We start from the raw sequence: 70095 nt of genomic DNA, 5'->3' as shown, positions 1-70095 counted from the left end.
GTCGGATTCAATGAAAAGGGTTCTTTCTGAAGATCAAAAAGCAACCACTATATCGCATTGTGGTTTTTGATGCGTAGGTAAGAACGGTTCTTGATCAGCCCATAGCAGCCAGGTAAAACTTGCAACAACAAAGTAGAGGACGTCTAACTTGTTTTTGCAGGGCATGTTGTGATGTGATATGGTCAAGCCATGATGCTAAATTTTATTGTATGAAATGATTGTCGCTTTATTGTATGAAATGCAATCGCCATGTAATTGCTTTACTTTATCACTAAGCGGTAGCGATAGTCGTAGAAGCAATAGTTGGCAAGACGACAACGATGCTTCGATGGAGATCAAGGTGTCAAGCCGGTAACGATGGTGATCATGACGGTGCTTTGGAGATGGAGATCAAAGGCACAAGATGATGATGGCCATATCATATCAATTATATTGATTGCATGTGATGTTTATCCTTTATGCATCTTATTTTTCTTAGTTTGGCGGTAGCATTATAAGATGATCTCTCACTAAATTTCAAGGTGTAAGTGTTCTCCCTGAGTATGCACTGTTGCTACAGTTCGTCGTGCTGAGACACCACGTGATGATCGGGTGTGATAAGCTCTACGTTCACATACAACGGGTGCAAGCCAGTTTTTCACACGCATAATACTCGGGTTAAACTTGACGAGCCTAGCATATGCAGATATGGCCTCGGAACACTGAGACCGAAAGGTCGAGCTTGAATCATATAGTAGATATGATCAACATAGTGATGTTCACCATTGAAAACTACTCCATCTCACGTGATGATCGGACATGGTTTAGTTGATATGGATCACGCGATCACTTAGATGATTAGGGAGATGTCTATCTAAGTGGGAGTTCTTAAGTAATTTGATTAATTGAACTTTAATTTATCATGAACTTAGTACCTGATAGTATTTTGCATATCTATGTTGTTGTAGATAGATGGCCTGTGCTGTTGTTCTGCTGAATTTTAATGCGTTCCTAGAGAAAGCTAAGTTGAAAGATGATGGTAGCAACTATACGGACTGGATCCGTAACTTGAGGATTATCCTCATTGCTGCACAGAAGAATTATGTCCTGGAAGCACCGCTAGGTGACAAACCCGCTGCAGGAGCAACGCAAGATGTTGTGAACACCTGGCAGAGCAAAGCTGATGACTACTCGATAGTTCAGTGTGCCATGCTTTACGGCTTAGAACCGGGACTTCAACGACGTTTTGAAAGTCATGGAGCATATGAGATGTTCCAGGAGTTGAAGTTAATATTTCAAGCAAATGCCCGGACTGAGAGATGAAGTCTCCAATAAGTTCTACAGCTGCAAGATGGAAGAGAATAGTTCTGTCAGTGAACATATACTCAGAATGTCTGGGTACCACAACCACTTGACTCAGCTGGGAGTTAATCTTCCTGATGATAGTGTCATTGACAGAGTTCTTCAATCACCGCCACCAAGCTACAAGAGCTTCGTGATGAACTATAATATGCAAGGGATGGATAAGACGATTCCTGAGCTCTTTGCAATGCTAAAGGCTGCGGAGGTAGAAATCAAGAAGGAGCATCAAGTGTTGATGGTCAACAACACCACTAGTTTCAAGAAAAAGGGTAAAGGGAAGAAATGGAACTTCAAGAAGAACAAAAAGCCAGTTGATGCTCACGTGAAGAAACCCAAGTCTGGACCTAAGCCTGAGACTGAGTGCTTCTACTGCAAAGGGACTGGTCACTGGAAGAGGAACTGCCCCAAGTATTTGGTGGAGAAGAAGGATGGCAAAGTGAAAGGTATATTTGATATACATGTTATTGATGTGTACCTTACTAATGCTCAAAGTAGTTCCTAGGTATTTGATACTGGTTCAGTTGCTAACATTTGCAACTCGAAATAGGGGCTATAGATTAAGCAAAGATTGGCTAAGGACGAGGTGACGATGCGCATGGGAAATGGTTCCAAAGTCGATGTGATCACCGTCGGCATGCTACCTCTACATCTACCTTCGGGATTAGTTTTAGACCTAAAGAATTGTTATTTTGTGCCAGCGTTGACTATGAATATTATATTTGAATCTTGTTTGATGCGAGACGGTTATTCATTTAAATCATAGAATAATGGTTGTTCTATTTATATGAGTAATATCTTTTATGGTCATGCACCCTTGATGAGTGGTCTATTTTTACTAAATCTTGATAGTAGTGATACACATGTTCATAGTATTGAAGCCAAAAGATGCAGAGTTGATAATGATAGTGCAACTTATTTGTGGCACTACCATTTGGGTCATATTGGTGTAAAGTGCATGAAGAAAGTCCATTCTCATGGACTTCTAGAATCACTTGGTACTTGCGAACCATGCCTCATGGGCAAGATGACTAAAACTCCGTTCTCCGGAACAATGGAGTGAGCAACAGAGTTATTGGAAATCATACATACTGATGTATGTGGTCCAATGAACATTGAAGCTCGCGGCGGATATCGTTATTTTCTCACCTTCACAGATGATTTGAGCAGATATGGGTATATCTACTTAATGAAACATAAGTCTAAAACATTTGAAAAGTTCAAAGAATTTCAGAGTGAAGTGGAAAATCATCGTAACAAGAAAATCAAGTTTCTACGATCTGATCATGGAGGTGAATATTTGAGTTATGAGTTTGGACTTCATTTGAAACAATGCAGAATAGTTTCACAACTCACGCCACCTGGAAAACCACAACATAATGGTGTGTCTGAACGTCGTAACCGCACTTTATTAGATATGGTGCGATCTATGATGTCTCTCACTGATTTACCACTATCGTTTTGGGGTTATGCTTTAGTGACAGCTGCATTCACATTAAATAGGGCACCATCTAAATCCATTGAGACGACACCTTATGAAATTTGGTTTGGCAAGAAACCCAAGTTGTCGTTTCTTAAAGTTTGGGGCTGCGATGCTTATGTGAAAAAGCTTCAACCTAATAAGCTCGAACCCAAATCGGAGAAATGTGTCTTCATAGGATACCCAAAGGAGGTTGTTGGGTACACCTTCTATCACAGATCCGAAGGCAAGATATTCGTTGCTAAGAATGGATCCTTTCTAGAGAAGGAGTTTCTCTCAAAAGAAGTGAGTGGGAGGAAAGTAGAACTTGATGAGGTAATTGTACCTGCTCCCTTATTGGAAAGTAGTTCATCACTGAAACCAGTTCTAGTGATTCCTACACCAGTAAGTGAGGAAGCTAATGATGATGATCATGAAACTTCTGATCAAGTTACTACCGAAACTCGTAGGTCAATCAGAGTAAGATCTGCACCAGAATGTTACTGTCTACATAGCTCGACTTGTTGCAAAAGGTTTTTAAGAAGTTCAAGGAGTTGACTACGATGAGACCTTCTCACCCGTAGCGATACTTAAGTCCATCCGAATCATGTTATCAATTGCCGCATTTTATGATTATGAAATTTGGCAAATGGATGTTAAAACTGCATTCCTTAATGGATATCTTAAAGAAGAGTTGTATATGATGCAACCAGAAGGTTTTGTTGATCCAAAAGGTGCTAACAAAGTGTGCAAGCTCCAGCGGTCCATTTATGGACTAGTGCAAGCCTCTCGGAGTTGGAATATACGCTTTGATAGTGTGATCAAAGCATATGGTTTTATACAGACTTTTGGAGAAGCCTGTATTTACAAGAAAGTGAGTGGGAGCTCCATAGCATTTCTGATATTATATGTAGATGGCATATTGTTGATCGGAAATGATACTGAATTTATGAATAGCATAAAAGGATACTTGAATAAGAATTTTTCAATGAAAGACCTCAGTGAAGCTGCTTATATATTGGGCATCAAGATCTATAGAGATCACTGTTCAAGATATCTTCCGATATTCCGATAAATCGGCCGATTTATCGCTTACCGTTGTCTGACCGATAAGATAAATCCCCCGATAAATCAGCCGAAATGGCGATAAATCGGCCGATATGCTGATAAACTGTCCGATTTACCCCTTATCATGGGTCGACCGATAAGTTCCCGATAAGCGATATCCGCAACATTGATAGAGATAGATCAAGACACTTAACTGGACTTCCACAAAGCACATACCTTGATAAAGTTTTGAAGAAGTTCAAAATGGATCAAGCAAAGAAAGGGTTCTTGCCTGTATTACAAGGTGTGAAGTTGAGTCAGACTCAATGCCCGACCACTACAGAAGATTGAGAGAAAATGAAAGGTGTTCCCTATGCTTCTGCCATAGGCTCTATCATGTATGCAATGTTGTGTACCAGACCTGATGTGTGCCTTCCTATCAGCTTAGCAAGGAGGTACCAAAGTAATCCAGGAGTGGATCACTGGATAGCGATCAAGAACATCCTGAAATACCTGAAAAGTACTAAGATATGTTTCTCATATATGGAGGTGACAAAGAGCTCATCGTAAACGGTTACGTCGATGCAAGATTTAACACTGATCCGGATGACTCTAATTCACAAACCGGATACGTATTTTTATTAAATGGTGGAGCTGTCAGTTGGTGCAGTTCCAAGCAGAGCGTCGTGGCGGGATCTACATGTGAAGCGGAGTACATAGCTGCTTCGGAAGCAGCGAATGAAGGAGTCTAGATGAAGGAGTTCATATCTGATCTAGGTGTCATACCTAGTGCATCGGGTCCAATCAAAATCTTTTGTGACAATACTGGTGCAATTGCCTTGGCAAAGGAATCCAGATTTCACAAGAGAACCAAGCACATCAAGAGACGCTTCAATTCCATCCGCAATCAAGTCAAGGAGGGAGACATAGAGATTTGTGAGATACATACGGATCTGAATGTTGCAGACCCGTTGACTAAGCCCCTCTCACAAGCAAAATATGATCAGCACCAAGACTCCATGGGTGTTAGAATCATTACAATGTAGTCTAGATTATTGACTCTATTGCAAGTGGGAGACTGAAGGAAATATGCCCTAGAGGCAATAATAAAGTTGTTATTTATATTTCCTTATATCATGATAAATGTTTATTATTCATGCTAGAATTGTATTTACTGGAAACTTAGTACATGTGTGAATACATAGACAAACATGGTGTCACTAGTATGCCTCTACTTGACTAGCTCGTTGAATCAATGATGGTTATGTTTCCTGACCATAGACATGAGTAGCCATTTGATTAATGGGATCACATCATTAGAGAATGATGTGATTGACTTGACCCATCTGTTAGCTTAGCACGATGATCGTTTAGTTTGTTGCTATTCCTTTTTCCATAACTTATACATGTTCCTATGACTATGAGATCATGCAACTCCCGAATACTGGAGGAACATTTTGTGTGCTACCAAACGTCACAACGTAACTGGGTGATTATAAAGGTGCTCTACAGGTGTCTCCGATGGTGTTTGTTGAGTTGGCATAGATCAAGATTAGGATTTTTCACTCCAATTGTCGGAGAGGTATCTCTGTGCCCTCTTGGTAATGTACATCTCTATAAGCCTTGCAAGCAATGTAGCTAATGAGTTAGTTACAGGATGTAGCATTATGGGATGAATAAAGAGACTTGCTGGTAACGAGATTGAACTAGGTATTGAGATACTGACGATCAAACCTCGGGCAAGTAACATACCGATGACAAAGGGAACAACATATATCGTTATGCGATTTGACCGATAAAGATCTTCGTAGAATATGTGGGAGCCAATATGAACATCTAGGTTTCGCTATTGGTTATTGATCAGAGACGTGTCTCGGTCATGTCTACATAGTTCTCGAACCCATAGGGTCCGCACGCTTAACGTTCGGTGACGATCGGTATTATGAGTTTATATGTTTTAATGTACCGAAGGTTGTTTGGAGTCCCAGATATGATCACGGACATGACGAGGAGTCTCGAAATGGTCGAGAAATAAATATCGATATATTGGATGACTATGTTTGGACATCGGAATGGTTCCGGGTGAGTTCGAGTGTTAATCGGAGTACCGGAGTTTACCGGAACCCCCCGGGGAGTCAATGGGCCTTAATGGGCCATAGTGGAAAGGAGGAGGAGGCGGCCAAAGTGGGGGCGCCCCCCCCAAGCCCAATCTAAATTGGAGGGGGGCGGCCCCCTTTCCTTCTCTCCTTCTCCCCCTTCCTTCCCTCTCCTACTCCAACTAGGGAAGGGGAATCCTACTGCCATCGGGAGTAGGACTCCCCCCTTGAGCGTGCCTAGGAGGTTGGCCCTCTCCCCCTCCTCCACTCCTTTATATACGGGGGGTGGGGGCACCCCATGGACACACAAGTTGATCATTGATCTCTTAGCTGTGTGCGGTGCCCCCCTCCACCATAATCCACCTCGGTCATATCGTAGTGGTGCTTAGGCGAACCCCTGTTCTGGTAGCATCATCATCACCGTCATCACGCCATCGTGCTGACAAAGCTCTCCCTCGACACTCTGCTGGATCATGAGTTCGTGGGACGTCACCGAGCCGAACGTGTGCAGATTGCGGAGGTGCCGTACTCTCGGTACTAGGATTGGTCGATCGTGAAGACGTACGACTACATCAACCGCATTGTCATAACGCTTCCGCTTCCGGCCTACGAGGGTACATAGACAACACTCTCCCCTCTCGTTGCTATGCACCACCATGATCTTGTGTGTGCGTAGAATTTTTTTGAAATTACTGTGTTCCCCAACATGCACATCATGATAACCCTTGCTAGCGATGTGACTAATGAGTTAGTTGCGGGATGATGCATTATGCAACGAGTAAAAGAGACTTGGAAGTAACGAGATTGAACTAGGTATGAAGATACCGATGATTGAATCTCGGGCAAGTAACATACCGATGACAAAGGGAATTACGTATGTTGTCATTACGGGTTGACCGATAAAGATCTTCATAGAATATGTAGGAACTAGGGGTGGAATTCGAGCCGAGTCGAGCCAGCTCGACTCGACTCGCTAAAACTCGTTTCATTAATGAGCTAGCTCGACTCGACTCGTTACTATAACGAGCTCAAATCCAAGATTGGCTCGACTCATATAACTCGTGAGCTGGCTCGTTTAGCTTGTTAAGCTCGTTAAAGATATGAACATTAGACCTTACAAATACGATAAAAAGATTAACTGAGAATTTAGCATGTGCATATGTGGTCTTGTACGTGTGAGTCTCCTGGGTGGCTCGGCCTTGAGCGGCTGGGCCTTATGCTGGGACACAAGGTGTTTAGTGGTTGTATTTTACTACCCCTAAAAACATTGATTTTTTTTACCGAGCTTAACGAGTTACCTGAGTACTCGTGAGATTGGCTCGTTTAACTTGGTATGTAAACGATCTTAAACTAAAGCTCGGCTCGGCTTGTTTTTCTTCGAGTTCGAGTCGATTCGAGCCGAGTCACGAGCTACTCGTTTAGCTCGCGAGCTTCGAGCTTTTTTCCAGCCCTAGTAGGAACCAATATGAGCATCTAGGTTCCGCTGTTGGTTATTGACCGGAGAGGTGTCTCGGTCATGTCTACATAGTTCTCGAACCCGTAGGGTCCACATGCTTAACGTTCGATGATGATTTGTATTATATGAGTTATGTGATTGGGTGACCGAATGTTGTTTGGAGTCCTGGATGAGATTATGGACATGACGAGGAGTCTCGAAATGGTCAAGAGGTAAAGATTGATACATTGGATGATGGTATTCGGACACCGAAATTGCTTTGGAGTGATTCGGGTATTTATCAGAGTACTGAGGGGTTACCGGAATCCCTGGGGAAAGTATTGGGCCTCATGGGCCATAGGGGAGACAGAGGGCAGCCCACTAGGGGTGGCGCCCCCCCCCCCCCAAGGGGAGTCCAAATAGGACAAGGGAAGGGGCGCAGCCCCCCTTTCCTTCTCCCTCTCCTCTCCTTCCCCCTTCCCCCTCCATGAGAAGGAAGGGAGGCGAATAGGACTTGGAGCCCTAGTCGTTCCCCCCCTATGGCGTGCCCCTTGGCCGGCCTCCTCCCTCTCCTCCTTTATATACGGGGGCAGGGGGCACCCCAAAGCACATCAGTTGTTCTCTTAGCCATGTGCGGTGCCTCCTCCACAGTTTACTCCTCCGGTCATAGCATCGTATTGCTTAGGCGAAGCCCTGCGCGGATCACATCACCATCATCGTCGCCATGCTGTCGTGCTGACGAAACTCTCCCTCGACACTTTGTTGTATCAAGAGTTCGAGGGACGTCATCAAGCTAAACATGTGCTAAACTCAGAGGTGTCGTACGTTTGGTACTTGATCGGTTGGATCGTGAAGACGTTCGACTACATCAACCGCATTAAACACAAAGAGTTGTAGGGCATGTTGTGATGTGATATGGTCAAGATATGATGTGATATAAGTTATTGTATGAGATGATCATGTTTTGTAAAAGTTATCGGCAACTGGCAGGAGCCTTATGGTTGTCGCTTTATTGTATGAAATGCAATCGCCACGTAATTGATTTACTTTATCACTATGCGGTAGCGATAGTTGTAGAAGCAATAGTTGGCAAGATGACAAGGACGCTACGATGGAGATCAAGGTGTCAAGCCGGTGACGATGGAGATCATGACGGTGCTTTGGAGATGGAGATCAAAGGCACAAGATGATGATGGCCATATCATGTCACATATTTTGATTGCATGTGATGTTTATCTTTTATGCATCTTATGTTGCTTAGTACGGTGGTAGCATTATAAGATGATCCCTTAACTAAATTTCAAGGAATAAGTGTTCTCCCTGAGTATGCACCGTTGCGAAAGTTCTTCGTGCTGAGACACCACGTGATGATCGGGTGTGATAGGCTCTTGCCATGCTAACCAACATTTAATTTTGTTGAGTACTTAAACGGGAGAGAACTAAATAATTGTTGTGGTGTTTCGTCAATATGCAACTCGTTGCATATTGAGCTCCACTTAATTTGTAGTATTGCTTGTGGCATTTGCCATGCCATGAATCATTAAAATGGACATGCATCATACTTAATTGTGCATCATGCCATGTTTATGTGATGCTTGTTTACCATGTTGTTTGCTTCTTTCCGGTGTTGCTTCTTCTTGTTAGTTCCGGTAACGTCGCGTTTGTGAGGATTCGTTCTACTACGTCAGTTTGTCTTCTTCATGGACTCGTTCTCCTTCCTTGCGGGATCTCAGGCAAGATGACCATACCCTCGAAATCACTTCTATCTTTGCTTGCTAGTTATTCGCTCTATCGCTATGTCGCGCTATCTACCACTTGTTTATCATGCCTCCCATATTGCCATGTCAAGCCTCTAACCCACCTTTCCTAGCAAACCGTTGTTTGGCTATGTTACCGCTTTTGCTCAGCCCCTCTTATAGCGTTGCTAGTTGCAGGTGAAGTTGAAGTTTGTTTCATGTTGGTACATGGATATGTGGAGATATCACAATATCTCTTATTTTAATTAATGCATCTATATACTTGGTAAAGGGTGGAAGGCTCGGCCTTATACCTGGTGTTTTGTTCCACTCTTGCCGCCCTAGTTTCCGTCATACCGGTGTTATGTTCCTTGATTTTGCGCTCCTTACGCGGTTGGGTGTTATGGGAACCCCTTGACAGTTTGCTTTGAATAAAACTCCTCCAGCAAGGCCCAACCTTGGTTTTACATTTGCCACCTAAGCCTTTTCCCTTGGGTTCTGCAGACTCAAGGGTCATCATTATTTTAACCCCCGGGCCAGTGCTCCTCTGAGTGTTGGTCCAAAACAGAGCCACTTGCGGTGCCACCCCTAGGCAACTTGGGGTATCTTCGGTTGCCGTACGTAGTGTTCATCCGGTGTGCCCTGAGAACGAGATACATGCGACTCCTATCGAGATTTGTCGGCACATCGGGCGGCTTTGCTGGTCTTGTTTTACCATTGTCGAAATGTCTTGTGACCGGGATTCCGAGACTGATCGGGTCTTTGCAGGAGAAGGAATATCCTTCATTGACCGTGAGAGCTTGTGATGGGCTAAGTTGGGACACCCCTGCAGGGTTTAAACTTTTGAAAGCCGTGCCCACGGTTATGTGGCAGATGGGAATTTGTTAATATCCGGTTGTAGAGAACTTGACACTTGACTTAATTAAAATGCATCAACCACGTGTGTAGCCATGATGGTCTCTTTTCGGAGGAGTCCGGGAAATGAACACGATTTTGGGTTATGTTTGAACGTAAGTAGTTTCAGGATCACTTCTTGATCACTTCTAGCTTCACGACCATTGCGTTTCTTCTCTTCTCGCTCTTATTTGCGTATGTTAGCCACCATACTTGCTTAGTACTTGCTGCAGCTCCACCTCATTACCTTATCCTACCCATAAGCTTAAATAGTCTTGATCTCGCGGGTGTGAGATTGCTGAGTCCTCGTGACTCACGGATACTTCCAAACAATTGTAGGTGCTGATGATACTAGTGCAGGTGACGCAACCGAGCTCAAGTGGGAGCTCGGTGAAGATCTTGATCATTGTTTTGTGTCTTTTCCGGTTGATCAGTAGTGGTGCCCAGTTGGGGACGATCGGGGATCTAGCTTTTGGGGTTGTCTTCTTTTATTTTGCTTCCGTAGTCAGACCTTGATTGTACTCTGGATGATGTATGTTTAACTTGTTGTTTGTGTGAAGTGGCGATTGTAAGCCAACTCTTTATCCCTTTCTTATTCAGTAAATGGGATAGTGTGAAGATTACCCCTCTTGCGACAAAACTACCATGCAGCTATGCCTTTAAGTCGTGCCCCGACACGTGGGAGATATAGCCACATTGTGGGTGTTTCAAGTTGGTAATCAGAGTCGTCCCCGACTTAGGAGCCCCTGCTTGATCGAATCGCTGACGGTGTTGAGTCTAGAACAAAATGTTTTGAGTATTAGGATTATATATCAGAGAGTAGGATTCTTTTTTCTCCTCAGTCCCTTCGTCGTTCTGGTGTGGTCTCCTGACGTAGAAGTTTTGACTTTCCTCTCCTCAAATTTCACGAAAAAATTAGGATCACGCGGGTATCTTGGAATCATTCCGATATTGTTGTGACGAGAACATTGTTCTTGGTGTCTCCTGACATTTAGGGGTTGTGGCAGTGTCCCGGGGATTTGAGCTCCGAGGTGTTGTCGTCACAATTTCATCATTGCAGTTCTGGAATACCTGAGTTCGCCGACATCAAAAATCTCTTTTATGCAGTTGTTGGTGAGATAACCTTGACGCCACCCAATACTGGGGCGGGAGTTCGGGAGTATTGCCATAACTCGTATAACGGATGCTTTTTGAAGGTTGAGGTACATGATTTCCGAAGGTTTCTTGGTTATGTGTTGAAGGATGGATACAGCTAGATGTAGGGATTGTTAATTTGGGTGAGATATTATGCTTCCCCTGTATCCCCAACACCTGATTGCATAACCAGAAAGTTTCGGGAGTTTATAGGTGGGAATTCAAGTATCACGTAGGATATCTTTCCGACAGATGTATGATATGAAATTGGGGTTCGACGTCCAGTGGTCCGCCTATCCATGGTTGGTTTTACAGTGGTCTCATTGTGTCTTAAAGAGTCCTTGGCTATGCTGACTCGGGGACGCTTCGTATGTCATGTGCACTGCCTTGTACATGATGGTGATGTACGATCGAGCCCGTGTGGGACCCACCACGAAAACTTCGGACGAAATCTCTATCATATGTTTGTTCCGGCTTATTTTGCAAGCCAATTCTTTGTTTTGTTTTGAGTTGCGGTATTCGAGTTGCTTCGGAGTCAAATATGGATTCCATACCTTTCCTAAGCGGTGTTCTCATATTTCTATGTGAATACTAATCCTTCATGATAATCAAGATTGTCATGTCAATCTTTTTCAACCGGCGTGTTTATCTTCAAGTGGATCCGATCATTTCAACATTCACAATATCACCTCTCGGTTTTCCCAACATTGTTCGTTTCATCTGTCCCCAAGTTGCCTTTGTTTTCCCAGAATTATTCATTCTTCGGAGCCATCATCTCAGAATTATTCATTCCAACCTTCAGCTCTCGTTCTACAAATCTTACTGGTGCATGATTCAAGTATTCTCTAATCAGCTCGTGATCTATTTGTTCACTTGTATCTAAATTTCTGTCAAGTATCTTCATTCATTTTCCAATTCTTCCTGGTGGATTGTGTCTTTGCTACTTTCATTTTCAATTCTTACGGTGGTTTGTTCAAGATTCCTCCTCCTATGTTCTCATATCAATTCGTTCGTTCTTTCCAATCCTACCGGCGGATCGTTGAAGACCTTTCTCAAGTTTGCGCTATATCTCTCGTAATCCTTTCTACGAGAATAAGTAGTATGCCAAATCCCTTGCTTGTCATCAATTTAAATTGGTGAAGGATACGCATAATGTAATTCTTATTATTTTTTCATCCAAGTGATATAATTTCTTCTTTCCGGAGTTGTTCATCACATCACATTCTCGGTTCGAGATGCTTCATGTTTTCTTTCTGGAGTTCCAAGTTTTCCGCTTTATCTCGTCGTAAAGCTCCATCCAATCATTGCAAGGCTTCAATCTTATTCTTTTCATCCTTCACTTCTTTTTGATCATTCTTTTATTACCGGAGTTCTTCATGGAGGCTCAACATGGTGGCTCATCAAGGATTCCTTTCATTCTTCATTCGTTCTTCAAGATTTCTCTCGAAGTTTTGATCCGCCAAGCTATACTCTAAAATTAAACATGATGTTCAACACATGTCTTATTTTGAGGAGTTCAAGTATTCTTCATCTTGCATTCGAAGTGCAATTCTTTCTACCTTATCATTTGAGGTGGTGTTAGGTCATTCTTGATAATTTGAGTTCATGTTTCATGATTCACATGTTGTCAAGAATGAGGTATTTTAAATCCATCAATCTCTTTGTTGGAGTGATCTTGGGTTATATTTCACCTAAAGCCTTCTGTAAGGAATGTTGCTTATTGTGGTGTCTATTGATAATCCAAGTTTCCTCCTAGACTCATGGTGAAAGGAGTTTTCACCTCTTTGTTGCTCTCAAGCAATCAATTGTTTTCCGTTAGTGCCCGGTTGTCACCTCATAATTTTGACATGTTTTCCATAAGACCACAACAAGCTTATTCTTTTCGTTGTTGATTTTCCAACAACTCCGTTCAATCCTTCTTTCTACGGATGCTTTTCAAATTCAGTTGTGGTAGAAGTTATCATGTCCTTCTTCGTTCTCTTACTCCGACGATCTATCTTCTATTCGTTCGTTCCGGAGGCATTGTGATGTTGCTCTCGTCAACCAATCATCTCGTTTTCTCAAGAACATGTTCAATTCCTTCCATTTACAGTCGGAGTGCTGCCCAAATTATATCATTCTTATTCCTTCTCTATCTTGTTTTAACCGGAGTGGTTTCAATATATATCTTGTCACTTAACCTCTAGGTTCTCGTAATGTTCCTTGTTCCTCTTTACTAACGGAGTGTTTTCAACTTTGTTCATCTTCATTGTATTATTTCTTTCAAGTTTTCAACCTCTCAAGGTTCTTTGGTTTCACTCGTTTGTCAAAGAAGCAACTCTGTTTTACCTCTTCCTCTTCCGCTTCTCTCCGGTGCCATCCTAGATCTCAGGACGAGATCCTCTTGCAGTGGTGGAGTGTTGTAACGCCCCGAGTCTGATGCGCCAGGTGTCTTCCAGTTATTCGCTATTGTTGCCATGTCATTCGCTTGCATGTTGCATTTTGCCATGTCATCATGTGCATTGCATCATCATGTTTTCAAAACTTGCATCCGTTCGGGTCTTCCAGTTCTCTCTGTTGTCCGTTCTAAGCCCAGTCACACTTGCACGCGCCCACGGCACGTCCGAAATATTATTTTATAAGTGGACGGAAAATGTTCTCGGAATGGGTTGAAAGTTGGCATGCGGTATTGTTATGTTGTCAGTAGGCCGCCTGCCAAGTTTCGTCGCATTCAGAGCTCGTTTGATAGCCCAACTGTTAAGCATATAGCGACATTATAGCCGGTCATACGTCGGACGTTTTCGGTCTCCGGAAACAGTTGTCGGGCTGCACTCCTTCCCTCGGACTGCTTTGCCTTAGTTGACCATTCCAGACCAATCGGGTTCTCACTTCCCTCTTGACCGTGACCGCCTAACCCCCTTTGCGTGCGTGTCCAAAACTGCCCGGACCCAACTCGGGCAGTCATGACCGTTGGATCCGGATCATCCCCAAACATCCCTAAATCATCATCGGTTTCTCGTTGGACTCTCCTAAGCTATTTATTCTCGACCGTCTAATTTAAAATCAGAGGGACCAAATACCCTTAAACCTAGCCCCACTTGCTACATATAATCCACCCTTAGTCATTTTGGACAAACCCTAAAATCTAGGGACTTTGTCCCGTCGAGTCGCTGCCACCCACCGCATCTTCCTCGAGATCCCCATCACCGCAATCCAGCGCCTCCACTATTTTTTTCCCCGATCCAATCCCCTCCGCCTCCACTCTCTTCCATCCAGCCGCCCGTCCCCGCAACAGAGCAAGCCGCGGCCACTCCTACGCAGCCTCGCGCACGAGTGCCCAAGCCCCTCGATCCAGCCGCCTAGGAGGACGCCGCCGTGGATGCCAGGGACTCCCCCGGAGCCTCCTCCCTCCGTCGCGTCATCAGCCACACACGAGCTCGATCAGGAGAGGAGCTCCCGACCGTGCGTGCCTCTGCGACCACCGCGGTCTTCACAGACGCCACCGGCGTCCACCACCACCTGCGCCCGAGCCTCCCCTCGAGTTCCACTGCGTCCGTGCCCGCAAGTCACCACCGTTCCCGGCTGCCTCGTCAGCCCCGTCGTTCAAGACGAGCGCCACCAGGAGCTCTTGGAGTCTCGCTCCGTCGCCGTCTTGCGAGCTTGCCAGCGCCCTCCATCTCGATCCGTCCCGCTCGCTGGTAACGCACCGTCGTTCTACATCGTGCGTTGACCCTGCACACGCGCACCACTTATTCTCCGCATCGCCTTGTACCTCCTCACTCGTGCCCACTGCGTCTATCATCTGCAGGAGCCAGGGTCGCCGCCTCCTTCAGTTCGTCAAGCCGCCCATCAGGATCGCGCCTCGGCCCCGATCTGGATCGGATCTCCTCTACTCCGCCGCCCACTGACTGGATCCGCCCTGTTCTGGCCAGTTCCCGCCGACCCCATCGCCAGGACCCCTGCCATCATCTTCTCCATCGCCAGGACCCCTGCTATTGTTTCTGTTCTTCAGAGAGCAGCAGCACCTCGTCCCGCTCCTCGCGTTGACTGCAAACGGCCTCGCCTGGGCCACCCCTCCAGCGCCTCTAGATCCGGCCCAGCTAGCCCCGCCTCGGCCCAGTCGCCCTCTTGTCGCCTTCCTCTCCACCTCATGGGCTGAGCCCCTCTGGTGAGGCCCAGTCAGCCTCAGTTTTGGCCCACTTCTGTTTTTTTTCAGTTCAGCAAATTTGCTATTTATCCAGGGTTTTATAGTTTTGCAGAAAACGCCCTGTTGTTCATGCATTTAATATCTCACAAACCATGCCTCGTATTAAAATAATTTATATATGTAAAATGCTTAGAATTTCATCTAGTTTAATAATTTGCAACTTTCATCCATGTTTGAAATGTTTAAAATGTTGTTTGCTTTAATTTTGCATAATGCCATGCTAAATTGATTTATTTCATAACTTAATAACTGTAGCTCGGTTTTAAATAAACTTTATATGTAAATGGGGTAGAAAATGCCTAGTTTAACATGGTGCACTCATCTTGCATGTTTAATGATACATCTCCATCGTATCTACTTTTCCAAACACTTTTGCCCTTGTTTTGGACTCTAACTTGCATGATTTGAATGGAACTAACCCGGACTGACGTTGTTTTCAGCAGAATTACCATGGTGTTATTTATGTGCAGAAACAAACGTTCTCGGAATTACCTGAAACTTCACGGAGCCACTTTTCAGAAAATATGAAAAATACCTGCAAAAGATGAAGGCCAAGGGGCCCACCACCTCTCCACGGGGCGCGCATGCCCCCCTAGGGCGCGCCCCCCTACCTTGTGGGCCCCCTGTTGCCTCTCCGACTCCAACTCCATATATTGTGTTTCGGGGAGAAAAAAATAAGGGAGAAGAAGTCATCGCGTTTTATGATACGGAGCCGCTGCCAAGCCCTAAAACCTCTCGGGAGGGCCGATCTGGAGTCCGTTCGGGGCTCCGGAGAGGGGAATCCGTCGCCATCGTCATCATCAACCATCCTCCGTCACCAATTTCATGATGCTCACCGTCGTGCGTGAGTAATTCCATCGTAGGCTTGCTGGACGGTGATGGGTTGGATGGGATCTATCATGTAATCGAGTTAGTTTTGTTAGGGTTTGATCCCTAGTGTCCACTATGTTCTGAGATTGATGTTGCTATGACTTTGCTATGCTTAATGCTTGTCACTAGGGCCTGAGTGCCATGATTTCAGATCTGAACCTATTATGTTTTCATCAATATATGAGAGTTCTTGATCCTATCTTGCAAGTCTATAGTCACCTATTATGTGTTATGATCTGTTAACCCCGAAGTGACAATAATCGGGATACTTACCAGTGATGACCGTAGTTTGAGGAGTTCATGTATTCACTATGTGTTAATGATTTGTTCCGGTTCTCTATGAAAAGGAGGCCTTAATATCCCTTAGTTTCCGTAAGGACCCCGCTGCCACGGGAGGGTAGGACAAAAGATGTCATGCAAGTTCTTTTCCATAAGCACGTATGACTATGTTCGAAATACATGCCTACATTATATCAATGACTGGAGCTAGTTCTGTGTCACCCTATGTTATGACTGTTACATGATGAACCGTATCCGGCATAATTCTCCATCACCGATCCATTGCCTACAAGCTTTTCCTATATTGTTCTTCGCTTATTTACTTTCCCGTTGTTGTTGCTATCATCACTACAAAATACCAAAAACATTAATTTCACTACGGTTACCTTTTGCTACTGTTATCACTACTATCATATTACTTTGCGACTAAACACTTTGCTGCAGATATTAAGTTTCCAGGTGTGGCTGAATTGACAACTCAGCTGCTAATACTTGAGAATATTCTTTGGCTCCCCTTGTGTCGAATCAATAAATTTGGGTTGAATACTTTACCCTCGAAAACTATTGCGATCCCCTATACTTGTGGGTTATCAAGACTATTTTTTGGTGCCATTGCCGGGGAGCATAGCTCTATTCTTTGAGTCACTTGGGATATATATCTGCTTATCATTATGAAGAACTTGAAAGATCCAAGAACCAAGATTTATCCCTCAACTACGAGGGGAGGTAAGGAACTGCCATCTAGCTCTGCACTTGATTCACCTTCTGTTTTGAGTAAGCTTGCAACACCTACACCTTCTTCTACTATTCGTTCTGATATGTCGCATGTTATTGATGATGCCACTTCTGCTATGCATGATACTTATGATGAAACTACCTCTATGCCTGATACTACTGTGACACTTAGTGATTTTCTTGATGAACAACTTGCTAGGGCTAGAGAAATTGAAAATATTGAATCTGATGATACTGATGAAAGTGATGATGAAGAATCACTTGTTATTCCTAAGGGTTATGTTTTTGATCAAGAAGCTTCTTTCGCTATTTTAGCTTGCAAAAATAGAAATGAACTCAAAAGGTTATTCTCTAAATGCTAGAATGAAACCTGGCCCTGCTTTTGCTACTTCACCTATCTTTCTTACTGATAAGGATTATGAATTCTCTGTTGATCCTGATATAATTACTTTGGTTGAATCTGATCCTTTTCGTGGTTATGAATCTGAAACTGTTGTGGCACATCTTACTAAATTGAATGATATAGCCACCCTGTTCACTAAAGATGAGAGAACTCGTTACTTTTACATCCTTAAAATATTTCCGTTCTCATTAAAGTGTGATGCTAAGATATGGTTTAATTCTCTTGATCCTGGTTGTGTGCGTAATCCCCAGGATATGATTTATTACTTCTCTGCTAAATATTTCCCTGCTCATAAGAAACAAGCTGCTTTAAGGGATATATATATATAATTTTGTGCAAATTGAAGAAGAGAGTCTCCCACAAGCTTGGGGAGGCTTCTCCAATTACTTAATGCTTTGCCTGATCATCCTCTTAAGAAAAATGAAATACTTGGTATCTTTTATAATGGACTAATTGATGCCTCCAGAGATTACCTGGATAGTTGTGCTGGTTCTGTTTTCAGGGAAAGAACGCCGGATGAAGCTAAAATTGTATTGAATAATATGTTGACAAATGAAAATAATTGGACACCTCCGGAGCCAATTCCTGAGCCTATTCCTAAACCAACTCCGAAGAAGAGGGGTATTCTATTTCTCAGTCCTGAAGATATGCAAGAGGCAAAGAAATCTATGAAAGAAAAAGGTATTAAAGCTGAAGATGTTAAGAATTTACCTCCTATTGAAGAAATACATGGTCTTAATTTACCGCCTGTTGAAGAAACATATAATCCAAATCCTTCTCCTATTGAAGAAACTCATGGTCTTGATAACCCGACACAGGTAGTAAAGGTAAATTCTCTCTATAGATATGATAAAGCTGAAATCCCATTTACTAAATTTGCTAGACCATGGTTAGATGAGTTTGATAAATTTATGGCTAAGCAAGAAGATTTTAATGCTTATTTTGGTAGACAATTGAAATACAATTCAAAACACTTGGGTGATTATATGGCTAATGCCAAAGGTGAACTTAAACTTATTAGTAAACATTCTTCTATGGTTAGCACTCAAGTAGAACAAGTACTTAAAGCTCAAAATGATTTGCTCAATAAATTGAATAGTAAAGATAATGATAATGTTGTTAGAGTGGCTACTAGAACTGGTAGAATGACTCAGGAACCTTTGTATCCTAAAGGCCACCCTAAGAGAATTGAGCAAGATTCTCAGAGAAATAATATAGATGTACCTAGTTCTTCTAAAAGGAAGAAAAAGAAAAATGATAGGACTTTGCATGCTTCTAGTGATCCTATTACTGAGATACCTGAGAATCCAAATGATATTTCTATTTCTGATGCTGAAACAAAATCTGGTAATGAACCTGAAACTAGTGATAATGTTAATGATAATGTTCATAATGATGCTCAACCTAGTAATGATAATGACATAGAAATTGAACCTGCTGTTGATCTTGATAACCCACAATCAAAGAATCAACGTTATGATAAGAAATACTTTGTTGCTAGAAAACATGGTAAAGAAAGAGAGCCTTGGGTTCAGAAAACCATGCCTTTTCCTCCCAAACCATCCAAGAAAAAGGATGATGAGGATTTTGAGCGCTTTGCTGAAATGATTAGACCTATCTTTTTTTGCGTATGTGATTAACTGACATGCTCAAAACCAATCCTTATGCTAAGTACATGAAAGATATTGTTACAAATAAAAGAAAGATACCAGAAGCTGAAATTTCCACCATGCTTGCTAATTATACTTTTAAGGGTGGAATACCAAAGAAACTTGGAGATCCCGGTGTACCAACTATACCATGCTCCATTAAAAGAAACTATGTTAAAACTGCTTTATGTGATCTTAGATCCGGTGTTAGTGTTATGCCTCTCTCTTTATATCGTAGACTTGATTTGAATAAGTTGACACCTACTGAAATATCTTTGCAAATGGCTGATAAATCAACTGCTATACCTGTCGGTATTTGTGAGGATGTGCCTGTTGTAGTTGCAAACGTTACTATTTTAACGGAATTTATTATTCTTGATATTCCCGAGGACGATAGTATGTCTATTATTCTTGGAAGACCCTTTTTGAATACTGCAGGAGCTATTATTGATTGCACTAAAGGCAATGTCACTTTTCATGTTAATGGTAATGAGCATACGGTACACTTTCCGAGGAAACAACCTCAAGTTCATAGTATCAACTCTATTGGAAAAAATTCATCGATTATATTTGGAGGTTTTGAATTTCGTCTTCCTACTGTCAAGAAGAAATATGATATTCTTATTATTGGGGATGTGCATATCCCCGTTGAGGTAACATAGTGTTATTCGAAATTTCTCCGGTTCCATGTTATTCGGAATGAGTTCGTTAACAAGACTTGATCAACCTTGTTAGAGGATTCCTTTTGATGATCATGAGATGGATGAAACTAGAAGGCACAACCTTCTGTGCCCCACTTTTACTTTCTGTTATTTATATTAAATAAAATAAAAATAAATACTTTTCTGTCTGTTATCTGATTATCCGTGCAACATAAAAATACCTCGAAAATAAAAGTTCTCCAAATGCCCTGAAATTTAAATATGATTTTTTCTAGAATATTTGAGAATATTTGGCACTGAGAACACAGCAGGGGGGTCAACCACCTGCCCACGAGGGTGGAGGGCGCGCCCTACCCCCCTGGGCGCGCCCTACCCCCCTGGGCGCGCCCCCCTGCCTCGTGGGCCCACGGTGGCCCTCCTCCACTTATCCTTTCACCCATACACTTCTTCTTCCTCCCACAAACACGAACAACTAGCTCAAACCCGAGTCCAAGCTCGTTTTGCTGCCATTTTTGATCTCCTTGCTCAAAGCACCTCTCACAAAACTGCTTGGGGAGATTGTTCCTTGGTATGTGACTCCTCCATTGGTCCAATTAGTTTTTGTTCTAGTGATTTATTCATTGAAAATTTTTGCTTCTTAGGTGACCTTGTTCTTAAGCTTGCATGTCAAATTTATATGGTCAAAAGTAGTTTTGATGCATGATATAGGCCTTAGGCACTTGTATGAGTAGTTGCTATCAATATTATTGAGTTTGGTTTACTTTTATTTTGAAGTTACTAAAAAAATTCAGAATTTTTCAGAGGAAGAAATATGCTTAGGAAAATGTTCCAAGGTGGTTCTTCAAGGAAGCAAGGACCCAGGCTTGCAATGCGTGATGCTGATGACGAGCCACCAAGAGACGCTCCAGTGCGTCCTTGTGAATGGTCTTCTGAGAACTTTATGGATCGAGCGGGAATTAAGGAAGAATTCAACGCATATTTGTGTAACGCTGATCTCGTGAGCTTCGAGGAAGAGAAGTGCAGCCAGTATCACAACCTCACCAGTACCTTTGTGAGGAGGTTTGAATTTTCAACTTCACGTAATTCTCCAACTGTCTTGTTTGATCTTTATGATAATTCTTACACTATGGACTTAGAGGATTTTACCACTGCATGCAAACTTCCACAATGGGGTAGTATAAGGGATCCTCACAAATCTGAATTTAGAGATTTTCCTGCTAGCATAACTGTGGGAGAATCTAGAGATATTACACAAGCTACCAGCATTCACTTTCCTGCTATACATTACTTTGCTCTCTTCATAGGTAGATGCATTAATGGTAAAGATGAGGCATGTCACATGTGTGTCTCTGACCTCAGTTTTCTTAGGAGTGTTGTGTTAGGAGATAAATCTTATAATTTGGGAGCCATTGTTGCACGTAGGTTGCATCTTAATAGATTTAATGGAGATTTCTTTGGAGGAATTTATGCAACCCGCATCGCTAATTTTCTTGGTGTAGCCATACGCGAAGATGATATTGAATTACCTCCTGCTTATCTAGATTTTAATGCTATGGTTCACCACCAGTTTGTCGAGAGGAACGAATCACCTCTCCAGTATCGACTAATCTTTGACAGACGTCATGTTGTCCGTATTACTCTCCCTGCTCCTGCCTTCTTTGATTATCAGGCAAGAGGAAGATATACTATTACCAGAGAGGAGGCAGATGAGTACGAGAGGAGAGAGGAGGCCGCTCGTCGCCACGTTGCAGCTCAGCAGGTGATAGCCGCTGCATCGCAGTACGACCCCAGCTACTATTATGGATATCCACCAGGCTAGCCGTGGCCATAGACCAACTTAGGCCAAAAGCCTAAGCTTGGGGGAGTACGTATTTCCCACCAGCATTACATTTATGTTCACACACTCATTGCTAGATGTCGGTGCTCATACTTTTTCATTGTATCATCCATGCTAGTTTAATTTCCTTTTTATGCTTTCTTCTTGTGTGTTTAATAAACCTTAAGAAAAACCAAAAAAATTAGTTGTAGCTTTTAATCAGTTTAATTTCCATGCTTGTAGTAGTAATTAAAAAGAAAACCCAAAAATATTTCTTGTTCTTCTTTTGCTTGTTGGGAGCTTTCCCGTGTAAATAGTTTTATTTCTTTTCTTTTCTTTGGGGGTCGATAGGAGAAGACCATGATTAAATTGTTGAAGTGGCTCTTGTATGCATTATTGTTGATCTGACAAAAGAGCCCATATTGCCTTGTCTTCTCCTGTTTATTGAATGCCTACAGATTCCAGCTTAGTCCAATGCACATGCACTATTATTATTCACATCGTTCGGTCGTGCAAGTGAAACGCGATTATGATGATATATGATGGACTGACTGAGATGAGAAAAGCTGGTATGAACTCGACCTCTTTTGTTTTTGTAAATATGATTAGTTCATCGTTCCTGATTCAGCCTATTATGAATAAACATGTTTGCGATGACAACTAGAGATCATAGTTTCTTGTGCCATGCTTGATTAGCTATGAGTTATAATGGTTTACCTTGCGTGCCAACATGCTATTGAGATAGTTATGATGTGGTATGATAGGGTGGTATCCTCCTCTGAATGATTTAAGTGACTTGACTTGGCGCATGTTCACGCATGTAGTTGAAACAAAATCAACATAGCCTTCACGATATTTATGTTCATGGTGGATTATATCCTACTCATGCTTGCATTCGGTGTTGATTAATTTTAATGCATGTTCATGACTGTTGTCGCTCTCTAGCTGGTCGCTTCCTAGTCTTTTGCTAGCCTTCACATGTACTAAGCGGGAATACTGCTTGTGCATCCAATCCCTTAAACCCCAAAGTTATTCCACATGAGTCCACTATACCTACCTATATACGGTATCTACCTGCCGTTCCAAGTAAATTTGTATGTGCCAAACTCTAAACCTTTAAATAAATATCCTGGTTTGTATGCTCGAATGGCTCATGTATCAACTAGGGTTGTCCGTATCTCCATGTTAGGCGGGTTATTCTCAGGAGGAGTGGACTCCGCTCCTCACTCACGAGATAAATGGCTGGTCACCGGGATGCCCATCCCCATGCTTTATGCAAACTAAATCAAAATAATTGCAAAGAAAACTCCCCCTGGGACTCTTGTTAGTTGGAGGCACTCGTTGTTTCGAGCAAGCCATGGATTGATGCTTGTTGGTGGAAGGGGGAGTATAAACTTTACCATTCTGTTTGGGAACCGCCTATAATGTGTGTAGCATGGAAGATATCACCATCTCTTGGTTGTTATGTTGACAATGAAAGTATATCGCTCAAAATATTATTCACCTCTGTTTCAAAACCGAGCTCTGGCACCTCTACAAATCCCTGCTTCCCTCTGCGAAGGGCCTATCTATTTACTTTTATGCTGAGTCATCATCCTCTTATTAAAAAGCACCAGTTGGAGAGCACCGCTGTCATTTGCATTCATTACTATTAGTTTATATTGAGTATGACTTGACTAGATCTCTTTTACCATGAATTACAATGTCTAGTCAGTCCTTGGTCTTTAAAGGTGCTCTGCATTTATGTTTTGCGGTCTCAGAAAGGGCTACCGGGATACCACCTTGTTATATCATATTTATGATTGTTTTGAGAAACTGTTGTCATCCGAGATTTATTATTATGGCTCGCTAGTTGATTATGCTATTGCTATGAGTAAACTTGAGACCTATGCGTTATTGCAAATGTGGTTAGTTATAATCTTTGCTGAAAACTTGAATGTTGGCTTTACATATTTACAACAAGAAGAGCAAACAGGGTTTGTAAAAGTTTTTCTTTATCACTTTCAGTTTGTCAACTGAATTGCTTGAGGACAAGCAAAGGTTTAAGCTTGGGGGAGTTGATACGTCTCTGTCGTATCTACTTTTCCAAACACTTTTGCCCTTGTTTTGGACTCTAACTCGGAATGACCTGAAACTTCACGGAGCCACTTTTCAGAAAATATGAAAAATACCTGCAAATGATGAAGGCCAGGGGGCCCACCACCTCTCCACGAGGGTGGGGGGCGCGCATGCCCCCCTAGGGCGCGCCCCCCTACCTCGTGGGCCCCCTGTTGCCTCTCCGACTCCAAATCCAACTCCAACTCCATATATTGTGTTTCAGGGAGAGAAAAATCAGGGAGAAGAAATCATCACGTTTTACGATACGGAGCCGCCGCCAAGCCCTAAAACCTCTCGGGAGGGCTGATCTGGAGTCCGTTCGGGGCTCCGGAGAGGGGAATCCGTCACCATCGTCATCATCAACCATCCTCCATCACCAATTTCATGATGATCACCGCCGTGCGTGAGTAATTCCGTCGTAGGCTTGCTGGACGGTGATGGGTTGGATGGGATCGATCATGTAATCGAGTTAGTTTTGTTAGGGTTTGATCCCTAGTGTCCACTATGTTCTGAGATTGATGTTGCTATGACTTTGCTATGCTTAATGCTTGTCACTAGGGCCCGAGTGCCATGATTTTAGATCTGAACCTATTATGTTTTCATCAATATATGAGAGTTCTTGATCCTATCTTGCAAGTCTATAGTCACCTATTATGTGTTATGATCCGTTAACCCCGAAGTGACAATAATCGGGATACTTACTGGTGATGACCGTAGTTTGAGGAGTTCATGTATTCACTATGTGTTAATGCTTTATTCCGGTTCTCTATGAAAAGGAGGCCTTAATATCCCTTAGTTTCCGTAAGGACCCCGCTGCCACGGGAGGGTAGGACAAAAGATGTCATGCAAGTTCTTTTCCATAAGCACGTATGAATATGTTCGGAATAGATGCCTACATTTTATCAATGAACTGGAGCTAGTTCTGTGTCACCCTAGGTTATGACTGTTACATGATGAGCCGCATCCGGCATAATTCTCCATCACCGACCCATTGCATTACGAGCTTTTCCTATATTGTCCTTCATTATTTACTTTCCCGTTGTTGTTGCTATCATCACTACAAAATACCAAAAAATTTACTTTTACTACTGTTACCTTTTTCTACCATTACCACTACTATCATATTACTTTGCTACTAAACACTTTGCTGCAGATATTAAGTTTCCAGGTGTGGCTGAATTGACAACTCAGCTGCTAATACTTGAGAATATTCTTTGGCTCCCCTTGTGTCGAATCAATAAATTTGGGTTGAATACTTTACCCTCGAAAACTGTTGCGATCCCCTATACTTGTGGGTTATCATTAACAACTCTAAAAAATGCTTTAGGGCAGAATAGTACCAAATTCATAATATGCATATGAGGATTTTTCCGGACTTGTTGCTTGTTGTTCCGGCCTCATTTAAACTTGCCTAGATAAGTAGTTTTATTATGCTTTACCCCTTGCCATACTAACCAACATTTAATTTTGTTGAGTACTTAAACGGGAGAGAACTAAATAATTGTTGTGGTGTTTCGTCAATATGCAACTCGTTGCATATTGAGCTCCACTTAATTTGTAGTATTGCTTGTTGCACTTTGCCATGCCATGAATCATTAAAATGGACATGCATCATACTTAATTGTGCATCATTCCATGTTTATGTGATGGTTGTTTACCATGTTTTTTGCTTCTTTTCGGTGTTGCTTCTTCTTGTTAGTTCCGGTAACGTCGCGTTTGTGAGGATTCGTTCGACTACGTCTGTTTGTCTTCTTCATGGACTCGTTCTCCTTCCTTGCGGGACCTCAGGCAAGATGACCATACCCTCAAAATCACTTCTATCTTTGCTTTCTAGTTGTTCGCTCTATCGCTATGTCGCGCTATCTACCACTTGTTTATCATGCCTCCCATATTGCCATCTCAAGCCTCTAACCGCCTTCCTAGCAAACCGTTGTTTGGCTATGTTACCGCTTTTGCTCAGCCCCTCTTATAGCGTTGCTAGTTGCAGGTGAAGTTGAAGTTTGTTTCATGTTGGTACATGGATATGTGGGGATATCACAATATCTCTTATTTTAATTAATGCATCTATATACTTGGTAAAGGGTGGAAGGCTCGGCCTTATGCCTGGTGTTTTGTTCCACTCTTGCCGCCCTAGTTTCCGTCATACCAGTGTTATGTTCCTTGATTTTGCGTTCCTTACGCGGTTGGGTGTTATGGGAACCCCTTGACAGCTCGCTTTGAATAAAACTCCTCCAGCAAGGCCCAACCTTGGTTTAACATTTGCCACCTAAGCCTTTTCCCTTGGGTTATGCAGACTCAAGGGTCATGCATTTTATTTTAATCCCCGGGCCAGTGCTCCTCTAAGTGTTGGTCCAAAACAGAGCCACTTGCGTTGCCGCCCCTAGCCAACTTGGGGTATCTTTGGTTGGCGTACGTAGTGTTCATCCGGTGTGCCTTGAGAACGAGATACGTGCGACTCCTATTGGGATTTGTCGGCACATCGGGCGGCTTTGCTGGTCTTGTTTTAACATTGTCGAAATGTCTTGTAACCGGGATTCCGAGACTGGCCGGGTCTTTCTGGGAGAAGGAATATCCTTCATTGATCGTGAGAGCTTGTGATGGGCTAAATTGGGACACCTCTGCAGGGTTTAAACTTTCAAAAGCCGTGCCCATGGTTATGTGGCAGATGGGAATTTGTTAATATCCGGTTGTAGAGAACTTGGCACTTGACTTAATTAAAATGCATCAACCGCGTGTGTAGCCGTGATGGTCTCTTTTCGGCGGAGTCCGGGAAGTGAACACGATTTTGGGTTATGTTTGAGCGTAAGTAGTTTCAGGATCACTTCTTGATCACTTTTAGCTTCACGACCATTGTGTTGCTTCTCTTCTTGCTCTTATTTGCATATGTTAGCCACCATACTTGCTTAGTGCTTGCTGCAGCTCCACCTCATTACCTTATCCTACCCATAAGCTTAAATAGTCTTGATCTCACGGGTGTGAGATTTCTGAGTCCTCATGACTCACGGATACTTCCAACAGTTGCAGGTGCCAATGATACCAGCGCAGGTGACGCAACCGAGCTCAAGTGGGAGCTCGATGAATATCTTGTTCATTGTTTTGTGTCTTTTCCGGTTGATCAGTAGTGGTGCCCAGTTGGGGACGATCGGGGATCTAGCTTTTGGGGTTGTCTTCTTTTATTTTGGTTCCGTAGTCGGACCTTAATTGTACTCTGGATGATGTATGTTTAACTTGTTATTTGTGTGAAGTGGCGATTGTAAGCCAACTCTTTATCCCTTTCTTATTCAGTACATGGGATAGTGTGAAGATTACCCCTCTTGCGACAAAACTACCATGCGGCTATGCCTCTAAGTCGTGCCCCGACACGTGGGAGATATAGCCACATTGTGGGTGTTTCACACATCACTAGTTAAAGTTTTTATCTCTCCAAACCTACTTTTATAAAAAAAAATTCAACAAGATTTTCACCCTCAAATTATGGGGACGCCTTCTACCTAAACTTGACTCTTATTCAGTCCCCTTATCATCAAGTTTAATATTACTAAACAAGGAATCAATAGAAGAAACACCAATCATCTTAACATCTTCATCATTACTATCTTATACAGATTCCGGCTTAGCTGCCATTTGATTTACTAACGTAGCTTGTGCATCGGATATTTTTCCTAGCAAATTTTAAGTATGAGTATACTGAGATTGGAGATTAGCAACTTCTTTGCTGACATGATCAAGTTGTTTCGTTATAGCATCTAACAAAACAGAGTGTTATTTAAGCTCTTCGGTAAAAAAATTATTGTGCTCATATTGCATAGTCATGTATTCTTTAGTATTTTTCTCAATCTCAATCAAGATGTTGGGATAGGGAACATCATAATACTTTCTCTGAGACACTAAGACTATGCAAACAAAATCGCAAGCAAATAAAAGATCAAACAAGAAAAAGGCAAATGAAAAATATTTTTGTATTTTTGTGAAAAAAATTAGAAGTGGGGGAGATGAAAACGAGAGGCAAATGGTAAATAAAGTAATTGCAAGGAGATGAGAGTTTATGCATGGTTACTTGGTAAATGTTGATGATGTCTCCTCGGCAATGGCGCCAAAATTCTTCCTGATTGCTTGTAATCTGCGTTGGTATTTCCCCGAAGAAGAAAGGATGATGCAGCATAGCAAAGGTAAGTATTTCCCTTAGTTAGGAAACCAAGGTTATCAATCCAATAAGAGAACCAAGGAACACTATGTAAATAGCACCTGCACACAAACAACAAAAATTTGCAACCCAACGCGTAATAGGGGTTGTCAATCCCTCAATGGTATTGAGATAGATTAAATTATATAGGTTTTGATAAATAGATCTAACAAAAATACAAAATAAAATAAAGAAAAAGAAAAATTGCAGCAAGGTATTTTAGATTTAATATATGATAGGAAATAGACCCGGGGGCCGTAATTTTCAAGAGTCTTCTCTCAAGAAAATAACATACGGTGGGTAAACAAATTACTGTTGGATAATTCAAAGAAAAGCAAATAATTATGACGATATCCAAGGCATTGATCATGTATATAGGCATAATGTCCAAGATTAGTAGAGCGACTCCTGCCTGCGTCTACTACTATTACTCCACACATCAACCACCATCTAACATGCATCTAGTGTATTAAGTTCATGCAAAAACGGAGTAATGCAATAAGAACAATGACATGATGTAGACAAGATGAACTCACATATGAATAAACCCCATCTTTTTATCCTTAATAGCAACGATACATGCGTGTCATGTCTCTTTCTGTCACTGAGATTGAGCACCGCAAGATCGAACCCATCACAAAGCACATCTTCCCATGGCAAGATAAATCAATCTAGTTGGCCAAACCAAACCAATAAATTGGAGAAGAAATATGAGGCTATAATAATCATGCATAAAAGAGTTCAGCAAAGACTCAAATAATATTCATGGATAGAACTGATCATAAACTCAAAATTCATCGGATTTCAAAAAACACACCGCAAAAAAGTGTTACATCAAATAGATCTCCAAGAACATCGAGGAGAACATTGTATTGAAGATCAAAAAGAGAGAAGAAGCCATCTAGCTACTAACTACGGACCCGTAGGTCTATGGTAAACTACTCACGCATCATCGGTGGGGCAGTAAGGATGACGAAGAACCCCTCCGTGATTGTTTCCCCCTCCGGCAGAGTGCGGAAAAAGCCTCTAGATTGGATCTCAGGGTTCTGGAACTTGCAGCAGCGGAAAAAGTGTTTCGTCGACCTCCCTAGGGTTTTGGGGATTTTAGAGTATTTATAAAGGTGGAGGTAGGTCAAGGGGGTGCCCGTGGGCCCCACTACCCACCAGGGCGCACCTGAGGTCCCTGGCACGCCTTGTTGCCTAGTGGTCCCCACGAGCGTCCCCTCGTGCCCTCCAGAAGCTTCTTGGGTGTTTCCTGCCAGAAAAAATCTCCAAAAAGTTTTGTGGCATTTGGACTTCGTTTGGTATTGATATTCTGCAAAGTAAAAAAATAAGCAAAAAACAACAACTAACACTAGGTACTATGTCAATAGGTTAGTCCCAAAAAATAATATAAAGTTGTTAGTAAATGTATATAAAATATCCAAGATTGATCATATAACAGCATGGAACAATAAAAAATTATAGATATGTTGGAGACGTATCAGCTTCCTCTTGACTTCATGAATAACCTCATGGAGCACCAGGATCCCATCCAAGATATACCGACCCTTAATGAACACGATCTGGTTCGGGTGGGTAATTTGGGGACTCCGAAGACAAGCCTGCAACATCAGCCTTCAGGTGCAGGACTTGAATCTCCGTGAGAAGGGCCCCCTTATGGATCTTGAGGTCACGACCTAAATTGGCTCCCCACCCCTTCATGAATTGTCTAGATCGCTTAGCCAGGAAGTGCCACTCATCCACAGCCGACATCTGACGATGGGGCTCCGACCGTGCGGCCACCCAATGGTTGTTCACCGCTCCGATGAATCCGGGTTGCCGAAGCCAAAAGGATTCAAAGCGGAACCTCGAGGGAGGCCTAGGACGGTCATCACTGGAGGAAAGAAGCAGGGGCACGTGGTTCGAGCCGATGCGGGTGATGGTCCACAAGCACGCAAGGGGGAACCGAAGTTCCCACTCCGGGGACACGAATACGCGGTCAAGGACACTCTGGGTTGGGTCCAACTGGCGGTTTGTCCACATAAACCTTGCCCCACCCTATCTAACTCTCGGATACCGAGATCGGCTATCCAATCATTGAATCGCTGCTGGATCTCGCAAGTCGCTCTTTTTATATTGGTATAGATAGTACATCTGTCCACAATACTAAACATTTGTAGTTGATATATTGCTTACAATCTACTCTTTTAAAAATTAAGATATATATGGTGCACAAATAGTTTCCCTCTTCTTTAGATAGAATCCTTGCAGTGTCTAGGATTTGTTGTATTTTAAAATCTAGCTGAAAAGTCGACTTACTCTGTTCATGGCATTTACACCTGAATCCAAAGATTTGCTAGGGGAGAATTTTACTTCGTCCAAATTATGAAAATAGTTTTTCAGTCAAGCATTTTTTAAGCATGTTCAAGAAATAACAATCAGAAATAGAAATATCTTTTGGTGTATTTTCCTATGTGTGCTATCGTACAACAATCATAGTTTTTGGTCTCTATCTACCCACAGGCATGTCTGGCGGAGTATTGTTTCTCCAATATCTTCTTTATTCTCTTGAGTAAGGGATATTTTGATTACCTTGTTGCTTTATTGCGCTTGAATCATTTATTAGATTGTGATGTTTTGCATGTTACATACTAGCCACAAATGATTGACATTATTATTACTAGACATTGTTGGCGCATGTAGTTAGTGCCACTGCCAGTCCCTATTCAGAAATCAGAACTAAATATAAATTTAAGATTGAAGAGCAACATATGTGATTACAATATAGTTTTCATGTGCTACTTTAAATTTGTCAAGATTACACTACAACAGTTTGGGGTCTATACTTCAGACTGAGCAGTACTGTGAGTGGGTTTTTGTTGGCATGCTCATTAAAACATACACGGTAGCATTTTTCCCTTTTGATTTTTAGCGTGCCAATTATTTGTTGATCATTCTGCCATGTTTAACTGTTTATGCCTCTGCTACTGTTTCCTTGTTAAGATACTGTGGATGAATGATGTAGCTTCTTTATCCTAGCTGCAAAGTTTCTTCAAAGAGCTTGTGATGGTGAATTGCAACATTTAGGTAAACAAGTCGAAGTTTAGTGTAGACTCGGATTAGGCCCTGAAACTGACAAAAAATCTGTTCATGTTAAATAAACTTCCTCGATCCTGCCAAGCTTTGCTTTCTTTTATGTTCTATAAATTATTTATTCATGATAACTGAATGAACCTATTCTTAATATCAACTCAAGCTCGCTAAAAATTAATCGCCACCCCACAGTGGATATATAATGCAGATATATTTGATACCCCCTCTGGCAGTCTGGTTCACCAAAAAAAATACATTTTGGACAATAAGATGGTCTTCGTGATGCAACTTTAGCCACTAATTTCTACTGTGATATAGGTACAAAACCCAAGTTTTGAAGACAAAGCTATACTATGATTTTCAAGTTTTCGATCTAAATATTTGGAACAAATATCAGTCATATTTTCAAATTTTTGACTGAAAGTCTGTTCAAAGCATCGCTTAATTGTAAAATGAATAAGTATGAAGTTCTCTGTGTTGTATGCATTGGACCTTAACAACTTTCTACAGTAAAACAAGGTATACTGAGTAGCAAATTCACTATTCATGTCTCAGCATACATCACCTATTTTGTCCCTGTAGTTTTTTACTTCAAAAGTTCCACTACAAAGAATTTCCATCCGTATAAGAAATTGTGAAGTTCTGTGTAATAATTTACAAACATCTGTGATGCATACGATCTGTCAATTTTTTTTTCTAATTTTGAACATGGATTATGAACCTTCTTTCTTTTTCCGAAAAGTGGATTATGAACCTTCTGTGTCTCAGTGTGTGTGTGTGCATCTGCGTATGCATTGTTTTAGCAATTTATGCTCCTCTCTTTGTCTTTAACTCTTCATTATGAAAACTGGATGACCTATGCAGAGCCAATCTCATGTGTCACATGTGCAAATGCCCCAAACTTTGGAAGTTTCACATATGTTAAATGATTTCGGGCATGTTAAATGATTTCTGCAACATGCATATGATTTTCCCAAGTTCTTTCAAGAATTTAGCTCAAGGTATACATACATTGGAGGAACAAATTTGCGAAGGCATTATACTAGCTAGATTTACAATTGATAACTATAATTCCGCTATGCTCTAAGCTGACTGTTCTACTTGAGTTTAAAACCAGTGGTATCATCTTTAGATACCAGTTTCAGCGAGTAAATTGCACAAAACCACCACTTTGAGGGCTAGGTTTGCGAAAAATACTGGGATACATTTTCGCTGCAGAAAACACCACATCTCGCGTAATGGTCTTGCAAAAACCACTGATCGGCGGATCTGGCTCGTTTAAGTGCGTTTATGACAGATGAGTCCCACTTTTCGCTGACGTGGTATACCGTTTTACCAAAAAAAAATGCTAGATGGGTAAAAAAGAGAAAACCCCCTCAACAATTTTCCCCTGTGCTGCCCAAGGCCTTCCCCTGTCCGGCGACCACAGACAGCCGCCACCGCACTCCCGCACTTGCCTGGCCGGCCGGGCGCGCCCCTGCTCGGCCGCCCGCGCGCGCCCCTGCGCCGCCGCGCTCACCTCCTGCCCGGTCGCCCGCGCTCCTGGCCTCTGCCCGGCCGCGCGCCCCCTCCATGCTAGCCGCGCCACCGCCGCCCTGCTCTGCCCGCGCCCGCCGCTCTACAAGCCGCGCCACCGCCGCACTGCTCCACACATGCCCCATCTCCCTAGATCGATCTCGAGCTCGGGAGGACGGCAGCCGTTGCAGGAATACGAGGGGGGTGCTGGAGCTCCGCCGCTGCTGCTTGCTCCGGTGCGAGTTCGGGAGGACGGCGGCCGTGGCGGGAATACGAGGACGGTGCTGGAGCTCCGCCGTTGCTGCTTGCTCCGGTGCGAGCTCGGGAGGACGACGACCGTGGCGGGAATACGACGGCGGCCGTGCGGGGGAAAGAGAGTGGAGGGAGGAAGGAGACGGGAAGAAGGGGAGGGAGCTGATTGCTTTTTTCTATTTGATTTAGGGGTGTCTGTGCAAAATATATGGACTAGTTTGTAAATTTAGACTAAAATTGATCTACCACGAAATGTTACGCCATGTAGGCAAAAAAAGGGCCGATATGTCATAATCTCACTTAACAGAGCCAGATCCGCCGATCAGTGATTTTTGCAAGACCATTACGCGAGATGTGGTGTTTTCTGCAGCAAAAATGTATCCTAGTATTTTTCGCAAACCTACCCTTTAAAGTGGTGGTTTTATGCAATTTACTCAGTTTCAGCTGTACTGCAATTCTATAAGCAGAAGCAGGTTGTCTTCAGTGATCACTAAAGGTCTGGGCAGAGTTATCTGTTATCTGTTATTGTTTTTTGGGTGGTGGTGATCGATACTTCTAACCAATCCCACAGCTTTTTGGTGCTGTTGAAGCTAACGGTGTTCTTTCTGTTTCATGTGCTTCTCTGCACAGATAGATGGATGCTATGTTGTTGGCGACCTTCAAAAGATGGCGCAAGGAGGAGCTGCCGGGCGATACGTCGACCGCACAATTCGCATGAAGGAAATTAAATTACAAGAACTAGTACTTGTTGAAAATTTGTATTCTGATTTCGTCATGTCGCTCTCACACTGTAAACCTGAGATTCTCTGTTTTCACGCACAAAGAGTCAGAAGCCTTAACCGGTTTGTATTCTCTTTTTGTCACCTCGCTCTCACGCCCTAAAAACTGAGAGTTTCTGTTTTCATGAACAAAAGAGTCAAAGCCTAAATGTAAGAAGTATAGAATGCATGATCTAGAACAGAACATATTCCCTATTTTGGCACTATACCAGATTCAAAGCACAACCCAAAATTCATAGTACATCAATGAGTTTACTACCCGAGCTGACTAATTAGTACTGCAGTGCTTCATTAACCTGCTACAATCAACCGGAATTCAAGGTAAGATTTGAGAGTATTGTCATGGCTGATACTCCTATCCAAACTGATTGAAGAACAGCTCAAGAATCTCTATAGATTGTGGCATAGAAATTTGTGCCTGCCGATATCTCTTCTGTTTCTAGCTCTCACCCAGCAACCTTTACTTTGGCACCGATAACCTTTCCTCTTCTGCATCTTGTGAACATTTCTGAGATGACGCTCGATCTAAAGGGAAGATAAACATATTTTGGTGATTAGATATATGTGACAATATGATATTGGTAATTCATAGATGATAAGACAGAACAGATAGAGAAAGGGACCTCAATCTCTTTGTTGGCAATTTCAGCAACCGGGTCCCTCCGCTCCAAGTAGCAAATTAGGCACAAAGTTTTACTTTTATCCTTACTCTTGATCTCCTTATTTTTTATCCAGTAGCTGAGATGCATCTCATCGTCTTCTTCTCTTCCATTATACTCCTCATCACCTGTTTCTTCTTCTCTTTCACTATCCTCCTCCTCGTCCATCCTCTCGATACCCAAATCATCATCTTCTTCTTCTCTTTTACCATGCTACAAAATTATGATTTGATTCAGTACTTGCACGGCTCTCTACCACTCCAGCCCGCACTCAAGAAATATTCAATTTGTACGTGCTACCATAATTAATTAATCATATATGTACAACATTTTGACTCGAAATATTAATTAAAGGATTTTACTACAGGGGCAACTAACTGGTGCAGGCCGTTATAGCAGTAGTATCAAAAGAAAACCCAGCAGCTTAGGAAAATAAGCCAAAAGCGTGTGCATTTGCTTGTATGCTTGAACAGAACATCATACTGAATTGCACCTTAAGCTTGTAGTTGTATGCTTGTACAACATTAGGAGCATACTAGTTGATGTTAAGCAGAAAGAGAGAATGATAAAACATGACTAGCTTTGTCTACAGACAATGTTGTGGAATTGAGCATAAGGTACAGACAACTTTGGAGAGGACCATTTTCACTTGGTCAGGTAATATCAAAAGAAAAGTCAGCAGCTTAGGAAAACACACCAAAAGTGTGTGCATTTGCTTGTATGCTTTGAACAGAAATCACATTGAATTGCACTAACACAATATCTGAAGTTAATTGTGCGGTGCACTAACGAAACACCACATTGAAACCTGAAGTTAATTTGGAGGTACAGAGAGCTTTGGAGAGCTCCATTTTCACGTGGTTAGGTGATATCAGAAGAAAAGTCAGCAGCTTAGGAAAGCAAACCAAAAGTGAGTGCATTTGCTGGTATGCTTGAACAGAACATCATATTGAGTTGCACTAACACAATATCTGAAGTCGACTGAGGCGATGCACTAACGAAACACCACATTGAAACCTGAAAGTGAATTCTCTGAACCCATATGCATACAGATTAGTGAAGATCGAAGGATCAACGATTGTACCTGGACAGTAATTCGCGGAGGAGTGGACTTGGAATTGGAAGGAGCCGAAGCAGCGGCAGGGCACGGAGGAGATCGACGATCGTGACGCTGAGGCGTCTGACGAGAAGGCGTCCAGCGCGGCTGCTGTTGAACAGAACATCATATTGATGTTAAGCAGAAAGACGACTAGCTTATGACCATAGATTGATAACATATAAGTTGATGTTGATGTTAAGGGGATCAACATAAGCATTTTCTTTCCAATTGGCATCAAAAATATCTGAAGTGAAGTTTCTGAACAATCACTAAGGAAGTATCTGACGAAAACATCACACTGAAACCTGAAATGAAGTATCTGAACCGATATGCGTACAGCTGATTACTGAAGATTGAACATGAGCAGGATCAAGCGATCGTACCTGTGCAGCGATTCGCGGCGGAGTCGGCTTGGAACGAGTCGACGCAGGGTACGCTGGAGCATGATGCTGAGGCGTCGGGCGAGAAGGGCCTGCCGTCCAGCTCCAGCGCGGCGGCTGCTTCTTGGGCTCATGCCTGTGCTGGGCGGTAGGGGCGAGTCCTTGGGCAGGACGCTCGTCCCGTCCGCCATGCCGCTTCTTTCCTGCTACTACCTGCCAACCTTCCGTGTCGGTCTCGGCGGTGGGGAGCTCCTGGTCCTGGGTGGCGGCGATGGTGACCGGAGGGGCCAACGACCCGCGCTCGCCCAGCGCATCTTCCTGCTTGAGCGTCCCTTGGGCCTGGTTCTTGGCCTTGCTCCTTCGGGCCTCCTCGACGACGACGGCGGGCACGACCGCCGGGATCTCCTGGGCGGCGGCGATGATGATGACTGGAGGGGCGAGCGTGCTGTCCTCGGAGGCGGGATCGTCCTGACCCTCTTGCTTCGGGCCCGTTGAGTTGATGGCGCCTGCGTTCTGTTTCTTGTTCTTGTTCTTGCCCCTTCGGCGTGGGCGCCCTTTGTTGGCGTCGGCCTTGGCCTCGTCGCCGGCGAAGGCTTCCACGACCTCGGAGTCGTGCGGCGGGGGCGGCGGAGGGACGAGCGTGGGCTCACCGGGGCCGGCGTGCCCTACCTTGGCGCCTCGCCGGTTCTTGGTCAGGCGGCCCAAGAACAGGCGAAACCCCTGCACCCAGGTGGTGCTCGGACTCCCCGGAGTCTCCCGATCAGCCATTGCGAAGCGCGAAACGGGAAACGGGCGGAGGAAGAGGAGCAGGAGCAGGAGGAGGGCTGTGGCTGTTGCAGAGACAGGGAGGAAAAGGGAGCACGAGCGGGAGAGGACGAAGAAGAGCAACGGAATTTAACAGAAAAGGGATTGGGCTCTCTCTAACTCTCTCTAGTATGAAGCCTATGGGCTCGACCCAGTGCGGCCCAGTCTATAGTTTTTTTCCTTCTAAGTATCATTTTTCTTTTTGGTTGCCACGCCTACGCCAAAAAGAAAAAGAAAATTCTTTTTTTCTTTTCTGGGATGAGAGGTGGGGCGCTCGTCTCTCCGGGCTCCGGCGACGGCCGTGCCAGGCAGCAGCGGCTGCGCGGGCCGAGCAGCAGCCGGAGTGTCGGCCCCATCCTCTTGTGTTTACTCAGTCACCGAATCGTGGGCCCGTGACCAAACCGGAATCACGATCCTCCTGATTCGGGTCCGACCTAACCGTCGCCCCTCGCTCGCTCCAAACCCTAGCTAGCTACCTACCTCGCGCCGCCGTCTCCGGCGCCCTCGGCCCTTCCGCTGCGTCAAACCGCCGGTGGCTGCGCGAGGTTCCCCTCCCCAGCGTGGCGCTCTTCAGCATCGCCGCCCACCCCGAGGGCGCCGGCCTCCGCAACGTCTTCAGCTCATCCCGGACAGTGAGGTGAGTAGTCCCCAACAGCGGGCGCCGTACCAGATGGTGGCTGCTTTGGGGGCGAGCTCCGAGTGCCTGCTCATAGGTGAAAAATACTCGGGGATCAGTGTTGCTGTTTCTCCAAGGTGGAATCATCATATATCCTCCTTTGTTAGTTTCTGTTATGCTTCTGAGTTGTATGACTAGATCATTAGTAACAGATTCTGTAAGTTGTTCTGTATGCAAGATGGTGGCAGAGTGAGTATGATCTTTCAGATTTTGCCTCTTGCATACAAGATGGATCTGGCATTCTGGCTTAATCTTTGATATCTGTTGTTGTTGGTTCTTTTCGAAATGCAACTTCAGTATCACACAATGCACTAAGACCTGATGGACCACCGTCCTGGTCCTTTCAAAATTGTGATGGTGGATCAGACAGGAAGTTGCTCTGCATTGGAAAAAGGAAGAAGCAAGAGCTAGGGTGCCCTCTCCTCTCCTGCTTGGCGTGTTAAATGGAGTTGCAGGTCTCACTTGAATGAAACATTGGTTTGATATTCATATCTCATTGTCGGGTTCATTGACTACAAGCTCTCTGCCTCTCATTGCACCTGCTGATTATGGTCTTGCAAGTTTAAAATGCATGCTGGCTTGCTGAGTAATAGTGCAGTGAAATGAATTCCTTGAGATTATATGTTCTGGAATTTATGGAGTGCTGTAGTATTGTAATTCTTATGTGACCAGGATAAATAGTTTTTCAACCTATGATGTAAGAGCCCTTCTGGTTATAGTAAACACGATTCAGTAAAAATAGTGGCCCTTCATTCCTGAAGTTTTCTCTGGATGCAGGTGCTAGATATACTCTAATTGATACGTAGTGCATATTTATTTTAGAATCCGAAGATAGTTGTTGTGGCATGCTTCATGTCTGCAAGTTTACTAGAGGCAGTAAGATTACCTTATTGTCACCACAACGGAAGTGAATCCTCGCCAACAGATCTGACACCTCCTGTTTGGTAGTAGAATAGCCTTATTGTCATAGGCTTAGCGAGCTGGACGTGTCCATTCAATCATTTTCATTTTATTATACATGCAATTATCTATTCCTGGTTACAGAAGAAACTGATCAAATTGATGATTTCGACAGCAGCAATTTCTTGAAGTGATGGATGCATGGCATAGTTACTACTACTATTTATAAAATCATTCACTACGATATACTGTTCATAATAATTTTGTCCTAATACGCTGGGCTGAATGCACCTACTTTCACTCTTTATAACAAGGGTGGTCTGAAGTCTCTACTTGACTACTCGATGCAAGTTTCGGTTACTGTTTACAATCATTCAGTGATACTATAATATCCCCGTTCATAAGGATTTTGTCCTAATACTCTTGACTGAATGCAGCTGCTTTTGCTCTTTACAGCCAACAACCAACATGGCAATTTACAAATCTCTACTTGACTACTCAGATAGGATGTCTCAAGTTAATGCACCTGAAACATCTGATTGATGAATTATGAGGATGATCCTATTGTACACATCTTACTTGGATGGAATTGACGTTCGTGACGTATGATATCTGGTTTACTTTTCTATACCGTCTTGCATGTGACATTTTTCCTTAATCCAAAGATAATTGTTATTTGGATTAGGCACATCGGAGCTTATAGAAGAAGACAGCAGCCAGCAGGGCTGGGTGCAATGCAATCATGCAAGCTAAAGTTATGTTATGGATTATGGGAGTGATATGAATGCCCGGCAACTATCTCTGGTTGGTTACACTGTACCGATAGTTTTTAGGCTTCAAAGCTTCAGAATGCAATCACTATCATGAGGCAGATACGTTTTGATCTTTTTTTTTCAAGTTAATAGGTTCGTTATATTTTGATCTTTGATCTCTGTTATGGATACGGTTTTGTAGGTTGGGAAGTTGTGAGTTTGTATATCACCAATGTTATATGTGCCACACCATCATTATTTATGAAATTGGCATCTTTCCTATTTAGAGAAGTTGTGCTATTTCCGCAAAATAGATTCTGTTCAACTATGTATTTATCAAAGGCAGTAAGCTTCACTTTCTCCCTAAGGTATGTGGGTTTCCCTTATAGAGCTGTTATCTCCAAAGAACATTTGGTGAATAGAGAAAGGTGTTTATGAGATTGTCATTTGCATGTTTAGGCTATCCAACCTAGCAGGGATAGAAGTTTGAATCTCTGGACTTGTATTTTTTTTTTGTGTGTGTGTTAGGAACAGCACTAGCATAGTAATTAATTTTGATGGTCCAAAAATAACGTTGACATAGTGAAGGGCTTGCGTCATATGAAAAATTTATTTGGTAACTACATTGTCGTGCCACATGGATTGGATGTCAACACGGTATTGATCTCACCCAGTACACCATTTGTAATAATAACCACCGCAAATCAAAATTTTGTCTATGTATCTAACTGGCTGTGATCGGAGTTAGATCATTTTCTGGTAGAAGGAAAGACATGATCTTATCGACAACTTTAGGCAGTAGGAATCATTGGATCATTTTGCATTAATGGTGTTAGTTTTTTGTGGCGGGTGTTTTGCAGGCATCCCTTCCCAAAGCAGAGCCAAATTTATCTGACATGTAATGCAATCAGATTGTGGTGTTGCTTACATTTCAGCTTGTAGCTGAGGACTGAAATAGGCTGAGAATGGAAAGTGGGTTAATTAAATACGCCAAGACTGCAACTGTTATCTATGGATGAAATAACCAAACCAACTCGCAAGAAAACAGTCTCCATGGTCTGAATGTCCAAACAGCGAACGCATATATGCTTTGCTCTCATGGGCAGGGCTTCAGGAGACAGGGGCCTCGATGCGCTGAAGAGAGGGGCTGAGCTGCTGAGGACCGATTCTGTGGATCTGATGAGAGTCCTTGGAGATGCTACTGGCGACAACCCTGCGGTAACAAAGTGAAGGTTTTGCTGTTGCTGCATTTGGCCCGGTGTTTGGGTCTTGGGGGATGTCTTTTGCGATCATCCTGGTTACCTTTCCGTATGTAATGAAGTGGTTGTGATACTGTGATTCCAGCTATGCCTTTTCCCTTTCCAGTTATACTGTGATTAGAGCTTTGACATAAATAGGGGGCTGGTATGATCTCCTTGCTCTCGTGGTGTTGTTGTCGAGCCTGAGGGCCTGACCTTCTTTCTATTTTTGGGTTATGTATGAGGTGGAGTTTTGAAGTTTCCTGTAGTGACTTGTTCAGTTCTGTGATCGTTAGCATGCGTGCTTCGATGGGAAAAAAAACATGCGTAGATGTTGGCTGGGGTGAATATGTGTCGTGATTATTTTTATTAATTTGAGAAATTGGAATTCAAGGTGATGCTCCTTTCCTAGAAAAAAGGTTATGATTTTCCTGTTAGGGTTAAGTTGTAGAGTAGTGCTGTCAGGTATTTGCCCCGTAGTGCGGCACCAATTGCAGTATCACACAGCGGGTTTCCTGGCAATGCCTTGAACTTGATTTGTTCCTTTTCTGCCTTCTACTATTGTTTTAGGGACAATGCCAGGCTTCGGTCCACTGCTCGGAAGCCCTGATCGGGGCGGTCTCCCGTGCCGCTAGATCGCGCTCTTGGGTCGCATGGAGTGGGCCGGCCCTCTCGCCTAGCGCAACGCCCCACCCCACAGCGGGGGGAAAATCCCCTACATCTCCCGCATGCCTAGCTCCGCTGCTCGCCCGTGTGACATGGTGGAATTAAACGCTTCAAAGCTACTACTTGAATGACTGCCATGCACACAGTTCCTCTCTTGAAAATCAAATGAAACAAAAGGAACAGAGTACATTCACATAATAATCATATAGAAAAAACAACGTGAAACCACATCATTATTGTTACGCCAACCAGGATCCGGATCCAAATCAAAGCAAAATCATCATTCATCACGGGAACAAAAAACAAAAGTATGAGCCTGAGTCACTAAGACGACCTAGTCCTCGTTGGACGGGTCGAGAACGTGCCCCGCAAAGACAACTGCGTCGGTCGCCTCCTCCACTATGAAGTACGCAAACGGGTGGTCGGCTACAAAATCCACAGGAGGCGGCGGCGGCGGCCGCCGCGTGACAGAAGATCCTATGTCCACATACATCATGGAGACGGCAGCAGCTACGGTGCCCTCTTCGTTTACCTCGATGACCGCCTTGTGGATGACATCACTCAGGACCAATGGCAAGTCAGATCCATCACGCTCCACCATGTCAGACAGATCGGCTTGGTCGCTGAACGGCAACTGAAGCTCGAGCTTCTTCAGAATGGCGACGACGCTGCTGTGGAAGGACAGCTTGAACTTGGGCACCCGCAACTCCCTAACCTCGATCTTCCTCTTGGGTAGGTGCCTGTGCAGGAAGCCAGGTTGGGATGCTATGGTGTCGACCAGGTTCGGTAAGCCGTCGGAGGCGTCAGGGAGGAAGATGCACATAGAAAACTGTGTGCGCTTGTTACGATCGGCGTGCCGTCCTGTCAACAAGTTAGCCAGATGTTATGCATGCATTAGTATGACCCGCGAGGGGAAGGATCGAGACTGTGACTCGACGGACGAATTACCTTGCCCTTGAGCCATTTGGTACCGGAGAGATCGAGACTGTGACTCGACGGACGGATTATCTTGCCCTTGAGCCATTTGGTACCGGAGTTTGAGCACCTTGAACCCTTTGTGCACGGCGATGAACTGGGAGCTCCATCTCTGCATGAAGGGCACGTCGACGATGCGGCCGTCGAGACGGTGGAACAGCTTGTTGGCGGTGGCCTCCTTGTAGAACGGATCCTCCCACTCGCCCTTGAAGTATATAGCGTTGCCGAGCACGACGCGGGTGTACGGCGTTATGGATCCCGGGCCAAGGACGGAGCCGATCAGGTTCCCCGTGGCCTGCGCCACCCACGCGTTGATCTGACCCCGTGCCGCCTCCGGATTGTCGCGGAAGTCGACGGTGTTGGCGTCCGCCTTGTACGCGCTCGCGGCGGCGTGGCGGTAGGCTGGCTTCAGCGGGCAGGTGAGGTCGGTCCAGACGCCGCACGCGAACGCGACGCGCGGCCCGCCGGACTCGGAGTGGTCCTCGAGCGCGTCCTCCGCCACGCCGGAGAGGAACTCGTCCAGCGCGGCGCGGGACGGCGCACCGAGGACGCCGAGTATCTCGTCCTGGGTGGCGCCCCGGGCGCCGGCGGCCAGGAGCGCGAGCGCCGCGTAGATGGACAGCGGCGATAACACCAGGTTGCTGCTCCCCGCGTTGTCGTCCTCGGCGAGGCGGCTCACGAGGCTGGTGGCCAGCGCCGCCAGGCCGCCGGAGCAGGACGGCGTCGTGTCCCCCGTCACTCTACAGTAGGGCACACCCGTCGCTTCCATCGCCTGCTTTTGAGACGGAAAGAGAACCGCGTAGAGAAACGACGATCGGTTCTTCACCGTGACGGCGAGGCGGCTTGCGAGGCTGGCCGCGAGCGCCGCCAGGCCGCCGGAGCAGGACGGCGTCGTGTCCCCCGTCACTTCCATCGCTTGCTTTCGAGATCGAGGGACGGAGAGAAAATCTCGTAGAGAAACGACGATCGGTTCTTCACCGTGATGCACGCTAGTCACAAGCAGTGGCGTAGCCAGCCCGATTTGTCAGGATGGTCCGGTAATAGAAATATTTACACAAGTTTTGTTTTATTTTTAAAGAAATGTTTTTACTACACTATACATAAGCTATGGGGGAATTCCAGGATGGTCCATGGACCACCCTGGCCACCCCCTAGCTACGCCACTGGTCACAAGAATTGGCTCTATTTATGTGATGCTCGGTGTATACGTGACAAGTCTGGCTCATCGAGGATCCCTTTGCTAGTTTCCTTACCTACTTGTAGATTAAGAAATCACGAATCAAATCACAAATCACAAACAGACTTTCCTTTCCACTCCTTTTTTCCTAATATCGTACGTAGAATACTTATGCTCAGCAGATTCACAAATCACAATCTGCCTACATAAAACACCAATCACATCCAGTGACCTCCTCAGATGCCGCGTCGGCAGGCGGCGATCTCCACCTTGCTCCTGCCCTTCCCAGAGTGGCGAGGTCCTGGAATGGCACTCGATGATGGATGACAGCAGTGTTTGGACATATATACCCCGGACCAGCTTGTAAAAGGAACTAGTTTGTGGTAAGCGTATGCGTCATTGCAGGGACGCGTGCGTGTTTATATAGCACAAAGAGTACATGCGGCGGTAGGTTGTTGGAGTCTTGACTCATCCTCCAAGCTATACAAGAGATAGGATCAATATCTTCCTAACAACCTGCCTTGATTACAAGATACACACGCACACAATATCGTGACCTATGTGTCACCTCTAACTATACAAACTAACTATCAAGCCTATCATTTAACATCCTCCCTCAATCGCAACATGTGAAGGTTTAGATTATTCTTGAAGGCTTGAAGTTGTCGAGCTTGCAAGGGTTTTGTAAAACCATCAGCAACTTGATCACCTGTTGGAATGAACCGTACTTCCAACAGTTTCTGTGCAACTCTTTCTTGAACAAAATGATAATCAATTTCTATATGCTTTGTTCTTGCATGAAATACAGGATTTGCAGAAAGATAAGTTGCTCCAAGATTATCACACCACAACTGAGAGACATGTGACCTCCCAATGCCCAATTCATTAAGCAAAGTTTCTATCCACATCACCTCAGCAGTTGCATTTGCCAGAGATTTATACTCTGCTTCTATGCTTGATCGGGACACAGTTGCTTGTTTCTTTGCATTCCAGGATATGAGGTTTGAACCAAGAAAGATAGCAAAACCACCAGTGGACCTCCTATCATCAGGACATCCAGCCCAATCAGCATCTGAAAAGGCACTCACTGCTGTTGAAGAAGACTTACATAATCTCAGCCCTGTTTCAACACTTCCTTGAAGATACCTCAAAATCCTTTTTACAGCTGTCCAATGTACTGTGGTAGGAGCATGTAGAAACTGACAAACCTTGTTAACAGAGAAGGAAATATCTGGCCTTGTTAAGGTTAAATATTGAAGTGCACCAACTATACTTCTATACTTTGTTCCTTCCTCTGGACTCAACAACACTCCTTCATGCAATGACAATTTTTTAGTTGTAGACATGGGTGTGTTGGAGGGTTTGCAGTCTTTCATACCTACACGCTTGATTACATCTCTGGCATATTTTTCTTGAGTTAGTACTATACCATCATGCACCTTTTTAACTTCAATTCCTAGGAAATAATGAAGCTCTCCTAGATCCTTAAGAGCAAACTCATTTTTCAACTGTTTTAACAATGCTGAGGTGGCTTCTGAAGATGAACTAGCAACAATTATGTCATCAACATAAATTAACATGTATATTATCACCTTTCCTTTTTTTAAAGAAGAACAGAGAAGTATCTCCCTTGGAAGCTCGAAACCCAAGTTGTTGTAGTTTAGTGCTTAGCCTCGAGTACCAAGCTCTAGGGGCTTGTTTGAGACCATATAAAGCCTTGTCCAGCTTGCACACATGATTAGGTTTAGAACCATCTTCAAACCCAGGTGGTTGTCTCATATAGACTTCCTCTTCGAGAACGCCGTGTAAGAACGCATTCTGCACATCCAATTGGCGAAGATTCCATCCCCTGGAAATAGCAACAGACAAAACAAGTCTGATAGTAGCAGCTTTAACAACTGGACTAAAGGTGTCCTCATAATCAATACCATATCGTTGTTTAAAGCCTTTAGCTACTAGCCTAGCCTTGTATCTATCTATTGTGCCATCAGGTCTTTTCTTGATTTTATATACCCATTTACAATCTATAACATTCCTCCCTTGCTTGCAAGGAACTAAGTGCCACGTTTGGTTTTTCATGAGTGCATCATACTCAATATTCATAGCATTTTTCCAACTTGCATTGTTTAACGCTTCGGTCAAATTATGTGGTTCTCCAGTGGAAGCAAAATTTGCAAACTTGAAATTTCTTTCATACCTGACCGTCCCATCCTTGTATGTTGAAGGCTTTACAATACCTTTTTGTGATCTTGTTGTTACACGCTGTGGCGCAGAGTCAACAGGCGCAGAAGATCCCGATCCGCTACCTCATACTGGATCAGACCGAGCCAGCGCAGACGAATCCTCCTCGGCTGCTGCGCGCCTGGGCTGGCTCCGATCCCGCGCCTGTGGGCCTGGAGAAAGCGACCCACCGCCAGCCGACAGCACGCGGTCCACCGTCCGACTACCATCATTGCCTCGGGCGACAGGGTCCTTGCCCCCACTCGATCCGCGACAACTATCACGTGAGGGAGAGGAATCCACCGCGCCGCCCGACCGGGGACAGGACCCAGACGACGTGTCGCTCGCTGAGTGGGCCGCCGCGGAATCTGGAGGGGGCAGCGTCTGTGGCGCCACCAGATCCTCCTCGGGATCGTTTTCCGTGCCAAATCCGTCGGGATCAGCGTCAGCAGGCGGATCCTCCTCGTGTCCTGCACCTGGCTGTATATGAACCTGTTGCTGCTGCATAAAATCACGGTTTGGGGCTGCGTTTTTTTACCACCGCTGCCACCATTGTTAGTAAGGCTATCACACAAATGATCATCAGTACTATTTTCACTCCCCTGATCAGTTGGATTCAAGAGTTCTGGCGGCAATAAGAGAATTTCAGAACGTAATCTGGCTCCGGCATTGGGATGTAGAGTGGAGAAGGGAAATATATTTTCGTCAAAGACTACATCCCTGGAAATATACACACGTCATGTAGAGATATCAAGACATTTGAAACCCTTATGAAGATTGCTATATCCGAGAAAAACACATTGCTTAGATCTGAATTAAAGCTTGTGCTTATTATATGGCCGAAGATTAGGCCAACAAGCGCAACCAAAGATTCTAAGAGCTGAATAGTTGGGTTTTTCATGATACAATCTTTCAAGAGGAGTTTCGAAGATGATAACCTTACTAGGTAGACGATTGATCAAGTATGTAGCAGCAATGAAGGCTTCATCCCAAAACTTTAGGGGCATGCAAGCTTGGGCAAGAAGAGATAGACCAACCTCAACTATATGCCGGTGTTTACGTTCTGCCGAGCCGTTCTGTTGATGAGCGTAGGGGCAAGAAACATGATGAGATATGCCAATTTTTGTGAAAAAGGAGTTGAGTTTTTCGTACTCACCACCCCAGTCTGTTTGGAGAGTAAGGATTTTGCGATTGAATTGCCTTTCAACAAGGTTTTGAAAGTCATGAAATTTTTGGAAAACTTCAGACTTATGCTTAATGAGATAGATCCACGTGAACTTGCTAAAATCATCTATGAAACTTACATAGAATTTCTTTCTCCCTACTGTTTCAACAACAGGTCCCCAAACATCAGAGAAAACAAGTTCTAAGGGAAACTTTGATTCACTTATTGACTTTGGATAAGGTAGCTGGTGACTTTTGCCTTTTTGGCAAGCATCACATACAAACTCATTATTGAACAAATTATCACATGGGAGGTTATTGTTGCTAACAATCTTTCTAATGATAACTGAAGAAGGATGACCTAAACGCCGGTGCCACCTATCTGAGGACAGTTTGATGACACTTAGCACTTGCTTCTTGGCGTTTCCCCCCACGTGTTTGACAGGATAGAGACCTCGTCTACCCCTGCATCGAAGTAGAACCTTCCTCGTTCCCTATTCCTTGACAAGAAAAAATCGAGGATGAATTTCAACGAAGGTATTGTTGTCGGTGGCAAGTCGACTAGCTGAAATTAGGCTTTTATTAGCTTCTGGAACATGAAGGATTTTGTTTAAGTGGAGATCTCGATCGGGAGTGTGAATAGCTGAATAACCAATGTGGTGAATAGCCATACCTGAACCGCTTGCAGTATGGATCTGTTCGCCGCCGGTGTACCTGTCCCGCACCGTCAGCTTCTCCAGGTCGTCGGTGATGTGGTCGGTTGCGCCACTATCCAGGTACCAGTTGGAGTCTACCCCGTACTGTGGGGTCACCATGTTGGCAGACTTCTCTTCTTCTCCCTGGCACGACTCATCATAGCGCTTCCAGCACTTCCAGGCTGGGTGGCCTGGCTTGCCACAGATCTGGCGCACCACCTTGGGGGCAGGAGCAGAGTTGTTGTAGTTGCCCCTCCCGCCTCCACCGCGACCGTTTTGCTTGGTGTAGGGACGGCCGCGATCATCACCAGAGTTGCCGCCACCTTATCTGTCGCGGCCGCGGTCACCACCGCCGCGACCACGCCCGCGTGTTGCCGCGATCGCCGAGGACTGGGATCCTCGTGGCGAAGATTCATCCGTGTCTCAAAGCTAACGAGCTGTGAGTACAGCTCTGGCACGGTGACTGGCTCCACACGGGAGCACATGGCTGAAACCACCGGGTCGAAGTCTTCTTCAAGCCCGGCCAGGATGTGGGAGACGACGTCCTCCTCGTCCACCCTTTTGCCTGCTGTGACAAGTTCGTCACAGAGGGTTCGGATCTTGCCGACGTAGTCCGTGATGGAGTTGTTTCCCTTTTGAAGATTGGCGAGGGCGATCCGCACGTTCACGGTCACGGCACGGGTCTATGAGGAGAGCATCCCCTGGACCGTGTTCCACAGCTCGGCCGAGGTGTGGCAGGTGGCGACCTGAATTGCCATCTCACGGGGCAGCGTTGTCAGAAGATATGAGAAAACTTGCTGATCTTGTGCATACCAGGTTTGGAACTCCGGGTTGGGGGTCTTCTTCTTGGTTTTCCCGTCGGAGTCCGTGATCTCCAGCTCCATGGGCGGCACCGGATGATCGACGTTGAGGTACTTCTGCATCTGAGCACCGCGGATGGCGGACAGCACCGTCTCCCGCCATAGCGCCTGGTTGCCCTTGGTGAGTTTCTCCGAGACGACGTGTGCGAATGGAGAGGATGGGAAGGTACTTGAAGATGTTGCCATGGATGAGCTCAAGAGAGGCTCTGATACCATGTAAAAGGAACTAGTTTGCGGTAAGCGTATGCGTCGTTGGAGGGACGCCTGCGTGTTTATATAGCACAAAGAGTACATGCGGCGGCAGGTTGTTGGAGTCTTGACCCATCCTCCAAGCTATACAAGAGATAGGATCAATATCTTCCTAACAACCTGCCTTGATTACAAGATACACACGCACACAATATCGTGACCTATGTGTCACGTCTAACTATACAAACTAACTATCAAGCCTATCATTTAATACAGCTCTCTCTCTCACTCGCACAAACGAAGATGAAGGAGGGAGCACACTGAATTTTTTAGACGGCGAACGTCATTGCGGCACGAAGGGCGTTTTTTTCCTGGAGCTCGAACTCTGGCTCGGCAACACACCGCGGATCTCCTCAGTCAGTACACACTCGGCCACGCATGCATATAGCCAGGCAAACAAACCATCCATGGTTTTGTGCCACTACCACCACGTATACTAACCAACCCACAACATGCACTACTAGCTAGCTGTACATGCACAGCATAGGACGCGGCAATCATGTAAACTGGTTTTTTTCTCTGGGACAGGCGATTACCAGGGCGACTAGGGTTTTGCCAGGCCGCCGCTGGCCGCTGTCGGGGCGGCGGCGCGTTGGCCGGCGATCATTGTCCCAGACGACGCCCGTGAGGTGTCGTGGCTGGTTTTCTCTGTCTGCTGTGAGCTTCTACCTACGTGGTTCCAGGGCTGCAACAGATTCGTTTTTATCTGTTCCATCGCTAGTTCGGAGGAACATGGCTGGTAAGATCTGACTCTTAAGTTGGATGACTTCTCTACAATCCATCATGGAGTGATTCCGTGTTGGACTGTTCTAGTTTGTGGAGGTTGTTTGTTGAGAAAAGAAAAATGAGGATATTGGCGTGGAACTGCAATGGCCTTGGAAACGCCTCAGCAGTACGTGCGTTGGTGGATGTCCAGCGCAGCTGGGCTCCTGATGTGATGTTCTTATCAGAAACTCATTTAGACAGCTATCCGGCAGAGTGTTTGAGGAAAAGATTGAAGATGGATCAAAAGCTTGTTTGCCCTAGTGATGGAAGAAAAGGTGGATTGTTGATGTTTTGGAAGGAGATTCATATACAGAGGCTAGATCTTGATCCTATGTATATAGATGTTCAAGTCAATGATGGGACCAATCAAACTTGGAGATTAACCGGGATGTATGGTGAATTCCGGTGGGAAGATAAATATAAGACATGGGATCGTATGCGTCAGCTTCATAGTGCCCATGATCTCCCGTGGCTATTGATTGGTGACCTAAATGAGATTAGTACGTTACAAGAGAAGGATGGCGGGAACCCTCGCCCAGTCCAGTATATGAACGCTTTTCAGGAAGCAATAAGGAACTGTGAGTTGCGAGACTTGGGTTACATTGGAGACCCATTCACATGGCGTCGAGGCAGAATTCGTGCGCGACTGGATAGAGGGCTGGTAAATGATGCTTGGGCATCGATCTTCCCCCATACTGCACTGGTAAATATGGAATTAAATCACTCAGACCACCGGCCTCTTCTTGTTGATACAGATTACTATTTCCATGCGAAGGGTGCGACTAATGGTTAGACTAGGACATTCGAAGCAAGATGGCTACGAGAGAGTACGTTCGATGCCGCTGTAACAGAAGCATGGGCGAAGGTAGTAGCTGACCCGAATGCTACGAATATTTATGAGAAACTTAACCTGATGCATGCACAGTTTCATGATTGGGATCAGCGGGTTCTCAAAAAACCTAGAAAGAGACTCCGGAAAGCCCAACGGGATCTCGAAGAAGTCATGGCTAGACCAATGTCTGATGACAATGAAATAAAGAGGAAAGAGTTGGCAGAACTGATTGAATATTTGCTTGAATTGGAAGAAATACAAGTTATGCAAAGGTCCAGAGCTAATTGGTTGAAAGGGGGCGACCGCAATACAGGCTTCTTTCAAGCTTTTGCTTCTGCTAGAAGAAAGAAAAACTTTGTAAAGAAACTAAAAGATGCGGATGGAAATTGGTTGGAAGGTATGCCAGAACTGAACTCTCATGTCCTAGATTATTTTTCTCACCTGTTTACATCAGAGGTGCAGCATACGGATCCTAGTATTCTTCAGAAGGTGCAGCGGAAGGTATCTCAACATATGAATGACTTCTTAATGGCTCTGTACACTGTTGAGGATGTGAGGAAGGCAGTTTTCAGTATTGGGGACCTGGGCCCCGGGTCCGGATGGTTTACATGCAATCTTTTTTAAAAAATATTGGCATATAATTGGTGATGAAATTACTCAGGAGGTTCTTTTGGCTATCAATTCTAGGAAGATTCCGACAGAATGGAATGATACTACCATTGTGATGATTCCAAAAACTGATGCACCTGAGCTGGTAACTCAATTTCGACCCATCAGTCTCTGTAATGTGCTTTACAAAATTATTTCCAAAATGCTGGCTTTACGACTGAAGGTTATTTTGCCTGAGATAATTTCCCCTACACAAAGTGCCTTCGTTCCCGGGAGGATGATCACTGATAATATATTAATTGCTTATGAATGTGTGCATAAGATTAAGAACAAGAGGGCTGGTCAGACAGGACTGTGTGCTGTTAAACTTGACATGCACAAAGCTTATGATAGGGTGGAATGGTCCTTCTTACATGATATGATGTTAACATTGGGATTCCATGAGCAATGGATTGAAATAATGATGGCTTGTGCCAGTTCTGTCAGATACAAGGTGAGGTTTAACTCTCAAGAGACAGACACGTTTACCCCTACCAGGGGCATTAGACAAGGGGATCCACTTTCTCCCTATCTATTCCTTCTCTATGCGGAAGGGCTTTCTAGTTTATTGCAGTATGAAGAAGAATCTGGTGGCATAGAGGGAGTTAGAGTGTGCAAAAATGCACCATCAGTATCACACCTTTTATTTGCTGATGATTCTCTAATTCTTATGAAAGCAGATGTTTTAAATGCAGCTTCCTTACAGCATGTTCTGGAGACCTAATGTCAGAGTTCAGGGCAATTGGTGAGTCTGTCCAAATCTAGTGTATTCTTCAGTCCAAATACTCCTGCTGTATCCAGAACTGAAGTGTGTGAATAGCTACATATTGACACTGAAGCATTGTCTGATAAATATCTGGGCCTTCCAGCATTGGTAGGGGCTGATAGAAGTGACTGTTTCAGGCACTTCATTGAGAAGATTAAAGAAAGATTAATGGGATGGATGGAGAAACAACTGTCTACTGGTGGTAAAGAGATTTTACTAAAATTAGTGGCACAAGCGATCCATGTGTTTGCCATGTCTGTGTTCGGTATCCCTAAAGGAATTTGCAAGGAAATAACCGACTTAATTTCCCAGTTCTGGTGGGGTGATGATGAGGAACATAAGAGGATGCATTGGTACTCTTGGTGGAAACTGTGCTATCCTAAAGCCAAGGGAGGAATGGGCTTCAGAGATTTATATTCCTTCAACTTAGCATTGTTATCAAAGCAGTGCTGGAGGATTATTACAAACCCCGACTCATTATGCGCTAGAATTCTAAAAGCGAAGTACTTCCCTAATAGCAGCCTTTTACAGGCAACCCTTAAAAATGGTGCTTCCTTTACATGGCAAAGTATTATGAAGGGACTAGAAACCTTCAAGTTGGGGTACGTATGGAGGATTGGTACAGGAGAAAATGTTCATATATGGAGAGATCCCTGGATTCTAGCAAGTCCGGATAGGAAGGTCATTACAGCAAGGGGACACACAATCCTATCTACAGTTGATGAACTCATCGATCCTAATACAAACACATGGGATGAAGATTTGATTAGATCCATCTTTAACCCTGTTGATACAAGGAGAATACTTCAAATTCCATTGAGCTATGACGCTTTTGATGATTTTATCGCTTGGCATCTTGACCGAAAGGGTATATTCTCAGTCAGATCAGCATACCGGGTGCAATGGACTCAAACTTTTCAGGGAAATGCAAATGTGATGGAGAGGCCGAGTGGGTCCACTTCTCCGGCGGTGTGGAGTGCATTGTGGAAGCTGAACATCCCACGGAAAATACAAATTTTCTGCTGGCGCGCGTTACATGGAATTATGCCCTTAAAATCCATACTCTGTAACCGGCACGTGGGTTCGATGGGAGCATGCCCAATTTGTCATCGGGGTGCAGAGGATGTGCGGCATCTGCTGTTTGAGTGCACTCATGCAAGGGATTTATGGAGTCGGCTGGGTGTTCTGGACAGAGTGGACGAGGCAAGGAGAGTAGACCGGTCTGGATCGGTCATTTTGAAACATATCCTTCTTGCACCAGATAGTCCAGCTCTCATTAAACCGAATCTGGATGTTAAACAAATCATAGCAGTGGGTGGTTGGTATCTTTGGTGGATCCGAAGACAACACACACATGATGGGACTCCTCCTACTCCCATGAGGTGGTCAATGTCTGTTCTGGCAATTGCTAATAATTATCATGTTGCTAATTGTAAGAGTGCGGTCGTAGTACAACGATGGAAAAAACCAGACCCAAAGTATGTCAAGCTCAACGTTGATGCCTCATTCCATCCTGATGTTGGAGAAGGGGCAACAGCGGCGGTGATTCGGGATGCTAAAGGAAATTTTCTAGCTGCACAATGCAAATTCATTTCATATGCAGCAGATGTGGTTAATGTGGAGGCAATGGCAATGCGAGATGGACTGGCGCTTGCTAATTCCTTAGGTATGCCGCGGGTGGAAGCGGAATCGGACTCTACGATTGTTGTTGATGCGTGTGTGGGACACACAACATGGTGGGATGCAAATTCGGCAATATTCGCAGAATGTGTGGATATTTCCTCTTCTATTGGGAAAGTCGTCTTTAAACATTGTTATCGTGAATGTAACAAAGCAGCGCATGTGCTAGCTAACTATTCTTATTGTAATAAGATTACTAGTAGTTGGACGAACGAGCCTCCTGGCTTGTTATTCTCAAAATTGCTGGACGATATAATCCCTGTTTAATTCAATAAAGCTAGTCATGATGGCCTTCCCTCAAAAAAAAGCTAGCTGTACATGCACGTATGACCCGGCCACCCTAACCGGCCACTAACTCACGGCCGGCTAATCAGCTACTCCCTCCGTCCGTGAATAAATGTACATCTAGTTTTTATCCCAAGTTGCAAACATAATTTGGAATTTCATAGAAGCGGGCATAGCTAGGGGTGAACCATGAGAAGTTAGAGCAATTAATGGGTAGGTGTCGTAAACATCCTGAGTGTATCACGGCGTTGAAGCAGAAGAAAGTTTTAAGATTTTGAATATAAAAGAGTAGTAGCACATATGACATCAAATTGGTACTCCCTCCTTCCATCTATATAGGGCCTAATGTGTTTTTCTAGACCTCATTTGACTTTTGACAAGATTAATAGTATATGAGATGCATAATGTAAAAATTATATCATTGGAAACTCCTTTCACATACGAATTTGGTGATATGCTTTGTGTAAGTTGCATGTCATATATTATTGCTTTATTTGGTCAAAGTTAGTCTCAAAAAATGTATTAGGCCCTATATAAATGGAAGAAGGAAGTACACTATGAAACTACAATTCAAAACTAATCTAGTAATACTAATTTAGTGTCATAAATGCTGTCACTTTCTCTATAAAATTGATCAAAGTTTTAAAACTTTGACTTAAGATAAAATCTAGATGTACACCTATTCACGGACGAAAGGGAGTGACAACTAACGCATGCGCTAATAGTCAAGATTATGGCTAACAAGGGAAGCGCTGGCTATGGGCGACTACGGCTGGTCGGCTGGCTATGCGCGTGCGGTGTGAAGGGGCGAGGGAGTTGGCGGCGCTGGCCGACCACGCCGAGGTATCTTCAACTTCCCTCCAGCGCCAGGCAGTGCCTCCAGAAGCTCCCGCCCAAGAATTACCTTTTCCTAAAACCCACGACTATTTTTTCTATGAGGTTGAATATTTCAAGCTCCCGTCATTGGATTTGGATTCAGATGTTTCTTCGCTCTCAAGTTTAATACCCCAGACAGTAGGCACTATGTCCATGTTATACCTCATCAACTCAAAAATATAGATGATATGATTGAGAGCTGGAAAATGGCATCACAGCGGACAATGCCCAAGAATTGCCTGGATTAGCAACATATAATGTCCATATATTCCTGCTTGTTCAGTAAGTTCAGGTGTAGACTTAATATTTATAATATAGACTGTAATGGAGTTGACAATATGCAAAGAAAAATATATAGATGATATGACTGAGAACTGGAAAGTGGCATCACAGCCTACAATGTTTAACAAGTGGATAAGGGACTATACAGCACTAAGAAGCAGCAACAACTATATGCTTAGATAAACAGCGGTACTGAACCCAAATTTCTTTCATTTTCTTTTTTATTTTTTCAACTCTTTTTTTGTGTGATATAATTCTTTTTCTACCCCAAAAAATTATTTGCTTCCTTTTTATCAATGCGAATCATGTCAATTTCTAATTAGTTTGATTTGCTTTTCCATTAAGAGATTCTTTGATGCAAACTATGTTACTCTCTCCATCCCACAATATAAGACCCTTTTTTTTCAAGGATACGTCAAGCAGACGTATCACGATCATAGATAGAAGATGCCAAGATGGCGGGTTTTTACAACGTTACAACAGAACCCACGGCTGCACGAGCCCGAGACCGCATGCTAACTACTCGCTACCACGGCACGAGCCCGAGCCCGAGATCGTTTTTTTATCTTTACTCATTGAGACACCATTCTTCAATAATACACGCCCTTCCACTGTGTTCTGTTCGACTGGTTCTTGGTCTGTGATCTCTGAAACTAGGATGAGAAACCTAAACAATCAGCTGCACACTTTGGACATTCCTATGATCTCTGAAACGACTGTGAGCAACTACTCCTATATGTTATCTGTTTCCTCTCAGTTGAGCCTGCCTGGTTGTTCTGATGCGATGGAAGTGGACTCTGCTGTCTCCCGTAAACACCGTCAAACTAAAGTTCGACGTAGCAACAGGGCGACTAGATATATATGGGATTCAATGCCCCCTCAAGGCCTCAATGGCAGATACTAAGAAGAAAATCTCCCATGTTAAGCCTAGGAGGGTGCCTGGTTTGCCATGCTCTGAACTCCAGCTGAGCCTGTGTCTGTTGTTACCTCCTCGACTGCTAGAGGTTTTGCAGCACCTGGGCGTCAATGAGTGCGGTATTCCAGCTGAAGAATTGTCTGGCGCAAAACTCCTGAAGGTTCCTCGTGGCAATGCCAGTGGCGACAGTGCGTTTCAGTAGAAGTGTCTGCTCTCCTGTCTTTTGTTTTGAGGTGTGTCTGAACCTTCGTTTTAATTCCTGAACTGCTATCAAGTCGTCTATTTTATAGAACATCCTATGTTGGAATGTGCGTGCGTCGGTTGAACTCGGAAAATAAATGTTTGGCTTTGCGTAACAAGATAGATCTAAACAAACTGGATAAAATTTAAACAAACATGATCGATTTCATTCAAGTTCGGACATAATTACATAAAAAGGTCGATATATCGACCGTTTAACTAAAAACTTAAAAAAGTAAACCCTATACCGGACGACCACCTCATAGGCGTTGCCGTCCTGCCCTACCGCACTACCATCGTCGTCATCCCTCTAGCGGCGGAAGGGTGCCGGAGGGCCGCGACAGCCTTGTCCGACTGTCTGCCGCTCACGTGTCCATGGTGACCGATCAGTCACACGGGACGTTTACATAGTTTTAATAGTTGACATGTTTTTGGATTCATCATTGCACGAATATCGTAATCAGGGCCATGTCGATAGAGAATTAGTGAAATGGTTTCTTCTATCTGCACTTTCGTAAAATTTTGAGCAAAACATAGGATATGAACACTTCAAAATTTATCCAAAAGGATGACTGTTGCACGCACAACTTCTCTTGAAATTAAATTACACAGACGAATAAAGAAAAATTCCATGGCTTGTAAACTAGCATGAAACTAGTATGAGACAATGTTATTCCTCCTCTACGTGGGCCAAGCCGAAACAGAATCAGGCGTCGTCCTTGATTGACCTAGCTCTCGATGGAGGGGTCAAGGACATGCCCTGCAAAGACAACTGCGCCGGTTGTCTCCTCCACTATTAAGTACGCAAACGGATGGTCGGCTACAAAATCTACTCGAGGAGGTGGCGGACGCATGAAATTAACACCACCGAATAACATCTCATCTATGGACACAGCCGCGGCTATGGTGCCTTCCTCGTTTACCTCGATGACCGCCTTGTGGATTACGTCGTTCAAGACCAATGGCAAGCCAGATTCATCGTCCTCCACCATGTCAGACAAATCGGCTTGATCACTGAACGCCAACTGAAGCCCCAGCTTCTTGAGGATGTCGACGACGCTGCCATGGAAGGACAGCTTGAACTTGGGCACCCGGAACTCCCTAACATCGATCTTCTCCTCCGGCAGGTGCTTTTCCAGGAAGTCGGCAGGCTGGGATGCTATCATGTCAACCAGGCCCGGCAAGCCGTCGAGGGCATCCGGAAGGAAGATGCACATAGAAAACCGTGCGCACATGTTACCGTAAGAGGGAGCGGGACGCCCGGGCGGAGTTAGATTAGCTTGCGTCTGGTACCGGAGTGTGAGCACCTTGAACCCTTGGTGCACGGCGATGAACTGGGGCTCCCAACTCTGCATGAAGGGCACGTCGACGGCGCGGCCGTCGAGCCGGTGGAAAAGCTTGCTCTCGGTATCCCTCTTGCAGAAGGGCTCTTGCCACTTCCCCTTGAAGTATATGGCGTTGCCGAGCACGACGCGGGTGAGCGGCGTCACTGATTCCGGGCCGAGGACGCCGCCGATCAGGTTCTGCGTCGCCCGCGCGGCCCACTCGTTGATCTGGCCGCGTGCTCCCTCCGGGTCGTTCTGGAAGTCGACGGTGCTGGCCTCGGCCTTGTACGTGCTCAGGACGGCGTGGCGGTAGGCTGGCTTCAGGGCGCAAGTGAGGTCGCTCCACACGCCGCACGCGAACGCGATGCGCGGCCCGCCGGAGCCAGACTGGTCTCTGAGCGCTTGCTCCGCCACGAGGGAGACGAACACCTCGAGCGCGGCGCGAGACGGCGCGCCGAGGACGCCGAGGATCTCGTCCAGGGTGGCGCCCCGGGCGCCCGCGGCCAGGAGCGCGACCGCGGCGTAGATGGACAGCGGCGAGAACACCAGGTTGCTCTCCGAGTTCTCCTCGGCCAGGCGCCTCGCGAGGCCGGCAGCCAGCGCCGCCAGGCCGCCGGACTCCGACGGCCCTACTTCGAGTTCCATCGCTGGCTCTCCGGGCAGACAGACAAAATCGCCTCGATCGAGAAACAAGAATCGCGGTTCTTTTCCGTGATGGGTTGGAGATTGCTACTAGTAATCGGGTTCTTTATGTATCGGCTTGATTTGATGAAGAAAAGAAAACGGAACTTGGTAGGTTTTGTTCGAGAGTTCGTTCCGGTTTCTGTTCACTCACGAGATAGAATTTTGAAGGAGGCCGTGGGGCGTCGTATCGTGCCAGCATCGGATACCTCTTCCGATAAAAAAGGCAGGGCACAGTTGTATTCCGGTTCCAATAGGAAGGCCGGTAAACCCCCGCAACAGAACGGAACACGGCTGGCATCGAGATCTCAACGGCCTTCCATATATACGCGGACGCCCCGCCACCCCGTGGAACCATAAACAGTCGTACGTACCCCGAGAAGATCGAGAAGCCATGGCGACGGACGCCACCGCAGCCGCGGCAGCAGCAGCGGCGGCCGCAGCCCAGGACGCCGACGCGGTGGAGACGGGCAACCTCCTCCGGCGCCGCAACGTCAGGAGCAATGACGACGGGGAGGCGGAGGAGGAGGCATCCGTGGAGCGGGCGTTCTTGGAGAAGCCGGTGCCGACGTGGCGGGAGCAGCTGACGGTGCGCGCCTTCGTGGTGGGGTTCCTCGTCGCCGTCATGTTCAGCATCATCGTGATGAAGCTCGGCCTCACCACCGGCATCATCCCGTCGCTCAACGTCTCGGCCAGCCTCCTCGGCTTCTTCCTCGTCCGCCTCTGGACGTCGGCCATCGAGAGGATGGGGTTCCTCAAGCAGCCCTTCACGCGCCAGGAGAACACCGTCATCCAGACCTGCGTCGTCTCCGCCTACGGCATCGCCTTCAGCGGTAAAAACCTGAACTAGCTTCCCGCCCGTCTTTTGTTCCTTCCGTTTCCGCGCCCTCGATAGGAAGATTGGTGCGTCTGCTCTTCTTTTTTGGGCTTGTAGGAAGCCATGCTATTTTTGCTTGATTTAGCTAATTCAACCACACCGGAAAAATAGCACATCTTGATCTGCTTTTTTATAAAAATATAATAATAATAATCTAAGTTTCATGTGGTTTATGCTATATGCTACCGTCGTAGATGAATATTTTGGCTCTGCTTCCTGACGCCAAAAATAGATTTAGGTTTGTGGCTTTTGCCATTGCATGAAGATTTCTGCAAAGGAAACTGGCAATTCCAAAATTTTGGAATAACGAACCACAATATAACCATTTAGTCCGGCTAGTACTATTGTTCTTCCTTTTTTTGTGATTATAAAGAACATGAGCACACATACACACTTATGGTGAGTACTAGCAGGGTTTCTGATTCAATACTGATCAAGAGACACCCACCATAGATGTATTTATGCTACTCTATCCGTCCCAAAATAAGTGCCGCGGCTAAATCAGTTACATTATTTTAGGTCAGAGAGAGTAGATTTTATATGAAGATTTTACTTTAATTCTGCCATTACGCACAAAATTCGTCTAAGGAAAAATACAATGTCATAATGTTGGAATGTTGACCCACAAAATAATCAGTACTTGTTATCTAATTCAATGCACTTGTTTTCCCAGCGTTTATGCTAGATCACGTTTGAAGTTTTTTTTTTTTTTGATGCTCTTCCTGACGCCACGGCTGATTTAGTTTGCTCATTGCATGGAATTTTTTATGCAAAATAAAAATTGCTACTGTTAATATGTTTGAAATACTGTAGGCCATGTTCTGATTCAATATTAATTCGAATTTGAACAGGTGGGTTTGGCAGTTACCTGTTTGCTCTGAGCGAGACCATAGCTAAGCAAGCAACAGAGGCTAACGATGCTCTGAACATCAAGAATCCCCATCTCGGATGGATAATAGGATTCCTGTTCCTCGTCAGCTTTGTCGGGCTTTTTGCGCTAGTGCCCATGAGAAAGGTAGAAGCTCCACTTCCCCAATACTTTCTTCATATACACAGTATATTAAAAAAATACTTGCCGCGGTTGCCAACTGGAATACTTGGTTGCAGACTATGATTGTGGACTACAAGCTGACATATCCGAGTGGCACCGCAACTGCTTACCTTATCAATGGATTCCACACACCCCAGGGCGCCGAGCTTGCAAAGTGAGTAACATGCATTTCTATCCACCTTGCTGGTTGTTTCTACAATATGTACAAGCCACAAGAAGTATTGACTGACAGAATGCCTGGCCTATTTCAGGAAGCAAGTTCGTACATTGGGTAAGTACTTCTCGATGAGCTTCGTTTGGGCCTTCTTCCAATGGTTCTACACTGCTGGGAATGACTGTGGATTCAGTTCCTTCCCATCACTTGGCCTTGAAGCTTACAAGAACAGGTTAGCATCATCTTGGTTTCAGCATCAGCTACAATTGTTATGAATCATATATATCCTTATGCCATACGTGTGTCCTCAAATTCTACTATTTGCATCAACCAGGTTCTATTTTGATTTCTCGGCTACTTACGTTGGTGTGGGAATGATCTGCCCCTACATTGTCAATGTATCTCTTCTGATTGGAGGCGTCTTGTCGTGGGGCATAATGTGGCCACTCATAAGCAGCAAGAAAGGAAGTTGGTATCCTGACTCTCTTCCAGAGAGCAGTCTACATGGACTGCAGGCTTACAGGGTACTTGGCTTTTTTGACACAGGCTGCCACGTTTTGCTTTTACAACCACATGTAACTGTTGAGAACTAATAACATCTTAACATCGCAGGTGTTCATAACCATAGCAGTAATCCTTGGGGACGGCCTGTATAACTTCCTGAAGGTATTTGGCAAAACAGTGAAGGCTTTCTACGAGATGTATAAGGAGAAGAAATCGAAATCACTTCCTGTCTCTAACAACGGAATTCCTGTCGCTGCCGTGGAAGCTGAGTCTTTTGATGACAAACGCCGCAATGAACTATTCCTGAAGGATCAAATTCCCAAGAGAGTTGCAATTGGGGGTTATGTCATTATTGCAGCAATAACGACTGGTTGCCTTCCGCTCATCATCCCACAGCTCAAGTGGTACCACATTTTGGTTGCATATGTCTTTGCGCCTATCCTGGCCTTCTGCAATGCCTATGGATGTGGCCTGACCGACTGGTCCCTGGCCAGCACCTATGGTAAGCTTGGGATCTTTGTGTTCGGTGCTTGGGCAGGCGCTTCGCACGGTGGCGTGCTCGTCGGGCTGGCCGCTTGCGGTGTGATGATGAACATTGTGGGAACAGCTGCTGACCTGATGCAAGACTTCAAAACCGGGTACTTGACTTTAGCCTCACCAAGGTCCATGTTCATCAGCCAGGTGGCAGGCACTGCCATGGGCTGTGTTATCGCCCCCTGCGTCTTCTGGCTCTTCTACAAGTCCTTCGACATTGGCGTCAGCGATAGCGCTTACCCAGCACCTTATGCCATCATGTACCGCAACATGGCGATCCTGGGTGTCGATGGCCTGTCCGTTCTCCCGAAGAACTGCCTCATGCTATGCTACATTTTCTTTGCTGCTGCATTCGCCGTCAATCTCCTGAAAGACTGTGTGCCCGCGAAGGTGGCGAAGTTCGTCCCGATCCCCATGGCGGTCGCGATCCCGTTCTACCTTGGACCATACTTCGCCATGGACATGTGCATCGGCAGTGTGATACTCTTTTGCTGGGAATGGATGAACAAGGCTGAGGCGCAGGCGTTCGCACCGGCAGTTGCATCTGGCTTGATGTGCGGCGACGGGATCTGGGCCCTGCCGCAGGCCTTTCTTTCTCTTGCCAACGTGAACCCTCCAATCTGCATGAAGTTCTTGTCAAGGGCCACCAATGCCAAAGTGGATGCATTCCTCGGGAACTAGTCATAGCTGTTGAAATGGTGTTAGATTGTTTTGTTATATGAGGTCGAGTAGTGATAGCTTGTCTAAATACTGTTAGAATACTTTCTTTTGATAAGCACAATCGGTTGTGTATCAAGATATCTGGTCCAGGCTACTATGTAATGTATTTTTTTATTAGTTTGCTTCTAGAAGTATCTCATGGTGTAAACAATTCACCGCTTTATAATACTGCAAATTGTCTTATCTCTAGTCTTGTTGATTAAGTTCAGAGTTTCAGCTATGTGAACAAGAGCACTTGCAGAGTTGCAGTTCGAGGCCATTCTAAACAGAATACGGTGCATATTTGGAAAGGCGCATCGGCACGGAGTAAAGGCAGGATGAACATACTTGCTTGCTCTCGAGCTAGAGCTCTGCCCTTTCTCCCCACGCCTTTGCTTCCCCGCATCCCCTTTGAGCCTCTGCTTCCCCACATCCGCCACAACTGCAAGTCGTGAGCGGCGACGGAGCGCTGGAATCAGCCTCGAAACCAGTGGGGAATCTATCGGCTCGGCTGGGAGCGGTTGCGTCTGCGTCCCTCACGGCGCTGATGCATTATGGCGGTCGACCGGCCGCCGGCAGCCGCTGGCCCTGGCCTGAGCGGAGCCGATCTGTTTCTTCGTTGGGCAAGTGTCCTTTTTTTTAAGAACTTGCTTGGGTAAGTTATCTCTAAGAAACACACGTAACTTTATTCATACTCATGGTAATTACAGGTACACAGATTTTAACCTAATATCCGAAAAACATGAAGTAACTCCTACGACTAAGAATTACAATAAAATCTCTTGAAAACACCTTATTCGTGGTATCAATTTCTGCTCGAAGAAATACTTCAAAGACTTAGGTAAAGAGGTTGCAATTGAATTGGATCAATGATGTTGTCACTATGTCACCCGCACGAACATTATCAATAATGGTTTTGAAAGCGCCTTGAGTCGCCCATCCAAAAAGATGGGAAGCCTTAATCGATGAACATACTTGGGTCGGGGATGATCCCTTAAAAATGCAGGTCGTCGAATCAGTATATCTTCATGTGGTGTCGATAAAGATTTCACCTTCACAAAGAATCAAACCAAAAAAAAACCTTGACACAACAATATAAACTTATCAGGTCCGAATAATCAAAACTGCGAAGACAAAAAACTCTCTAATCTCATGATACCACCAAAAAAGATGAGAGAAAATTTATTCTCAGAAACTATGATGATCACTAGACGTTGACGACAAACATAGAGGTCTTGAAGATCCGAATAGGGATGGCAATGGGTACCCATTACCCGCATACCCTGCGGGTAAAAACCCTATTAAAGCATGGGTATGGGTCAAAAGGATACCCATGGGTACATAAATAGGAAAATTTCATACCCATCGGGTATAGTGGGTATGGGTATGATTTAGTATAACCCATACCCATGTACCCATATACCCGCATATATTCTGACAAATAGACCTTATATATTATTATCCACATATTAAACATAATATATGTACATAAATCCGACAACCCTAACAAGACCTCATCATGCATTCATGTTAGGCCGCCGCACCACAGTAGCTAGCCCACGAACGAGTATGTGTTGATGTCTTGATGTGTTGTTGTTTATAAATTATTATTAATATTATAAGTTGTTGTTTATGACTATATAATGCTCAAATTGGTGTGTTGCAAATCTGGGTAATTTTACCCGCGGGTAACCACTTACCCTGATGGGTGACAGGTATGGGAAAAAATTGTATCCATCAACGGGTATGGGTACAGGTGATGGGTAAGGTTTGGGATGATGGGTAAGGGTATGGGATGGCTCCACCCGTACCCAAATCCTGCGGGTGCCATCCCTAGATCCGAAGACCCCCCACTTCTCAGTGCCAATATGACAACCAAAGGCAAAGGGACCTAAATTTCTCACATGACAGCGGCTCAAATAGTAGGCTAACAGACGCCTTGGGGGAAGGCGAGCTCCTACCTAACGCTCGTTAGCGTGAAATAGCTGAGCTTTCACGCGGGGCGCATGGGCCGGCCCATTTCATGGCGAGCACCTACTAAAATCCCAAAATTCATGCTTCCTTGAGAAATCGAACTCGCACCCCAGGGTATGTGTTCGTGGAATTTCCTATTGGACGCACTCTGCGTCAAACTGTGCAGGTTTCGGGAACATCCAGCAATCCTTCGACTGGGACAGCCCGTTTCAGCTTTAGTCATCCACAGTTTTTGGAAACTTCTAGAAGGTTCCTGAACCGATTTTTCCCTTGTTCTATTTTTTGGTTTTCCTTTTTTCCCTTTTCCTGTTTTTTCTTTTTCCTTGTTCTGTTTCCTTTTCTTTCTTTTCTATGTTTTTCCTGTTTTTTTGTGTCTCTATTTGTTTTTCCTTTTGTCCTTCTTTTCTAATAAAAATGTTTGAAACTTTTTTGCGTTTCCAAAAATTGTTCGGCGGCTCCCAAATTCTTCTCAAAATTTAAAAAATGTTCGCGTTTTTGCAACACATGTTCAAATAATTCAAAATTAAAAATGTTCAAAATATTCGAAATTTGTTTGCCTTTCCAACAAATGCCAGGATATTTTCAAATAAAAGGCTGCGTTTTTTGCAAAAAATGTTCGTGTTTTACAAATTTTGTTCGAAGATTTAAAAAAATGTTTTGTATTTCAAATTTTTGTTCACATATTCAAAAATGTTTGTGCTTCCAAATTTGTTCAGTAATTGTTCTCCATTTCACAAAAAATTCTCAAATTTTAAAAAATGTTTGTGCTTTAGAAAATTGTTCAGAAATTCTGAAAATGTTCAAAATTCAAAAAAAATCGTGATATCATAAAATTGTTTGCTTTTGCCGAAACAAAATCGTACGTTCAAAAATTTGGAAAATTGCAAAGGATATTTTTCAAACAGTGTCAAGTCTTATAGGAGTACTTTCTTTAGTTCACTTAGTTTTCCGCTGTACATTGGCCAACCGAGCTCATCCATCGTTGTGGCTAGTAGCGTGCGAATTTAAGTCGGCAGTCCTGTGTTCGTTTCCTAGCGATTGCGCCCAAACTGTTTTTTGCGCCGCACTGCAATGGGCCGGCCCAATCAGCGCACGGCAACGACGTGCCTGTGCAAAAGCACAGCGACGCAGAACGCGTTACATAGCAACTCCCTGTGTTCATTACCTGGTGAGCTGCCAAACGTAACTGATTAATAGGCCGCATGAATATTTAAAAACTACACATAGCGGAAGATCAAAAAATATATCATTTTTTACCATTAAACATTTTGTGATATACGCTGAACAAATTTTAAATACACATTGAACATTTTTATGATATACTCCCCCGTCCCAAAATATGGGTCTTCACTTTGTACATTGTACTAACTTTAGTAAAAAAAATCTACTAAGCTTGGGACACTTATTTTGAGCGGATGGAGTATGATGAACAATTTTTAAATACACGTTGAACATTTTCTCCAAAAAAAAAAAGTGTGAGCGGGGGCATGGGTGAGTAAATCCTTGGAAGAAAAATCAGTAGACTTGAAAAACAAGCCGTAGTTGTGGAATGAGTTGTGAATTCATATATTCCTCAAAAGAATATTCTGATTTCATACATAGTTTCCCACAGGAAATATATTTGAGGAAAGAGAAAAAATGGTTTGTTATAGTCTAGTACAGTAGTCTCTGTGAGTATACAGTTAAAGTATTATGGAGAGAAGCAATCACTGGATAACCATGTCCATTGATTAATCATCCGGTCACATAAGCTTTTTGTTCGATATATCACACTGTAGCATTTTCGTATCAGATAATCAGTGGCGTCGAGTTGAAACTGCATCGCCAACAGTAATTTAATTAGCTGGGCGCCTTATCCAGACTTCTCTTGAGATCAAGAAGTTTTGACCACGTTTGGCTGTACCGCTTCTTCTGGTTACCAGCACCTGTAAATTCACAAGATAAACAACTGTTACAGCGATGTACAGTAAAAGCAACCAATCCAATGTACTAGTTGTTGCAGCTCGTCTTAGCACTTACGTTTCCACACGACAGGAGACTTCTCACACGCCTCCGAACATGAACTCTGAATGATGATAATCAGTAAAACTGTAAGAGGTTGTGTGTCGACAGTCGACAGTTCGACATGACATGCTGCAAGTGCAAACCTTGGCTGACGCTGTTAGTCGTATTGTCTCCTGGATTGACGAGTCGATATCAATTTCTGTTCCTGGCTTCACGTAGATGACCTGTTCTAAAAGAAATAGTCGTAATGGTTACGGTAATTATATATAGCATCAGAGCTAGGTAAATCATATCACGTACTGACGGATCGCTGTCTCCGATTTCAGGCAACCCGCTCTGATCCTTCCTGGAGGAAGACAGCACCGTGATGTCGAATTGCTCATCAATCTGCAACGGGGTGCCAGGATCCAATGCTTTCAGTTAACTTGAACAGTTTCCAAATGCGCCATCTTTCAGTGGAAATTTTTCCAGGTGATCCGCGGTGTGGTGTACCTTTGTGCAGTATGGGGCGGAGCAGGAATCGCATATTTTGGTGAGCGATGTGACCACTCGCCCTTTGATCGACATTCCGAACTGGGTGTGCTGTAAGCAGATGAAGATCTTAGAACTATCAGTCAGCTGCTCACTTGCTCGGTGCATATTTTCTGTTTCAGTTACCTGCTGGACCAGAAGGTGCACCAGGACGTCGGCGTCGCCCTGCCCGTCCTCGATCAGGTCGTCCAGCCTCAGCTGCCGGAGCGTCAGCTCGAAGTCGCTGCTCCACTCATCCCCTCCGCCGCGCGACGTCCCGACGGAGATCAGGCTCTGCCGCGCGCCGGGTCCCCTCCGGCGGCTCCTCCTGAGGCTCTGGATCGAAGCACGCAAGCAGCAGATGATGGCCTTTCAAGTTCAAACCGCAGCCCACGAGTTTATCCTACGACCGACTATCAGTAGATCAGTAATTCACCTGTGTAACCTGGACCCTTTTCGGTGACTCAGCGGGGTACTCATCCTCGGTCGGGAGCTGCGCGTGAACGGCAAGGCTTCTGCATCTGCATCTTCCGTGGCTCCTGCCGCCCGGGAGCTGTGCCGTGATCGGGTTCGGCAGCAGCCTCACCGCGGGGCTGCACTTGCAGGCTATCGCCATTGCTGTCGAGCTGAGAGCAGAGCTTCGGCCGGATGTGCTAGCTGCATGCGTACCGTAAGAAACGGAGCCACGGGGACACGATTGCCTTATCCTCTTGCAGCTCCCTGGCGTCAGTTTCCTCAGTGATGTGTGGTGCTGGTGCATGGTGGGTAATTCGTGACCGGTGCTGACTATACCTGGCCATACCTCGGGCCGGGCCGGGCTTCGGGCCGGGCCTAGCCAAGCCTGACGCAAAAAACCCAGGCCTGGGCCTGGCCCGGCCCTGCCACCGGGCCTATTTTTTGAGCCCGAGCCCGGCCCGAACATGTAAAAGCCTGTCGGGCTCCGGGCCGGCCCGGCCCAACCTTTAGAATGGTGCAAAAACGACGGGCCCGGGGCTGGCCCGGCCATCAGGCTCAAAATCTAGGCCCAAGCCCGGCTCGGGAGCAGTGTCGGGCCGGGCTGGCCGGGCCGGGCTGGCCGGGCCGGGCTTCCCATGGCCATGTATAGTGCTGACTGAGCCACACCCTGCTCTCCGGACCGATAAACACCACGCCTGGCCGTGGATGAGCTTGACCCAACTCAAGCTCGCTATTTTTTTTAATAATACTTTTTATTAATTTTCAAAAATAATACACGGTTTTGATATTTTTTGAAAATAATACTAGCCTTGTCTTTCTGGAGGATGACTGGACCTATTCATCCTCCAGGAAGATGATTAAGCTCCAGTCGTCCATCGGGAAAATGATTAGCTCCAGTCGTCTTTCAGGAAGATGATTAGCTCCAGTCGTCCTCCATGTAGATGATGAGTTCCTGGCCTAGTTCACAAATTTTTTTCATAACCGTGTTCTCGGGAACCCTTTGCCGCCATCTTCTTTCCTACCAAACCTGTCTTTCCCGCAATCTTCTTTCCCGCCATCTTCTTTCCAGCCCAACCTCTGTTTCCCGCCATCTGCTTTCCCGCGAACCCTGCAGTTCCCGCCAACTTATTTCCCGCCATCTTCTTTCCCGCCAACTTATTTCCCGCCACCCCTTATGTTCTCGCCATCGTTCCCGCCATATTTCTCTTCTCGACTTATAAAACCTCCCTCCCACACAGAAAGGATTGGTAAGCAGTGCATTGTAGTCTCGTCAAGATGTCCCGTCCTCATTATCCTTTCGATCATAGTTTCCATCCGAGTATGTCGAAATGTCTTCTGAGGTTAGCCATCAATTTCGAGATAGACAATAGGATAGTTCAATGGGACGAACTTATCAGTAGTGACACCATACTGAATGAGTTGGCTCATGCATTACGTAGGTGCGGGTAGCCTGCAAGGACCTTTGAGAAGATACGGAAAGAACTCCTCGGGTTGCATGTTAGGTGGAAGAAGCAACAACATAAGAGTGCAACTTTCCTAAGGACTGCCCGAGAGCATACTTATTTATGGATTGAGGAAAGCGAAGACGAAGACGATATCTTCATGCCGAGCAGCAAGGCCAAGACACCTGCATCGTCGAAGGGCAAGAGTGAATCATTGTCGAAGGGCAAGAGTGCCTCATCATCGAAGGGAAAGAGTGCCTCGTCGTCGAAGGGCAAGAGTGCTGCATCGACGGAGGATGACGATGATGTCTTCATGTAGTTTATATGTTGTATTATCTAAGCTAAGTTGCACCGTTTAATTTCGATGTACTTGTATTTTAATTATCTATAAAAGTGTTGTATTATCTAAGTTAAGTCATACCGTTTAATTTCGATGTCTCTCGCATACATAGGTAGAAATATGTCTCTCGCATACATAGGTAGCATATGTCTCTCGCGTATATAGATAGATATAGTGCTAGACATGCATCAGCCACATCGTGGAGGTGGTGTAGGCGGCGTCTGCCACATATATCTGTGGGGTGCCCGCACGTTATAGGGAGGAAGCTCAAACCATTCCCAGTCATACTGTGTTTCCCGTGTGGGAGATGGTGCCGGAGTCGAATACATGTCCACCCACTCGTTGTGTTGCGACAACTAATCATCTACATGGAGGTTGTAACATCTCAAAATTCTAAATTTTGGACTGTTATATTAAATAAATAATTGTGATTATTTGTTTGATTTTTGTGTGATTGATTGTGTGAAACTGAGTGGAAATTGGAACTTTTTGAAAGTTGAATGAGAGGGAATAAAAGGACTTTCCCAAAACTTTCATCTTGCATTTTGATCTCGAAGAATTCAAATTCATTTCATCACAAGATCCTAGAGTGAAGTTAATATGACTTCTTCCATTTAAAGAAATGAAAAGGGGTTTGAAAATGATTTGAATTCCATTTGAAATCCAAACTTAGAAACTTTAAGCAACTCAATGAGTTCATGAGGGAAGATAAAATGACTTCTTCAAAGTTGAAGAAAGAGAGTTGGGAGTTTTAAATAAATAATTTGGAAGTCACTTTGAAGTTATTTGGAACTCATTTTCCTTTTGAAGTTGTTTCAAATTTCAAATTCAAAATCCTCTTGGGAGTTATTTAGTTTTATATTCAAATTATTTTTCTCCTAAAAATAAATAAATGTAAATAAGGGTAAAATGATTCCCTTCAACAGAAAATTAGGAGAAAATAAATTTGACATCATGTTGCTATTTCAAAAATGATTTTATTGATTTTAAATGCAATGGTAGCACTGTTTGAATTTTATGGATTTTTTTGGAATTTATTTGAACTTGGAAAATAGTTCATCTTATTCTTGGTATTTTTCTGAGCATTTTGATATAAAATATGCCTATGTAAAAATTTTTATTTTTTATTTTGCTACAGTTTTCCTTTGTGTTTTTTAACAAAAAAAACAACACACACACACCACCTGGACCGAGGCCAGCTCGGCCCAGGAGCACCCCGCGGCCCAGCCAGCCGCTGGCCAACTTCGACCCAGGAGCCAGCCGCGCCCGACTGGCCGACCGGCCCAGCCCCGCGCCCGAGAGCCAACGCTCGCTCGCCTTCACGTCTCTCTCCCTCGCTCATCTCTTCCCTATCGCTGACCCATGGGGCCCGCCCGTATCATCTCCAACCTCCCGTTCCTCCCGTTCAGATAGAGCTTGCGAGCTCACCGCCCGCAACAGTCGCACGCCTTGCGCTTGGATAACGCATATCCGCAGCCCCGAGCACCCCTCCCCGCGCATATAAAAGCCCCTCGTCCTCCTCTCTCCATTCTGCCACTCCACGTCGTCACTAGCCTCTCGCATCGCTCGCCGTAGCCACTTGGATCTCGCCGAAGCCGTGCTAGTTCACCGGCGGATTTCGTCGCCCGTGAGCCACCCCGGCCTCCACCAACTACTTCTTTTTGTTGCCCGAGTCAAAGCGCATCTCGTTGACATCCTCCTCTTGTCCCTAGGTCACCAGAGACGCCGCCCCGACGACCTGCGTCCTCGCTGGAGCACGGAGCCGCCGCCCTTTGCTCCACCCATCCCGGCCACCCCGACGCGCACCGTCACCTCCACCGGACTGCCCCCCTCGCGCCCGTCCCGTCCGTCCTCTTCCCCGCCGCCGAGGAGCACCGCAGCCGCCGCCCCGTCCACCGCCCGACGCCAGCGCCGCCGTCCCTGTTCGTCGTCGTCGCCATCGTAAGAGAACCCTCCTGTTCGCTTCGTTTAGTTTTTTTATTTATTTATTAGTATTTGATCGGTTAACCGCGGTTCGTTTAAACCGAACGGTTTTGATTAAAACCGATTGTTGGTTTTCTTTAGTTTAGCCGCGGTTGCTGTTTTTTTTCCTATTTAGCG

General features: G+C 44.8%; 5 protein-coding genes, 1 long non-coding RNA gene and 1 pseudogene across 11 annotated transcripts; 3 read left to right on the top strand and 4 right to left on the bottom strand.

Moving 5' to 3' along the window:
* Positions 1-33281: 33281 nt before the first annotated feature.
* On the bottom strand, positions 33282-36560 carry LOC147986170 (uncharacterized). The gene is made up of 4 exons (XM_087544523.1): positions 35782-36560; positions 35384-35506; positions 34264-34512; positions 33282-34165 (listed from the first exon to the last, which is right to left on the bottom strand). The coding sequence occupies exons 1-4, from the start codon at positions 36544-36546 to the stop codon at positions 34031-34033; spliced, it is 1272 nt and encodes a 423-aa protein (XP_087400649.1). The 5' UTR covers positions 36547-36560; the 3' UTR covers positions 33282-34030.
* Positions 36561-36816: 256 nt separating this feature from the next.
* On the top strand, positions 36817-40544 carry LOC147986169 (uncharacterized). 5 transcript variants are annotated; one of them, XR_015617070.1, is made up of 4 exons: positions 36817-38761; positions 38844-38962; positions 39113-39278; positions 39771-40544. It is a non-coding gene; the product is annotated as an uncharacterized LOC147986169 (long non-coding RNA). The 5 variants fall into 5 exon arrangements; XR_015617069.1 differs by having other exon boundaries at positions 36817-38962; XR_015617071.1 differs by having other exon boundaries at positions 37161-37713; positions 38615-39278.
* Positions 40545-41004: 460 nt separating this feature from the next.
* Positions 41005-43334, bottom strand: LOC125554793 (putative serpin-Z8). Its single transcript, XM_087544522.1, has 2 exons — positions 41763-43334; positions 41005-41675 (listed from the first exon to the last, which is right to left on the bottom strand). Exons 1-2 carry the CDS (start codon positions 42700-42702, stop codon positions 41149-41151), a joined length of 1467 nt encoding a protein of 488 aa, XP_087400648.1. The 5' UTR covers positions 42703-43334; the 3' UTR covers positions 41005-41148.
* Positions 43335-49922: 6588 nt separating this feature from the next.
* Positions 49923-51148, top strand: LOC147986168 (uncharacterized). The gene is made up of 5 exons (XM_087541902.1): positions 49923-50148; positions 50206-50353; positions 50439-50505; positions 50683-50853; positions 51095-51148. Exons 1-5 carry the CDS (start codon positions 49923-49925, stop codon positions 51146-51148), a joined length of 666 nt encoding a protein of 221 aa, XP_087398028.1.
* A 4637-nt stretch (positions 51149-55785) lies between these two features.
* On the bottom strand, positions 55786-57497 carry LOC125554794 (putative serpin-Z8 pseudogene; annotated as a pseudogene).
* Positions 57498-57715: 218 nt separating this feature from the next.
* Positions 57716-61464, top strand: LOC125553938 (putative metal-nicotianamine transporter YSL11). The gene is made up of 6 exons (XM_048717586.2): positions 57716-58283; positions 59179-59342; positions 59435-59532; positions 59630-59764; positions 59867-60056; positions 60145-61464. The coding sequence occupies exons 1-6, from the start codon at positions 57845-57847 to the stop codon at positions 61249-61251; spliced, it is 2133 nt and encodes a 710-aa protein (XP_048573543.2). The 5' UTR covers positions 57716-57844; the 3' UTR covers positions 61252-61464.
* Positions 61465-64782: 3318 nt separating this feature from the next.
* LOC125552007 (E3 ubiquitin-protein ligase, putative (DUF177)) lies at positions 64783-66517 on the bottom strand. 2 transcript variants are annotated; one of them, XM_048715450.2, is made up of 7 exons: positions 66194-66517; positions 65905-66093; positions 65740-65829; positions 65548-65634; positions 65391-65471; positions 65263-65308; positions 64783-65168 (listed from the first exon to the last, which is right to left on the bottom strand). In XM_048715450.2, exons 1-7 carry the CDS (start codon positions 66515-66517, stop codon positions 65083-65085), a joined length of 903 nt encoding a protein of 300 aa, XP_048571407.2. In that variant the 3' UTR covers positions 64783-65082. The 2 variants fall into 2 exon arrangements, with proteins under 2 accessions (XP_048571407.2, XP_087400647.1); XM_087544521.1 differs by having other exon boundaries at positions 65740-66093.
* Positions 66518-70095: the final 3578 nt, after the last annotated feature.

The sequence above is a fragment of the Triticum urartu genome, chromosome 2A (assembly GCF_056163025.1).
Source record: "Triticum urartu cultivar PI428250 chromosome 2A, HENAU_Tu73, whole genome shotgun sequence".
Taxonomy (NCBI): domain Eukaryota; kingdom Viridiplantae; phylum Streptophyta; class Magnoliopsida; order Poales; family Poaceae; genus Triticum; species Triticum urartu.
The sequence above is the reverse complement of the archived record's forward strand: the minus strand, read 5'-3'. Positions and strand labels throughout refer to the sequence as shown.

Excerpts from the sequence above, each read along its gene's own strand:
- LOC147986170 (XM_087544523.1), bottom strand. The coding sequence starts at position 36,546 with ATGGCTGATCGGGAGACTCCGGGGAGTCCGAGCACCACCTGGGTGCAG. Across the intron at positions 34,513-35,383 it reads CTCCGCGAATTACTGTCCAG|CATGGTAAAAGAGAAGAAGA; the intron begins GTACAATCGTTG and ends ATAATTTTGTAG. Across the intron at positions 34,166-34,263 it reads TTGCCAACAAAGAGATTGAG|ATCGAGCGTCATCTCAGAAA; the intron begins GTCCCTTTCTCT and ends TCTTCCCTTTAG.
- LOC125554793 (XM_087544522.1), bottom strand. The coding sequence starts at position 42,702 with ATGGAAGTGACGGGGGACACGACGCCGTCCTGCTCCGGCGGCCTGGCG. Across the intron at positions 41,676-41,762 it reads CCAAATGGCTCAAGGGCAAG|GACGGCACGCCGATCGTAAC; the intron begins GTAATTCGTCCG and ends ACTTGTTGACAG.
- LOC147986168 (XM_087541902.1), top strand. The coding sequence starts at position 49,923 with ATGGCTAGACCAATGTCTGATGACAATGAAATAAAGAGGAAAGAGTTG. Across the intron at positions 50,506-50,682 it reads AAACTGATGCACCTGAGCTG|ATTAAGAACAAGAGGGCTGG; the intron begins GTAACTCAATTT and ends TGTGTGCATAAG. Across the intron at positions 50,854-51,094 it reads CCAGTTCTGTCAGATACAAG|CTTCCTTACAGCATGTTCTG; the intron begins GTGAGGTTTAAC and ends TTTTAAATGCAG.
- LOC125553938 (XM_048717586.2), top strand. The coding sequence starts at position 57,845 with ATGGCGACGGACGCCACCGCAGCCGCGGCAGCAGCAGCGGCGGCCGCA. Across the intron at positions 59,343-59,434 it reads CGCTAGTGCCCATGAGAAAG|ACTATGATTGTGGACTACAA; the intron begins GTAGAAGCTCCA and ends ACTTGGTTGCAG. Across the intron at positions 60,057-60,144 it reads ATGGACTGCAGGCTTACAGG|GTGTTCATAACCATAGCAGT; the intron begins GTACTTGGCTTT and ends TTAACATCGCAG.
- LOC125552007 (XM_087544521.1), bottom strand. The coding sequence starts at position 66,517 with ATGCACCAGCACCACACATCACTGAGGAAACTGACGCCAGGGAGCTGC. Across the intron at positions 65,635-65,739 it reads CCGCCCCATACTGCACAAAG|ATTGATGAGCAATTCGACAT; the intron begins GTACACCACACC and ends ACCCCGTTGCAG. Across the intron at positions 65,169-65,262 it reads GTCTCCTGTCGTGTGGAAAC|GTGCTGGTAACCAGAAGAAG; the intron begins GTAAGTGCTAAG and ends GTGAATTTACAG.